The 72089-nt window shown below is 37.4% G+C and overlaps 4 protein-coding genes and 1 long non-coding RNA gene across 10 annotated transcripts in view; 1 reads left to right on the forward strand and 4 right to left on the reverse strand.

Annotated features, from left to right (window-relative positions):
* mbd1b (methyl-CpG binding domain protein 1b) overlaps positions 1–16039 on the reverse strand; it is a 25663-nt gene extending 9624 nt beyond the window's left edge. The window contains exons 1-15 of one of the 2 annotated variants that reach the window (XM_062046255.1): positions 15747–16039; positions 9179–10042; positions 8304–8444; positions 6864–6996; positions 6499–6785; positions 6282–6364; positions 6100–6140; positions 3440–3580; positions 3275–3355; positions 3092–3112; positions 2911–3006; positions 2478–2639; positions 2233–2373; positions 2054–2125; positions 1925–1984 (exon numbers count right to left, since the gene is read on the reverse strand). In XM_062046255.1, coding sequence (XP_061902239.1) covers positions 1925–1984; positions 2054–2125; positions 2233–2373; positions 2478–2639; positions 2911–3006; positions 3092–3112; positions 3275–3355; positions 3440–3580; positions 6100–6140; positions 6282–6364; positions 6499–6785; positions 6864–6996; positions 8304–8444; positions 9179–9891 — 2172 coding nt within the window. In that variant the 5' untranslated portion in view covers positions 9892–10042; positions 15747–16039. Of the gene's footprint in view, positions 1–1924; positions 1985–2053; positions 2126–2232; positions 2395–2477; positions 2640–2910; positions 3007–3091; positions 3113–3274; positions 3356–3439; positions 3581–6099; positions 6141–6281; positions 6365–6498; positions 6786–6863; positions 6997–8303; positions 8445–9178; positions 10043–15746 lie in introns of both variants that reach the window. The other variant, XM_062046248.1, reaches the window with a different exon arrangement.
* A 3176-nt stretch (positions 16040–19215) lies between these two features.
* On the reverse strand, positions 19216–36935 carry cxxc1b (CXXC finger protein 1b). 2 transcript variants are annotated; one of them, XM_062046271.1, is made up of 14 exons: positions 36780–36935; positions 35266–35381; positions 35052–35152; positions 33838–33977; positions 30436–30591; positions 25352–25498; positions 25147–25257; positions 24887–25065; positions 23493–23700; positions 20518–20628; positions 20365–20414; positions 20190–20286; positions 19942–20094; positions 19216–19863 (listed from the first exon to the last, which is right to left on the reverse strand). In XM_062046271.1, the coding sequence occupies exons 1-14, from the start codon at positions 36780–36782 to the stop codon at positions 19717–19719; spliced, it is 1719 nt and encodes a 572-aa protein (XP_061902255.1). In that variant the 5' UTR covers positions 36783–36935; the 3' UTR covers positions 19216–19716. The 2 variants fall into 2 exon arrangements, with proteins under 2 accessions (XP_061902255.1, XP_061902248.1); XM_062046264.1 differs by having other exon boundaries at positions 24887–25257.
* Positions 36936–43482: 6547 nt separating this feature from the next.
* Positions 43483–46293, forward strand: LOC133649669 (uncharacterized). Its single transcript, XR_009826113.1, has 3 exons — positions 43483–43573; positions 45867–46034; positions 46120–46293. It is a non-coding gene; the product is annotated as an uncharacterized LOC133649669 (long non-coding RNA).
* Positions 46294–48196: 1903 nt separating this feature from the next.
* On the reverse strand, positions 48197–69955 carry tfe3b (transcription factor binding to IGHM enhancer 3b). Of its 4 annotated transcripts, none has more exons than XM_062046308.1 (9): positions 69774–69942; positions 65500–65724; positions 65362–65421; positions 65197–65286; positions 64715–64810; positions 61534–61801; positions 55620–55695; positions 55377–55524; positions 48197–51629 (listed from the first exon to the last, which is right to left on the reverse strand). In XM_062046308.1, exons 2-9 carry the CDS (start codon positions 65689–65691, stop codon positions 51162–51164), a joined length of 1398 nt encoding a protein of 465 aa, XP_061902292.1. In that variant the 5' UTR covers positions 65692–65724; positions 69774–69942; the 3' UTR covers positions 48197–51161. The 4 variants fall into 4 exon arrangements, with proteins under 4 accessions (XP_061902292.1, XP_061902294.1, XP_061902284.1 ...); XM_062046310.1 differs by having other exon boundaries at positions 61534–61590; positions 61690–61801; positions 65197–65421; XM_062046300.1 differs by having other exon boundaries at positions 65197–65421; positions 69911–69955.
* Positions 69956–70085: 130 nt separating this feature from the next.
* gnl3l (G protein nucleolar 3 like) overlaps positions 70086–72089 on the reverse strand; it is a 21073-nt gene continuing 19069 nt past the window's right edge. The window contains 2 exon segments of the mRNA XM_062046281.1: positions 70086–70190; positions 71712–71886. Coding sequence (XP_061902265.1) covers positions 70123–70190; positions 71712–71886 — 243 coding nt within the window. The 3' untranslated portion in view covers positions 70086–70122.

The raw sequence follows: 72089 nt of genomic DNA on the forward strand, positions 1-72089 counted from the left end.
TGGTAAACGTATAGCATGTTCTATATGTTATAGTTATTTGAATGACTTTTACCATAATATGTTACGTTAACATACCAGGCACGTTCTCAGTTGGTTATTTATGCGTCATATAACGTACACTTATTCAGCCTGTTGTTCACTATTCTTTATTTATTTTAAATTGCCTTTCAAATGTCTATTCTTGGTGTTGGGTTTTATCAAATACATTTCCCCAAAAAATGCGACTTATATATGTTTTTTTCCTTCTTTATTATGCATTTTCGGCAGGTGCGACTTATACTACGGTGCGACTTATACTCAGAAAAATACGGTATACACTTTCCCATTAGACTTTATCAATCTTCATATTCATCAAACAATTGGATAATATGAACACAAACATTCAGCTTTTACCGAAAGAACAACAAATGCATGTTGGACGACTACCACACCTTATGATACTGTATGCAGCATAAAAGTAGCCAAATAAAGGTACTTTCTTTCTTCTTACATATACACTGATCGGCCTCCATAGTGTGACTATATGCATATTCTAATGGTATTTAAAAATCTCTAACAATGCTTCCTTCATAAATATAACAATGCTCAGTTTTGATTGACGCCATCAAAGAGGTTTTCATGTGGCAATAGATATGCAATCCATCCATCCATCCATTTTCTACCGCTTGTCCCTTTCGGGGACGCGGGGGGTGCTGGAGCCTATCTCAATCCACCATACTTTATTTTTTAATACATGAGTTTTATTTTATATAGTTAAATAAGCAAATAAAATATTAGAAATGCCCTTTGGTATAAAATAGTACAGCTCAAGACAAGCAATATTGTAAATGAATAACTATTGTGAATGAGAGAAAATAAAAAATAAATCTAACCTCTTATTAATTAATTAATTAATTAATTATTGAAGATCAAGAAAATATATTCCACCTTGAAGAAATATTTCACCGAGGAAGAACAAGAGTTTAAATACCGGTAAGTATTTAAGGGCCCATGTTAATGTAACATTCATGCCCATGATGAGTGTATATAAACTTTTGATCTGCCAAGGCAAATACATAAGCGGTATGTGCCTGTAGCAGAGCTACACAGAGGAAGGATAAAATTGCTTGTGCATTGCTTAACTTTTTGCACTTTATTATGTATTCCAAACACAAGGCAGGCTCTTCTGATGGCAGTGCGTCATAGAAATGGAAAGCCATCTCCATGGAAGTGAAAATAAACATATAAAAAGTTCAGCGAGACAAGAGTAGAAACGCCCGCCAATACTCTCTAGACTCTTATTAATCTACTTGTTAATTTCGTGTTAATAACTGCTTATGTTCTGCTGCAATACAGTTCCATCTACACTTCTTAACAAAAAGTTTACTACGCACTTAAAGCACTTGGTGTTGATTAAAACTGGCTTAGTGGTTAGCTTGGCTATTAGCATGCCTGCACCTGGTCTGCTTTATTTTTGTCCTATTCCTGATATTTCATAATGATATTAAGATACAAAGAAAAAAAATCTGTTTATTGCTGTTATGTTTGTAATTATTAATAGTTTAGGGAAGCGGCTTCACACTGTGTATGGAGACACATAATTAGCTGATAACCCCTTGTCAGCCAGACAGAATCGGCATCAAAAGGCATTAATCAGCAATGGCCGATCAAGTACTTTTCGCGAAAATCAGCCAATACCGATCGGTGCCCGATCCATCGGCACATCCCTATTCATAATCAAACATATTTTCCTGTTTTGAAATATTCACGTCGGATGATGACAACCAGAGGAAATCAAGGAAGAAGACAGAGGAGTTAAATTGGAAAAAAAAGAAAGAAGCAGCAATTGCATTTGTTCCATGAAGTGCTTATTAACTAGACAAAATCCAGACACAGTAAATACATTGTTGTTTCCAAGAACCACAGATAATAGATAGGAACTTACTTGAGCACTGTTTTCTCGTCGTGCTGTTTGATGTTGCTCTTCCAAAATTGAACGAACTAACTGTGGAGACAAAGGATGATACATTTTCTTACATCATTCACATACTGTGTCAAAAGTCTATTGTCAAACCTGTTTAGAAGAGTCAATCTGGTTTATGTCCATGTGTTTGGTACTGCTCGAAGGTTCCGAGCTCCAACTCAACTAAAAAGGCAAAGCAACGGACAAAAAAAAACGGGAAAATAAATTTGTATCCTTAGCCTTTAAGAGACAACATTTAGAAATAGTAAAAACAACTGAACAAAACTAACATCTTGGAGGTCATCGTCAGAGAAATCCAAGGACACTGATGTTTTTTTATTCTTTAAATTCGTCTTTCGACTGTACGTGTAGTGAGGCCTCGGTCTGCCTGGCAACAATGGATCAGCTGACTTATACTCGCTGTGAGACATCTGAAGGGGCAGCAAGTGCCTCTGCAGAGAGAGACCAGACCAACTTTGTAAGGTTAGTATGTCAGCATTGGAAAGACGCCACACATGGACAGGTAACGTCGTACCATCGCCTGTCTTTGACATTGTCGGAGGCGACACTTCTGCCTTTTTTTATTTCGGCCACCAAACTTGGGTTTGTCCACGCAGAAGTCGCACGTGCCGCAGTCCTTCCTGCAGAGACACGCGTTGCATTTCCCACAAGCGCGCCGTTTACGTTTTCTATGCCACTAAAAAACAAGCCACACAATTAAAAATTCAGTTAAGTTCAATTGTATAGTATAGTGCCACTAAGCAGCATAAGACACTGGCATGGAAACTCAAGGACCAAACATTAAAAAAACTATTTAAAAAAGTCACATGCCGATCCCTCCCTAAAACATTTAATTCATTCTTGTCTTGTAGTGACATACGGAGACTAATACAGATTTATATGAAAGATTGTGGAAAAACAATAAAAGCATAACAGACTAAAGTGAACCTTTGACAATACAAACTTACGTCATCATCATCATCAGTTGACATGTCATCATCATCGTCATCAAAGTCCATAATGGCAGAAAAGTTGTCAGTGTTGCTGCTTTTTAGACTCTCTTGCTGCAGGAGTAACCACACATTAAATAAACGTAAACTCATTTTTTTGTATGCAAATGATGTTGATTAAAACACCTGGAAAGACTACCTGTGATTCTGTCATTTCCTCCTGTAAACATGAACATAAGCAAAGACATCATTAACTAAAGTGACAATGTCCATGAAGGTTGGAATGTACAGTATGAGTAATCTAGAGTTAGTGGTGTATAAAGAAAAAATCATCAAAATTGTACGAATGCTCCCTAACTAATCAGTTTTTTGAGACAATTACCTGAAAACTCATGCTATCTTCCAGTAATTCCGGAACGTCGTTTTGTGGCACGACAGGCTGGATTTCTTCACTTTCAGAGCCCTAATAGAAAACAATGATGGAGAGACAGATGTTTTGAAGAATTGAAACTACTTGACAATAACTTTTGCGCCCTCCTAGGTTTACCTTACGAATGGGAGAGATGCATTTGCGCATTCTGCATATTCGTTTTCTGTTCTCCGGGCTATTCAGTCCATTCTTGCAGTTGGCACACTGGTTGCAGTTTGTTGTGGTACGACATCCCACACACTGCCCACATGGAAACCACTAAAGTTGGTGTAAACATGATGAAAAAGGAAGCTTAATTATTATTATCATCATCATCATCATCATTATTATTGTTTTGTTGCATTAAAATGGGTGATCCATGGATATTCTCAATCATACAGTTAATTGGGTTCCAAAGGCATTGTGTTGATCGCAACTGGACTATTAAATTCGTCTTAGAAGACGTTTCGCCTCTCATCCAGGTAGGCTTCATCAGTTCATGCTCAGACTGATATGGAACAAATCTAGTCTGACAGACTTAGATGAGACAGGATGAGTCAGACTAGATCTGTGCCTTCTAAGTGTGTCAGGCAAACTCAACAGTCCAGTCCAAATCTCAAAAATATTATGAGTTTGTGTAGTATGTTTTGAATGCTTTGTCATACCTTTAACATCAACAATCCAGGGGACTGGAGATGGCAATTAGCCATTGACTATAATGTCACATATTTACAGGTCAAATGTTTATTAATATCTATTGTCCCTTTTAAATAAACTAAAATCTCAGTTGCTATCGATTCAATGCCCTGAGAATGCCAGAGTGGTTCGGTTGCAAGCTATACAAACATGTACACCAGCCTTAAAATGACAACAAAACACATGGAGAAAAAATTAGCTTTGTGTGTCTGAAATATAAAATATTTAAAACTTAACAAAAGTACAAAAGCCACAACTTTTGTTTTTGCTCCCATTTTTATGGTGGCCGAGTAGGGTCACAACAAATGCAACATAAAGCTGCAATACAACTAGGGATGTGCCAATCGACTGATCGGAAGATTTTCATGAAAAGTATGTGATCACCATTGCCCGTTGTTGCCTTTTAATGCCGATCACAAACGGCCATTTATTTTTTACTATATTATATTTAGTCCCCCGGCTGATAAGCTAGCAGAATTAGAATAATCTTTATTGGCCAAGTATGTAACACACAATGAATTTGACTTGGTACTGTGCTCTCAGCTAATTATGTGTCTCTAAACACAGTGTGAAACCGCTTCTCTCAGTTATTAATAATCAACTCCATTACGGATAATTACCTGCAGTTTTTAATATATAAGTATAATCATCAAATGGTAGAACGAGGCAAAAGAACACCGAGAGAAAGCCAGGACCAGGCATGCTAATAATAGCAAAGCTAGTCAATAAGATAGATTGAAACAACAAAATAAATAAGTGCTTAGTAAACTTTAAGAAGTGTAGATAATGTAGAACCTTGTTACAGTAGAAAGTAAGCAGTTAATGACAGGAAATTAACAACTAATAAGAGAATACAGAGAGGATATTGTAACAACTGTTGGTGTGTCAGTATTGTCGCAGTCAGTACACGACACGTAAGAAGAAGAGGGCGGATTGATCCATGAATTAGTGGCGTCGATACCAAGGGTAGTATCATTATATGATCAATACTAGAGTGGTTAGATCGATATTTCCATTTTCTCAAAGTCATTTTTATGTTGTTTTTGTTAATGTTTACTAACTCGGGGATAAGGCCCTGGACAAAGGAGTACATTGAGGGTAAACATTATTTAAATTAGTAATAGATAGTAGTTATTGATTGTGTTTACTCATTGTGTACAATTTATTTTGTTTTGCTCAAACAACTGTATGTAATAAAAAAGAGAATAAGAAAGTAGTTTAAATATTGTGCTGTTATTGTTAAACTGTCAATAGCACTCAACATAAATAAATTGAAGACATTTCAGTGAACACATTTGATCGGTATTGGTATTGGCCGATCTCACTCATGGATCGGTATCTGAATCGGCAGGATAAAACTCTGACAGGAACATTCATAAATGCAACAACATTAAGCGACAACGAAAGTGACAATGAACCAAGTTTTGCCAATGGACCCAGTGGCTGATGTGGAAAGATGAAGAAGTTTTAACGAACAGAGTTGGAAAAGTAACTGAAAGTAAGCTGTTCTGATCAACGTCACTTTCTGGTCTGCTGTCACTTCCATTGTCGCTTAATGTTGTTGTGTTGTGGCTTGAGTTGCTGTGTTGTGACGTAAGTTGTTGCGTTGTGTCGTGAAGTGAAGTTGTTGTGTTGTGGCGTTTGCAAATGTTGTGACCATTCTCGGCCATGGTACATTTTTTGTGGGCAAAACTTAATAGATCTAAACTTTTTCTATGTACATAAAACATGTATGTAAACAAATGTTCACAAATATGTCTAAATCTTTTTGGGAGCACTTCTCCTTGGTCGAGATAATCCTTCTACCTCACAGATCTGGTTAATCAAGATTTGTAATATTGCAAAGGTGTGCCTCGGTCTGGTGATCGTTGTAAAAGGTACTGTTTTACTGTATTGGTAAAAGTGTTGTATGATGAACAAAACAAACATCACTTACTTATCAATAAAAAGTGGTAAACTATAAATGGGAATTTCAGTATGGCTGTCAACCTTATTTAACTGATTTAATGGAGACCTATCCATATGCTGTATAAATAGAAAGTTGTTGACAATCTGATGGAGAAAAAAAACTATATAGTCGTCTGAAAATAAGAAGACATTACCTTCCGGAATCGAACCATTGGGTGTTCATTTGATTTTGAGGCTGTTTGATTCATATAAAAAAAAAAAATCCAAAAAAAGGAGAGAAAAGTGAAGAATCAGAAATGACATCCATATTTATGTATTACTACTTCTTCATCTATCCATTTTTGGCATGATTATTCAAATACATGCACTGACATACCCCAACATGAAGGACAGTAGGGTCTCTTTCTTTGCTTGTCGTACCACGTGCCAAAGAAGCACAGACCACATCTCCAACATTTCCTGTGGAGAAATGCAGCAACTATTAGTCGTGCTGTATTTGTTATTGACTTTAGTGTTACAGTGTTAGTAAAGGTAGCTTCGTATCAACAAGTTGTCAACGATGATTCAAATATAAGTTCAAGCGTGGAACTCACAGTTGGTTTTCCTCAGTGCCAATTGCTCCGTTTATGGAGGGGAGCGGTAAGGATGACACCTGCCGATGAATCTTAATTTTAATACTGGGTACCACATTCTCATTAGCAGCCGTTTTGTAAGAAATTCCCGTTGGTTTCTGCGTGGAGAAAGACGTTTGATTGGAGTAGAGATTTTTGGACCAGTCCTTGGGAGGGAGCATATGGTTGGATTTCGGAGGGTCTGCCCCCTCTTTCTTCACCAAGCTTGGTTCAGCGCAATCTTGGCCCTGCGACGACTGAGTCTTCTTCTAGTGGTTCAAAAAGAGGTGTCGACATATATGGTATTGACGTAGTAAACACGCAATCAATAATGTATCAAAACTTACAACTTTTCCCCTGCGTCGAGGTTTCGGTAGGCCATTGTAGAACATCCCCTCTTTGTAGTCAAAATTTGACATGTCAAGTTCCGTAAGCAATGACATCAGCTCGACTTTGCTTCTCACTCGATTACCATCTGGGCTGTAATTAAAAAGCAACAGTGTAGTTTTTAAATTGGGTTTGTCTCTTTTAAGAAAAAACCCAAAACGAGTTAACTCATATGATTGATCACAAAAAATAATGCAATAATCGTGTATTAATCAAATCACGTAATTAATTTTGATCACATATGCTTCTTTACCGTAACCACGGATGGTTACCTAAAAGGTGGCAAGGGGTTGTTAAACGGTCAGTGATCACGTCAATGCATACACCAGTGCCTGCTGGCAAATTTCTCTTCAAAATAAACTTAGATAAAACGGTTAAAAAATGATGCCCAAATAAATGACGTATATTTAATATCACCTTTAAAAATGTTCCTGCATTTGTGTCCATATTACTGGACTCTTTTTTTAAGTTCATTTAAATTATACAGGTGAGTAATAACCTGTGATTAATCATGATTTATCCAAATGATTAATCTGATTTTTAACAAATTTATCATTTGACAGCACTACGAAAAATATTCCTATGTGAATATCAGCACACATAATTCCACTGCCATTTTTACGCGTTAACGTCTGTGATTAATCACAAAACAATTATCGCATTAGTCATGTATGAATGCAGAATAATCACACAATTTATTTTGAGCACACATGCTCCTTTATATTAACTGCGCATGGTTATCTGAAAGGCGGCCCGGGTTGTTATGCGGTCAGTGATCAGGTCAATGCATACGCCAGTGCAAACATAAGTGAGGAGACTCTGACTAGTGGGAAACGTTGCTTTAAAATACACCCTGAATGTACTTTAGATAGAACCCATGTGATTTGCATATTTTGCAGAAATAATTATTTTATTATAGAAGAAAAATTTTAAAAAAATACCATCTAAAAGCATTTAGTTTCATTTCACACTGCAGTATAAACAATCTGTTCTCCAACCCATTACTGTAAAACGTTGTTGGACTGCAGCTATCAATTGTTTTAGTATTCGAGTAATCTATCGATTAGTTTGTTCGATTATTCGAGTAATCGGACGAAACACAATTTGTAGCCTCAATGCATATGTTAGGGAAAATAGTTGAAAGAAACAACATTTTTTCTGCTTGCCATAACCTTAATTATTTATCTAATAAATGTACATCATAAACATTGAAATTTGCACTATTATATGGGAGCACTAATAAAAATATATTTTTTAAACTCTGTTCACGTGTGCTCTATTACGTGTGTGGAAACTATGTCTGCGTATTTAAAGTTCCGGGCAGTACATGTGGTTCAGATTTTATATTTTGGTAGTTACACTCATTAAATGAGCTGACAAAACAAGAAGCATTGTGTTACCTGATGTAATAGACATCCTTTTGGCCAACACTACAACCTGAGCGCCGAATAACCTCTTTTCGTCTCCATCCCTCTCCAAGCGCAGGGACATCAACCCAGCCCTCATCAGGATGCGTACGCTTGCGTCGGGTGTGTACACGCCTTAAAAAAGAAAAGAAAAACAAACCTGTTACAAATGCAGATACGAAACAGTTCAGGAAACAAATGTGAGAGATAACTTGAAAAAAACCTTTAATAGAATACGCTGCAATTTTTTGCTGATGTGAGTTGGTTCTGCTGTAAATCTTTGGATCTAGTGCAGCTGTGATGTATTTTCATTGTAGATATTATTTAGTTCATTGCATCAATCCACCCATTTTCTATCGCTTGTCCCTCTCGGGGTCACAGTACCAAGGAAGATGTAAAACAAATATGACAGCCGACTATTGGCGCCTGCAGAGAGACTGCGCCTAACAAGATTATTCCCATGAATCAATACAATAAAATCCTCATGGTAACTGCATTTTCTTTTATAACATAATATCAAATCATGCTCAACATTTATTTCTTTTTTTTCCCATTTCGGTTTCTATAAATTTGATTTACAACCTCAAACAAGGAAGTAGAAAAATAGTTATTTTTTAATTTAAGAAGGGTACATTAAAATTATTGAAAAAAAACCTAGATCATCAAATGTACAAAATAAATAATCCAAAATCAGTGCGGTGTATAAAACTATTTTACTTTCCAAAGCAAGGTGATTATTTATTATTTTTAGGAAAGAACACATAATAACAGTCTGGCTTGCAGCATATTGTCTATTATTTTTAAAAGGCTGTAGATAGCATCTCAATTAAAACACATGATAAGTAGAAGAATAACATAACTGAACTTACTTCGTCGCTCCTTTCACTGCTTTTTCACTGCCCCCGAAACTATGACTCTTTTCACTTTCTCCTGCCATGCTTTGCTGATCATCCTCACTTTGCTCATCATCATCGAGTGGTTCCAGCCAATCAGTAGGAGGATTGTCAACATGGTCTTTCGCTTTGTCATTTATTGGATTCTTCTCTTCTCCTAGTGTTTCTCCTCCAGCACCTGAAGCAGGGGTTTCTGTTGCATCTTGTTTTTTGTGTGTGGTCTTCTCTGCTACGTTGGTCGTCTCTGCTACGCTGGTCTTCTTGGCTTCGCTGGTCTTCTCGGCTACGCTGGTCTTCTCGGCTTCGCTGGTCTTCTCGGCTTCGCTGGTCTTCTCGGCTTCGCTGGTCTTCACGGCTTCGCTGGTCTTCACGGCTTCGCCGGTCTTCTCGGCTACGCCAGTCTTCTCGGCTTCGCTCGTCTTCTCTGATGCGCCGGTCATCTCTGCTGCGCCGGTCATCTCTGCTGCGCCGGTCTTCTCTGCTGCGCCGGTCTTCTCTGCTGCACCGGTCATCTCTGCTGCGCTGCTCTTCTCTGCTTCGCTGGTCTTCTCTGCTTCAATGGTCCTCTCTGATTCGCTCGCCTTCTCTGCTTCGATAGTCGTCTCTGGTTCACTCGTCTTCTCTGCGCTTTGTCCCACATCTTTTTCCACCGGGTTGCTGCCAGGAGGTGGCAGTGATTCCTCCTCCATTGGCACAGTTAATACTAATTTAGGGGGTGTGCTACCATCTGTTTATATTGGGGCATCCTATTTGAAGTTGAGTGTTTTCACACTATTTGAGGACGCCGTCTCATGCCTGTGGCTTCTGGGGCTGGTCAGGGGGCATGTGTTGTGTGATTGACTACAAATGAGTTTAGCAAAGAGAAGGTTGTTAGTTTTCATTTTCATTCATTTATTTCAGGCAATGACATAAAAAATTACAAAGTTGACAACACATAATAATATAAATTAATATAGTGCAAAAGGTAATGTATAGTATGTAATGCATGATTGTCCAGTTTTGCCTGAAAGGGAGTGGGAAGAAGATAATTTATTTAATCCCACCCCCAGTTCTCCATTCAGTGATTATTCACATGAGTTTCACTCTTACTTTGTTTAAGGATTATAATACAGATGTTGTATCATAGTGGCATTACCACAGGTAACAATAATTATTACACTGTAACAATAATTTGTTTCCAAAATGTAGGAATAATGAATATACCAACAATGGTAATAGACAACATAGCAATAATGGTAAGGAAACTTTGAGCACATGTTAACACTTTGAGACAGTGTACAGCAGCAGGTCAAATTAAAGACCCTCATCTCTATATTTGAACCAGACCCCATGTTTGTATAATAGTTTAAATCGATTAATAGTTTGGCATTGCTTGTGTTGTAAGTCCAGTTTGTTCCATAGTTTTACTCTGCATACAGACACACAAAAACTTTTATGAGTGGTTTGAGCTCTCTGCAATAAGAAATATCCAAAGCCTCTCAAGTTATGAGCCTGCACGCCTCTTATAACTAATAACTAATAATAATAATAATAACTACTATAGCAGCCGCAACATTAATGCTGCCACAACGACGACTCTTGCTGACCTACTGCCTTCGGTAATGGCACCATTCCCAAATTATGTGGGCTCTATTGATAACCTCACTAACAACTTTAATGACGCCCTGCGCGACACCATTGATATTGTAGCACCGCTAAAGCTAAAAAGGGCCCCTAAAAGGCGTACCCCATGGTTTACAGAAGAAACTAAAGCCCAGAAATTATCATGTAGAAAACTGGAACGCAAATGGCGTGTGACTAAACTTGAGGTTTTCCATCAAGCATGGTGTGATAGTTTAATAACTTATAAACGCATGCTTACCTCAGCTAAAGCTAAATATTACTCAAATCTCATCCACCTCAACAAAAATGATCCTAAATTTCTGTTTAGTACAGTAGCATCGCTAACCCAACAAGGGACTCCTCCCAGTAGCTCCACCCACTCAGCAGATGACTTTATGAATTTCTTTAATAAGAAAATTGAACTCATTAGAAAGGAGATTAAAGACAATGCATCTCAGCTACAACTGGGTTCTATTAACACAAATACGACTGTATATACGACGGATACCGCCCTCCAAAATAGTTTCTCTCTCTTTGATGAAATAACATTGGAGGAATTGTCAAAATGTGTAAATGGGACAAAACAAACAACATGTTTACTTGACCCAATTCCTGGGAAACTTATCAAGGAGCTTTTTGTATTACTAGGTCCATCAGTGTTAAATATTATAAACTTATCACTTTCCTCTGGCACTGTTCCCCTAGCATTCAAAAAAGCGGTTATTCATCCTCTACTCAAAAGACCTAACCTCGATCCTGATCTCCTGGTAAACTACCGGCCGGTGTCCCACCTTCCGTTTATCTCGAAAATCCTCGAAAAAATTGTAGCACAGCAGCTAAATGAACACTTAGCGTCTAACAATCTCTGTGAACCTTTTCAGTCCGGTTTCAGGGCAAATCACTCTACGGAGACAGCCCTCGCAAAAATGACTAATGATCTATTGCTAACGATGGATTCTGATGCTTCATCTATATTGCTGCTTCTTGATCTTAGCGCCGCTTTCGATACTGTTGATCATAATATTTTATTAGAGCGTATCAAAACGCGTATTGGGATGACAGACTTAGCCTTGTCTTGGTTTAACTCTTATCTTACTGACAGGATGCAGTGTGTCTCCCATAACAATGTGACCTCGGACTATGTTAAGGTAACGTGCGGAGTTCCCCATGGTTCGGTTCTTGGCCCTGCACTCTTTAGTATTTACATGCTGCCGCTAGGTGACATCATACGCAAATACGGTGTTAGCTTTCACTGTTATGCTGATGACACCCAACTCTACATGCCCCTAAAGCTGACCAACACGCCGGATTGTAGTCAGCTGGAGGCGTGTCTTAATGAAATTAAACAATGGATGTCCGCTAACTTTTTGCAACTCAACGCTAAGAAAACGGAAATGCTGATTATCGGTCCTGCTCAACACCGACATCTATTTAATAATACCACCTTAACATTTGACAACCAAACAATTAAACAAGGCGACTCTGTAAAGAATCTGGGTATTATCTTCGACCCAACTCTCTCGTTTGAGTCGCACATTAAGAGTGTTACTAAAACGGCCTTCTTTCATCTCCGTAATATCGCTAAAATTCGTCCCATTTTGTCCACAAGCGATGCTGAGATCATTATCCATGCGTTCGTTACATCTCGTCTCGATTACTGTAACGTTTTATTTTCGGGCCTCCCTATGTCTAGCATTAAAAGATTACAGATGGTACAAAATGCGGCTGCTAGACTTTTGACAAAAACAAGAAAGTTTGATCATATTACGCCTATACTGGCTCACTTGCACTGGCTTCCTGTGCACCTAAGATGTGACTTTAAGGTTTTACTACTTACGTATAAAATACTACACGGTCAAGCTCCTGCCTATCTTGCCGGTTGTATTGTACCACATGTCCCGGCAAGAAATCTGCGTTCAAAGAACTCCGGCTTATTAGTGATTCCCAGAGCCCAAAAAAAGTCTGCGGGCTATAGAGCGTTTTCCATTCGGGCTCCAATACTATGGAATGCCCTCCCGGTAAAAGTTAGAGATGCTACCTCAGTAGAAGCATTTAAGTCTCATCTTAAAACTCATTTGTATACTCTAGCCTTTAAATAGACTCCCTTTTTAAACCAGTTGATCTGCCGTTTCTTTTCTTTTCTTTTCTACTCTGCTCCGGGGTGGACCGCTAGCCTGTCCATCAGATGGGGACATCTCTACGCTGCTGACCCGTCTCCACTCGGGATGGTTCCTGCTGGCCCCACTATGGACTGGACTTTCGCTGATGTGTTGGACTTTCACAATATTATGTCAGACCCACTCGACATCCATTGCTTTCGGTCTCCCCTAGAAGGGGGGGGGGTTTCCCACATATGCGGTCCTCTCCAAGGTTTCTCATAGTCATTCACATTGACGTCCCACTGGGGTGAGTTTTCCTTGCCCGTATGTGGGCTCTGTACCGAGGATGTCGTTGTGGCTTGTACAGCCCTTTGAGACACTTGTGATTAAGGGCTATATAAATAAACATTGATTGATTGATTAATTATAAAAAAAGTTGTAGATTAGGCGGCATTAATTTGTTAAATGCTTTGTATAAGATTATTAATGTATTATATTTAACAAGGTCATCAAATTTGAGCAACTTTGATTGCATAAACAGATTATGAGTATGTTCTAAATAACCAACGTTGTGAATGATCCGCACTGCTCTTTTCTGTAATATGATGAGAGGATGAATTGTGTTGTGGTAAGTATTCTCCCATACTTCAACACAGTATGTAAGGTATGGCAGTACCAAGGTGCAGTATAGAGTACGGAGTGCATTTTCATTTAGGTGTAGTTTTGCTTTGTTTATAATTGAGAGGCTTTTGGAGATTTTTGTTTTAATGTGTCTGACATGAGGTTTCCATGATAGTTTACTATCAATTATTACTCCCAAAAATGTATTCTCATTTACGATTTCAATTTGGGTACCATCAATACTTATTTTCTGTTTAGACGTTATGTTGCGATTTCCAAACATCACTATCTTAGTTTTATTAATATTCAAAGATAATTTATTTGTGTCCATCCATTTTTTTTATACCATGTTTAGTTCTGTGTTTACTATATTTATGAGCTCATTATAGTCATCACTACTGTAGAATATATTCTAGAGGCTAATCTTTCCTGTGACTAAATGGCAACCAAGGTAATCAAAAAGGTCAACCAACGAACAAGATTTCTCTATAGAATCTCCTCTCTGGTCAACAAAAGTGGCCCAGTGGTTAGAGTGTCCGCCCTGAGATCGGTAGGTTGTGAGTTCAAACACCGGCCGAGTCATACCAAAGACTATAACAATGGGACCCATTACCTCCCTGCTTGACACTCAGCATCAAGGGTTGGAATTGGGGGTTAAATCACCAAAAATGATTCCCGGGCGCGGCACCGTTGCTGCCCACTGCTCTCCTCACCTCCCAGGGGGTGATCAAGGGGATGTGTCAAATGCAGAGGACAAATTTCACCACACCTAGTGTGCGTGTGACAATCATTGGTACTTTAACTTAAAAGCACCATGAGGATTCTAGCGGGAACTCTCGTTCAACCCTTTTTCGATTACGCATGCACCTCCTGGTACCCTAACGCCTCCAAAACCCTCAAATCTAAACTCCAAACATCCCAGGACAAGCTAGTCAGATTACTTCTAGACCTCCACCCCAGATCACACCTCACTCCTACCCACTTTTTCAAAGTGGGCTGGCTCAGGGTGGAGGACAGAGTAAAACAACTTGCACTGAGCCTAGTCTATAAAATCCGCTCCACCTCCCTGATACCGAAGTACATGTCAAACTACTTCCTTAACGTAAATGACCGCCATAACCACAACACCAGGGGGAGCTCCACTAACCACGTTAAACCCAGATTCCGATCTAACAAAGGTCTTAACTCATTCTCTTTCTATGCCACATCAATGTGGAATGCGCTCCCAACAGGTGTAAAAGAAAGGGCATCTCTATCCTCCTTCAAAACCGCAATAAAAGTACACCTCCAGGCAACTTCAACCCTAAACTAACACCCTCCCCGGATTGTTAATAATCAAATGTAAATAATCAAATGTAGATACTTTTTCTTATGCCTTCTGATCTCTCTCTCTCTCTATGTCCACTACTTGCTGTACATATCCTACCAAGTCAGACCTACACTGTTTCAATATCCATTTCTCTGTTCTCAATTGTTGATGACTATACCTAAATAATGTAATTAATTCAATGTATATACCCTGATGATTATCTTGTGTGATGACTGTATTATGATAATAGTGTATATCTGATATTATATATCTGTATCATGAATCAATTTAAGTGCACCCCGACTTAAACAAGTTGAAAAACTTATTCGGGTGTTACCATTTAGTGGTCAATTGTACGGAATATGTACTTCACTGTGCAACCTACTAATAAAAGTCTCAATCAATCAATCATGTGTCGTCTGCAAATAGTATAAATTTCAGTTAGTAAACAAACGTTTATTTAAAAAAATACAACTTCTTCATGCATGAGTAACTTGCTGTGAAATATCCAGACGCCCTTTTCACCTAAACCACGTACACAGCATAACATTATAAATAAACAACCTATTGTATGTATAGTCATGATATTGCTGTTTACTATGGTGACTTGCTGGCACTGATATATAAAAATTAACCCAGAAGCTAGATTGTGGCACAAGTAAATCTCGAAATGAAACTCATAATGAAAAAAATAAGACGATAACATAACCGATCATCGGTTGGTTCACACATAACTCACGACATTACCGGTTGTGTACTATTTGACGCTGGCTGAGCCGGTGTGTGAAACACTGACGCTATGCTAACGTCAGCAAGCTACAATTCATGGTCGTAGTGAAGATATACCCTAAGTCTTATGTATGCCACCGCGCAATACACGTTGTTCGATTCTATCGGTCAATAAAACACTCACCTTTATTGTGAGGTGTGTGGAATGTCTGTCATTAGAAAAGAAAACAATATCCCTGCTAGTTGCTATGAGGTGCTAATGATGCTAGCTAGCATGTAGCAAACCACCAACGGAAGCGATGGTAGGACCCCAAAAAAAAGGCACCCGAAAATGCTTAAATCGCCTGACCAGAGAGTTGCCCGAACAACCGCACTGGCCCTTGCAAATAAGCCTCGTTTAAACTGAACAAGTAAATTGTTGACAAATAACTATTGTGTTGGTATGTTGTTAGCCAAAATACCGTGCTGTTTGTGAAATTGACTAATTGTGAAAGCCGAGGCGGGATTCCTCTCATTCTACCCATCTGTTCTTTGTCACGTCACGTCTGCTGGATTTCATGCTGTTTAAATAATAAAAGTTTAATATTTCATTTTTAACTAATCCGTGTAATGCAGAATTACACGGATTAGTTGACAACCTATGTGAAATACATGTTTTTTTTCCATTACTTTCAAACAGGCATTTTTGCAGTGAATTAAAATACCCACTCTTTTAGATGTCTATTGTACTTAAAGCTCAAATAGCTAAGTTGGACAAAAAAAGAGAAATATATACAATATGCATATGTAAATTAAAAATGCCAGTTTGAAAAAAATGGCACTAGGTTGCCACTAATAAGGCAGTGGTTCTTTTTATTGTAATTCCCTTGTATAATTATTTAACCCAGGGATCTCAAACTAGCAGCCCACTGGCCATTTGTGGTCCACAGGCCCATATTTTGTGGTCCACATACTTCGTAGCCCACAGGCCTACTTTGTGGTCCACAGGCCCACAACTAGCCCTCAACTTCAATCCATCCATTCATTTTCTACCGCTTATTTCCTTCAGGGTCGCGGGGGGCGCTGGAGGCTATCTCAGCTACAATCGGGCGGAAGGCGGGGTACACCCTGGACAAGTCGCCACCTCATCGCAGGGCCAACACAGATAGACAGACAACATTCACACACTAGGGCCAATTTAGTGTTGCCAATCAACCTATCCCCAGGTGCATGTCTTTGGAGGTGGGAGTACCCGGAGGGAACCCACGCAGTCACGGGGAGAACATGCAAACTCCACACAGAAAGATCCCGAGGCCGGGATTGAACTCACGACTACTCAGGACCTTCGCACTAACCCCTCTTCCACCGTGCTGCATCCACTTTATTTATATAGCACATTTAAACAAGAAAATGTTTCCAAAGTGCTGCACAACAATATCAAAAACAATATTCAAATATTATCCTTAGCTCCACCAATGACTGAATAAAAACAAAAAATAAATATATATAAAACCAATATAAAATAAATATGATTAAAAACGATTTTAAAGGGTAAAACCAATTAAAACAGTAAATAGATATCAACATTTTTAAAAACACAGAGGACAACACAACTCACGTAGTGTTAAAAGCCAAAGAATAAAAGTGGGTCTTAAGACGAGACTTACAACACTCCACTGTGGGAGCAGTTTGAACATGGAGGGGCAGAGTGTTCCAGAGCTTAGGGCCGACCACAGAGAAGGCCCTGTCTCCCCTGGTTTTAAGTCTGGTCTTGGGCACTACGAGCTGGAGCTGGCTCTCGGACCTCAGAGCGCGCGTGCAGGATTGTAAATTTGGATGAGGTCCGCGATATACTGAGGTGCCAGTTCATGTAAAGCTTTAAAAACAAACAGCAAGGTTTTAAAATCAATTCTAAGATTAACAGGGAGCCATTGGAAACTCTGAAGAATTGGGGTTATATGCTGGCGTCTCCTGGCCCCTGTTAAAAGTCGTGCTGCCGTGTTCTGGACTAACTGCAACCGGGAGAGAGCTTTTTGGCTAATGCCAGCATAAAGTGCATTGCAGTAGTCCAGACGACTTGAAATAAAAGCATGCACGAATTGTTCAAAAAGTTTAAAAGATAACAACGGTTTTACCTTTGCTAAAAGACGAAGATGATAAAAACACGATTTTAAAACGCCATTGACTTGTTTGTCAAGTTTAAAATCACTGTCTATAGTGACGCCAAGGCTGGTGACTTTGGGACACACATCATTTGGCAATGGTCCCAAGTCAGTGAGGGCCGGACCAAAAACTAAAATTTCCGTTTTTCCCTCATTCATTATTAAAAAATTCTGGGCTAACCAAGCCTTGACGTCGCATAGACAGTTGAGAAGGGGGTGTCAGGGGGCCATCTTGAACTGTGATTCGAACTTAATAGTTTAGTGCAATTGCAGCCGGAACACCCTGGGCAGTTTTTGTTAAATGATGGCACTGTAGAATCCCACTAAAAATACCTATAGTGGAGTCAAATTTATTAATCACAAAGATTATTGCCTTAATCATGTATGAACACTGATTAATAGCGCAATTTATTTTGACCGCACATGCTCCTTTATCTGAACCAAGGCCCGAGTTGCTGTACGGTCTGTGATCAGGTCAAAGTTGTCAACAAAGGTACCACATATACGTTAAGTAAGGCTTTTGTAGCAACTGTGATTAATCTGATTTAAACAAATATTTCACAACACAAAAAAAAAACTAAAATGGCAATTCTGACACAAAAATTACAGCACAACATAAACATAAATACTACCTTCCTGTAAGCAAGTAGAACTCTCTTTGACCATCATCTGGGTCACTAAACTTAGTACAAATAAAAAATATTTACCGTATTTTTCGGACTATAAGTCGCAGTTTTTTTTCATAGTTTGGCCGGGGGTGCGACTTATACTCAGGAGCGACTATGTGTGAAATTATTAACACATTACCGTAAAATATCAAATATTATTTAGCTCATTCACGTAAGAGACTAGACGTATAAGATTTCATGGGATTTAGCGATTAGGAGTGACAGATTGTTTGGTAAACGTATAGCATGTTCTATATGTTATAGTTATTTGAATGACTCTTACCATATGTTACGTTAACATACCAGGCACGTTCTCAGTTGGTTATTTATGCGTCATATAACGTACACTTATTCAGCCTGTTGTTCACTATTCTTTATTTATTTTAAATTGCCTTTCAAATGTCTATTCTTGGTGTTGAGTTTTATCAAATACATTTCCCCCAAAAATGCGACTTATACTCCAGTGCGACTTATGTTTTTTTCCTTCTTTATTATGCATTTTCGGCCGGTGCGACTTATACTCCGGAGCGACTTATAGTCCGAAAAATGCGGTAGGTAAAATATTACATTTGTGACGACGAAAGAGCTACAATAGCTAAGAGTCACTGAAGCTGTTGGTTGAACTCGTCAACAAATTTAGTCACATTGTTATTTAGCATGACCCTGACTATACCTTTGATTTAACAATTTAACAATGAAAGGCCTTTCAGAGTCACTATTAATGGATATATGAACAAAAATACACGTGTCGTTCTTCTTCATTTCACAAAAGGTTGTATACATTACAATGTAATGTCATCAGTAATTAATTAGGCACATATTTAAAAACACACAGCTTAGCCAGTAGGGCATTTTAAGGAGTTTATTTTCGGGCAAGGCTCTGCGGCCCGTGATGTTTTTTTTATTGGTCCGCGGGCACATTACAGAAATAAAATTAAACCCCAAAATTATCTTACGTAAATGGGGTAATGACAAAAGACTGAAATGTTGACACTAATACCTATAGTAACAAAAAGCGTTATCTTTAAATATATACATGACCTTTTTTTTTAAGCCTTTTTACATGATACAAATATAAATACAAAAATAACAAAGTGGCCCCTTATATTATCTTATAATATAATATATAGTGGAAACAGTTTGGACAACCCTGATTTACAGTTTTCATAGCAAAAACTGCACTAGTTCCTATACTACAGTCAGGAAAATATATATCATCATTTTAAGTTAGTTATGAATAAAAATATTTACAAATAATTATTCAAATGGAAAAACAGTTTTCATTGAAGTCAAACTGGTAAACACGTTTCTACTTGTTCGACCTTATGTATAGCAATAGATACTACTATCTATCCTTGTTACAACGGAGATCAGTCGTCAAGGGATCGTGTTGAATGGTTTGGTGCAGCATCAGTGCCAGTAGACCGGCTCTGTTGGTCATAGCAGTCCTGACATTCCGCTCTTGTTCAAACAGCTCGTCCAACTTGTACCACTACAGGTGCAGAAACAATATAAGTTGTGAATAATACAGTGTGCACCTTAAAAATGTACTCTGTATTTATGTACCCACCACTCGGACTCGCTCCAAATCCACTTCAGCCCTCCTGAGCTTTTCCCAGTTGTAATGTTTGTTGCATTTCCGTTTGGAAACTCTGCAGTATTCTCCTGTCAACTCAAAGACGTTTTTTACCAAGGGACACCCACACACCTCGTCCACAGAAATCTAGTCGAAAGATGGATGAAATGGGAGAAAAACCCACAAAACCAAAGCAGGATTAGGTGCTTTATTGTGGATGACAGAAACGCAGTTGCCCTCACCTTAGGGTCTCTGGAATGTTCTGGACACAAAACTTGAAGCCTCTTGCAGTACGTTTTGCTTTGGGGATTGTACACGTCACAGAAAAGTCTGGTTGCTCTGCGGCGAAAAATACACAAAACAATAAAAAAAATTATACCGCGACTAAACTGACAGGAAGTTGCGTTTTTCCCCTACCCTTCGATTCTTGTAGGATACATGGAACCAAAGGAGGTCTGACTCTCGTACTGTGAAGATACAATGATACTTTTTCAACAATTTTCCTATGCCAATGTTTTCCTTTTATGTCTCAAGTTAAGAAGCAGCCACTACAATGTATGAAAATGTCACCTTTGCATAGCATCTCTCCATATGTCTCAGTGCCACTTTTGGATTGACAGGATGGCTGCAGGACACGCAAAAAATTTGCAGGTCTGTGTCTTCACCATCCCCTTCATTCACCTGCAAATAGGAGACAGAAAACAAAGGTTCAAATTTGTGCTGTCAAACTATGCATTTTTAAAAAATAATATTAAATCACACTTTTGAACTTTGATTAATCATGATTAATCACTAGGGCTGCAAATCTTTGGGTGTCCCACGATTCGATTCAATATCGATTGTTGGGGTCACGATTCGATTATAAATCGATTTTTTCGATTCAACGCGATTCTCGATTCAAAAACGATATTTTTCCGATTCAAAACGGTTCTCTATTCATTCAATACATAGGATTTCAGCAGGATCTACCCAAGTTTGCTGACATGCAAGCAGAGTAGTAGATTTTTGTGAAAAGCTTTTATAATTGTAAAGGACAATGTTTTATCAACTGATTGCAATAATGTAAATTTGTTTTAACTATTAAATGAACCAAAAATATGACTTATTTTATCTTTGTGAAAATATTGGACACAATGTGTTGTCAAGCTTATGAGATGCGATGCAAGTGTAAGCCACTGTGACACTACTGTTCATTTTTTTTTTTTTTTTTTTTTTAAATAAATGTCTAATGATAATGTCAATGAGGGATTTTTAATCACTGCTATGTTGAAATTGTCATTAATATTGATACTGTTGTTGATAATATTCATTTTTGTTTCATTACTTTTGGATTGTTCTGTGTCGTGTTTGTGTCTCCTCTCACTTGCTGTCTATTGCTGTTCTGAGTGTTGCTGGGTCGGGTTTGGATTTGGAATTGGATTGCATTGTCATGGTATTGCTGTGTATTGTTTTGTTGGATTGATTAATAAAAATAAATAAAAAAAATAGATTTTTGAAAAATGAGAATCGATACTGAATCGTACAATGTGAGAATGGCGATTTGAATTTGAATCGATTTTTTTCCACAACCCTATTAATCACAGTAAGTTACTGGCTTGCATAATTTGAATGAACAATTAGCCGCTTTTCAGGTGGTGTGTTTAAAGTAATGGAGCTTGTGCTATCAAAATTAACTGCGTGATTAATCTGCGTTTACACATGATTACCGTATTTTCCTGGACTATAAGGTGATACTTTTCCCCTAAGCTTTGAACCCTGCGGCTTATACAAATGTGCGACTAATGTATGGATTTTTCTTTGCCAGCGGCTAATTTATGGAATGGATTAAGCAAAGAAATCAAACAATGTACTAAAACGATTCACTGTTTACAAATTACAAGGAAGAGGAATCCTGATAACTTGAAGCTTATTAAAAAAGGAGAAAATCTTATTTATCTCATAAAAGATGAATAAAGACATAAATTACTTTTCTGTTTTGATTTTTGATCAGCTGTTTTACTGCCATGTTACAGGCACCGTTTGTAAACAATTGATGTATGTACATAAATGTTTTTATGTGACTATGTCATTTCACAAAGTACTAGTATAAATCTGCGCCTAATATAATATAGCCTAGTGCAGCTAATATATGAAATAATTTTGTTTTCTCCTAAAATTTAGTGGGTGTGGCCTGGAAAATACAGTCTGGGTTCACTCTAAACAGCTTTAGTTGAAATAAAAACTTCAGTATTCCTCACAGGATTACAAACTGTTTATTTCTGTGTGTGTCTGTGTGCCATTTTGAGTAATTGGCCATGACGCATGTGCATGTCATTTTTAGGGAGGCAAAGAGTAAGCAATACAAGTATGTTTAGAAATAAATAAAACAAATTATTCTGTTGCTTCTTTCGGCAGGCTGTCAAAAATAAAAGAGTTTAATCATTTTTTAAAAATCACATTATTTATGGACATACGCAGATTAATCACGCAATTTACTTTGACTCTATCTTAACCGCGGATGATTACCGTATTTTTCGGAGTATAAGTCGCACCGGCCGAAAATGCATAATAAAGAAGGAAAAAAACATATAAGTCGCACTGGAGTATAAGTCGCATTCTTTGGGGGAAATGTATTTGATAAAACCCAACACCAAGAATAGACATTTGAAAGGCAATTTAAAATAAATAAAGAATAGTGAACAACAGGCTGAATAAGTGTACGTTATATGACGCATAAATAACCAACTGAGAACGTGCCTGGTATGTTAACGTAACATATTATGGTAAGAGTCATTCAAATAACTATAACATATAGAACATGCTATACGTTTACCAAACAATCTGTCACTCCTAATCGCTAAATCCCATGAAATCTTATACGTCTAGTCTCTTACGTGAATGAGCTAAATAATATTATTTGATATTTTACGGTAATGTGTTAATAATTTCACACATAAGTCACTCCTGAGTATTAGTCGCACCCCCCGGCCAAACTATGAAAAAAACTGCGACTTATAGTCCGAAAAATATGGTACCTGAAAGGTTGTTATGCGATCGGTGATCAGGTCAATGCATACGTCAGTGCAAAGATGAGTGAGGAGACTTTGTTGTGCTCGCTGGCATAGTTTACTTCAAAATACACCCTGATGTGACTTAAAATAAAACAGTTAGCAAGTTTTGAAAAAATAAATGACGTGCATTCAAGTAAAACATTTGAAAAATGCTCCTGTATGACATTTGACAGTAAAATTGCCTTTGTGTCCAAATATCGGGGTATTTTTTAAGTTAATTCAAATAATGCAAGCGGGTAATAACCCATGATTAATCATGATTAATCCAAAGTCAAAAGTGTGAGTAATGTAATTTTTTAAATTAATCATTTGACAGCACTTGTCTAAATAATTGCTAAGTTGGCAACATTGATGCTTCCTGTTATGTCATCTTATTCTCTGGCAGACCAGGTGCATGTATGAGGTGTGTTAAAAAGCAGAGTTACGACGCCATCAACTGTATGTGGTTTAAACGACAATATCCACAACACATCTACTAAAGAAAGACAACATCACCTCCTCGTCTTGCTGCACCACCTGCTGCTTGGCCTTTGCGATGATGCCTTCCAGCTCGTGGAAGCGGCGCTCCATTTCGGTGAGGCGCAAGCGTGCGTTCTGCTGGTCCCTGCGAATGCGCTCCAGTTGCTTCTTCCCGTGCTCCTCTGCAATGCAGGGACTCTGCTGCCATTGCTGGATCCTCTGAGGGAGGATTTCATAAATTCGACTGTAGAGAAAGCCGTACACACACACACATTAGAGGGTGGCTATTATGCATTGTGTCTATTATTAGTGGATTGCAATGGATAAATGAGTAGTTCTGGTTTGAGTACAACCCCACAAGTGGAGATGATTTTAAGCTCGCTCGCAAGATAATTCTAGTCGGTCCATAAATTCATCAAAGTAGTTATCACAATTTTTAGATCATTTTTAATTGAATACGGTAATACTTTGTAATAATTGTTGTTGTTTTTTACAATTACCTGTTGCGGTTAATAGTATATATACCGTATTTTCCACACTATAAGGCGCACCTAAAAACCTCCAATTTTCTCAAAAGCTGACAGTGCACCTTATAATCCGGTGCACCCTACATATGGACCAATATTGAGCAACAACAGGTCTCACAACTCCAGCCTCTACTGTAGCGTCTATTCTATGCGTCTTATAATGCGGTGCGCCTTATATATGAACAAAGTTTTAAAATAGGCCATTCATTGAAGGTGCGCCTTATAATCCGGTGCGCCTTATAGTGCGGAAAATACGGTACTTTGAATGTTGTCTGTCTATCTGTGTTGGCCCTGCGATGAGGTGGCAACTTGTCCAGGGTGTACCCCGCCTTCCGCCCGATTGCAGCTGACATAGGCTCCAGCACCCCTCGCGACCCCGAATGGGACAAGCGGTAGAAAATGGATGGATGGATACCTCTTGAAGCTCATTAAGAGAATGCCAAGAGTGTGCGAAAAAGTAATCAGAGCAAAGGGTGGCTATTTTGAGAGTGCAGAAGATGATGTCAATGATGATTTGGCATCAATCTCCGAGAAAAGTCAAAGATATTCGGAGCGGAATATTCAAAATGGCTCACTGAATTTGTGGCATTTTGTGATGTTTAAACGGTGTTTTCACATACTTTGCGGATTGTAAATACAGTTGGATATGGTCACAATGAAACACAAATAAGCATATAAAGTCAACGTGTTTTTCCACTTCACTGATACTTTAAGTCAAATGGGTGCTCTATTTAGGTTATGTTCCATTGCAGCACTAGGGGGAGCAAAAGCGCTGACTTAAACTACAACAAAATTCAGCAAGAATGCAAAAATAATAATAAAACAATCCTTTTTTAGTGTGTTTTCTCTGTACGCATCTCACAAGGCACTAATAGATCTGAAAAAAGAAGTGGACGGTCTTACTTGGCAGCTAACTTCATGCCGCATTCCTCCGAGCAGTATTTGGAGTTGACTTTAGCAGACGTAACGCAGTTTGGCCCAAGACACTGACGTCGCCCTCCGTGATCTCGCACATCGCCCCTCTCACTGTGTCGATTTCGGTCCTTGTGCTTCTGCTTCTGTTTGTGGCGCCGGGACTCTTTCTGAACGACATCATTATTGTCCAGAGTGTTATCTTGTATGTTAGCACAATGAATTTTTCCATAAGAAGGTACCGATCTTACTTTCTTGTCGAACTTCTTTTCTCGTCTTTTGACATGTTTCACCTTCACGGCTTTCTTTCGCACGACAGAACTAAAAGGTGGCTCGTCGTCGTCGTCGTCAGTCCCCCACGCCTGGTAGGGAGGGGAGTCAAAAAAATGTATCAGCGTGCGGTTGCTAACAAAATGCCTTGAATTGAGTTGGCGAGAAAGTAAAATGTTGCGCTACCATGTTGTTGTTGATCCCCGCTGCTTTGTATTGGCGGTAGAGATCGGCCTCGCTGTCGTAGTCTTCAGAGTATCGTCTGCGTCTGTGGTGGTAGTTGTCCCTTCTCTCTCGCAAAGACATTTCCTCTTCTTTCACACGTAGCATTTTCTGTATATAACAAGAAGCAACAACAACAAAAATTATTATTTTAGAGTTACTGACAACTTTTAAAAGGTTTTTACTGCACACTTTTACTGAAACAATGTGCCCACTAAAACATTTTCATTAGCAATGTTCCCATTAGGGATTTATGCTGCCGATTCTGATACCAATCATCCATGAGTGAGATCGGCCTTTACCGATACCAAGCACATATATTACCTGTAATTTTTTTTAAAATTATTCACGGTGAGTGCTACTGACAATTTTAACAATATCAACACAATATTTAAACTAACTCCGTATTCTCTTGTATTACATATACTTGTTTGAGCAAAACATAGTCAATAGTACACATTAACTCCTATGTGTCAAAATCAAGGCCCCAGGGATGATATTTGATTAGTATTAGAACCGGCCCGCAGGCCACAGCCGCCTGCAGCTGTTTTGCACGCACCAATACTCCATCAGTGTTGGCGCTAGGAATTTTCAAAATGGGGTCCCACAGTACATTTTTGGGGTCCCATTTTTTTGTACCCGTTTTGAAAACAAATGATAAATGTATGCATTATCCTGTTATATCTCACATTTTATATTGTGTTTTGGAAAAAGGTTGTCATAAACATTAATTCATTTAAAAAAATAATACAAAAGAAAACACATTTTAATGCATATGTACAATTTTTCAGTTATAAACATTGATTCACTTTCTTCTTTCCTTCATGGAGCTAAACTTTACCACTGCCGGTATTTTTTTCTATATTTTTACTGTAATATTTTCAGAATGTGTTAGTTCTAAAAAGTAAGACAAAGAAAACAATCTGAAGTTGTCTTTATTTTTGAGTTTTAATGCCATGATTTTAATAGTCCGGCCCCTAGTGTGCACAGATTTTCCTCCATGCGGCCCCTGAGCTAAAATGAGTTTGACACCCACAAAATCGTAGCTAATTATTTAAATATTTGGGTTTTTGCTCTTAAAGTTCTCCTGTACGCAGGGAATTATCCTTGGAGTTTACACGCATACAGAAAAAAAAACAAAAAATGATTTTGAGAAAATAAAATATCACTCAAGTATTGCTCGTATACTGATACTACCCTTGATATCGACACCACCAAGTTACGGATCGATCCGTCAACCTCTTAAAAGGGGAGCTGCACTTTTTGGGGAATTTTGCCTATCATTCAAAATCCTTATGGAAGAGAAGAACACATATGTTTTTCTTTTTTTATGCATTCTAAATATTAAATAAATGCAATCTAAGGAGCCTGTGGGAGTCGCTCTATTCTCCCTATTAAAACCCTTAAAAACATCCAAACACCTCCATTAAGGTTTTATATACATGGTGTAAGTATATATGTAATGTAATAACGGACACATTTATAATAAAATTTAATATTTACGTATTTTGATCATTTTAAGCATACATCGCGCATTAATTTTAAAAACGCATCACGACGTTCGCTTTTTTAATTTTTTTTTTATAAAGATCATTGATTACAGCTGAGATAGGCTCCAGCACCCTTCGCAACCTCAAAAGGGACAAGCAGTAGAAAATGGATGGATGGATGATTACTACTCACTGTAGACTTTGAGAGTCTGCAGTGAGTAGTCTAATAATCATGATAAAACATCACTTACTGTATACAATGTCTGCGGTCACTAGGATGTTCATATAATCTCATTTAGATGAAGAATAACTCATAGTCCTTATGAAGAAACGGGGGGTGACACAAAGTGTCTTTTCGTGTCGTTCTCGCCATTTCCGGGTACAAATTCGGTATCAAACTGTACCAACTTGTCGGATTACGTCCTCGTCCTTCTACTATCCAGGTGAGAGGCATGATTTATGATCTACAAAAAACTTTCACGAGCAACGGAAGCATCTTACCACTCGATGATGTAAACACAGGCGCCACTGTAAATAGTTTGTCTGCGTTAGCGTTTATAATAACAATATCACTAATACTTGGTTAATATTCAAGTCACGAAATGTAAATGGAGTATTGTTGTCGCTTTTTGGATGTTTTTTTTATTGGGTCTTATACCGTATTTTTCGGACTATAAGTGGCAGTTTTTTTCATAGTTTGGCCGGGGGTGCGACTTATTCTCAGGAGCGACTTATGTGTGAAATTATTAACACATTACCGTAAAATATCAAATAATATTATTTAGCTCATTCACGTAAGAGACTAGACGTATAAGATTTCATGGGATTTAGCGATTAGGAGTGACAGATTGTTTGGTAAACGTATAGCATGATCTATATGTTATAGTTATTTGAATGACTCTTACCATAATATGTTACTTTAACATACCAGGCACGTTCTCAGTTGGTTATTTATGCGTCATATAACGTACACTTATTCAGCCTGTTGTTCACTATTCTTTATTTATTTTAAATTGCCTTTCAAATGTCTATTCTTGGTGTTGGCTTTTATCAAATAAATTTCCCCAAAAAATGCGACTTATACTCCAGTGCGACTTATATATGTTTTTTTCCTTCTTTATTATGCATTTTCGGCCGGTGCGACTTATACTCCGGAGCGACTTATACTCCGAAAAATACGGTAGTCGGAATAGAGAACCTCACATCGGCTCCGCTGTAAGCGGACCTTTATTTATGTTTACATACGAGTTACAATGCATAAAAAAAAGAAGACATCCGTCATGTTTTTCATAATGATTGTGAATGATAGGCAAAATTTAAAAAAAACTGCAGTTCCCCTTTAAGTGTAGTGTACTGACTGTGACAATGCTGACACACCAACAGCTGTTCTCTCTATAGACTCTTATTAATACACTTGTTAATTTACTGTTAATAGCTGCTTACTTTCTGCTTACTTTTTTTTTTTTAAAAAAGAAAAATCTTGACACGTCTGTTCTTTCTAACTTTAGGCCTATCTCTCAGTTACCCTTTCTGTCCAAAATCCTTGAGAGAGTAGTGTATGTCCAGTTACAATCTTTTCTAGCTGCAAATAACATCCACGAGAAATTCCAATCTGGTTTCAAAACATCTCACAGCACTGAAACGGCACTCCTGAGGGTGCAAAACGATCTGCTTCTGGCCGCTGACTCTGGTAGTCCTGTGATCCTGATGCTTCTGGACCTCACAGCTGCCTTTGACACAGTGGATCACAGGATTCTACTGTCACGACTGAAGCAGTACGTGGGCATCTCAGGTGTAGCCCTAAGCTGGTTTCAGTCCTACCTAACTGACCGGAGTTTCTCTGTGCAGCTAGGAGACTTTCTCTCCTCGGTGGCCCCCCTTACCTGTGGTGTTCCTCAGGGGTCAATCCTGGGTCCCATACTCTTCCTACTGTACATTCTACCTTTAGGTGAAATCCTGGTCAAGCACAATGTCCCATTCCACTGTTATGCCGATGATGTTCAGATCTATTTACCTCTTAAGGCCACAGGACAGGTCGCACTTCAACCACTGCTTGACTGTCTGACTGACATTAAAGCATGGATGAGTGCTAACTTCCTCAACCTTAATGAGAGCAAGACCGAGATAATCATCTTCGGCGATACATCTCCAGTCTCGTTTGTCAGTGCTCTAGGTCCTCTGGGTGTAAACATCCGGTCCTCCGTGAGAAATCTCGGTGTGATCTTTGATAGTGCCTTCAAATTCACCAAACAGGTCAGCTCAGTGGTTAGTACCAGCTTTTACCATCTCAGAACCCTAGCAAAGACCAAGGCTTATCTCTCCCAGAGCGACCTGGAGGCCGCTATCCACGCCTTCATCACACACCGGCTAGACAACAATAACTCACTGTACGCTGGCATTGATCAGGCATCACTCCGCCGTTTGCAGCTTGTGCAAAACGCGGCTGCCCGTCTCCTCACCAGTACCAAAAAACGCGAGCACATCACCCCAGTGCTGGCCTCACTCCACTGGCTCCCTGTCCTTCACCGCATTGATTTTAAATTACTTTTAATTGTTTTTAAATCCCTAAATGGTCTGGCCCCACAATACTTGACCGAGCTGCTGCATCACCATACCTCGTCTAGAGCCTTGAGGTCAGCTGACCAAATGCTTTTGGCAGTCCCCAGATCCAGGCTAAAGACCAGAGGGGACAGAGCCTTTTCCGTTGCCGCCCCTAAGCTCTGGAACAGCCTTCCCCTCCACATTAGGTCAGCCCGGAGCCTGGGGGTCTTCAAAACTCTCCTTAAGACCTAGCTCTTCTCGCTGGCCTTTGACCCGAGCTGAGTCCGCCCACTAGGCCACCATTTCTAGTCCCCCCCGCCCCCCTCCCACCCCTTCGCTTTAGTTGTATTTTTCAATTTGTCGCACTTTTATTATTATTTTTTATTCTGCAAATTTTTAAAAACTTTTTATTCGACCCCTTTTACCGTATTGCATTTGCACTATCTTGTTTAGCACACTCATTGTTTATGTTCTTTGTTTTTGTTTTTTTGTTTTTTTTTGTTTGTTTTGTTTTGTTTAGTATTTTTTTTGTTTTGTTTTGTTTTTTGTTTGCTCCATGCTTTTTTAACCTGTAAAGCACTTTGGTTCAATCTAAAAAGTTGTTGAAAATGTGCTATATAAATAAAGTTGACTTGACTTGACTTGCTGTAACGTGATTCCCTCTACACTTCTTAAACTTTACTAAACACAGCCGCGAGCATAGCTATTAGCATGCCTGCTCCTTGCTTGTTCTGGGTGTGTAACATGTTTAGCCACGTCCTCCAGGGATAAATAATGATATCTAAGATATTAAGAAATTTAATTTATTGGACGTAATGGAGGTGATTATTATTGGCTTAGGGGAGCAGCTTCACACTGTGTATGGAGACACAGAATTATCTGCTAGCTTGTCAGCCCGTGGACTAAATATAAATACGGCAACAGCGATCACGTACTTTTTCACTCAAATCTGATCGGTGATGATCGATCGGCACATTCCTATAACAAGGCAGAATTGTTTTATATTATTACACTTACCCTTGCTCGGACTTCACATTGTCTAAATCTGCATTTCTGCCTTATTTTATTGGGACCCCCAAACTTCTTCATGTCTTTGCAGAAGTCACACTGGGCACAGTCCTCCGTCCTTCGGCACGGCTCACATTCACCACACATTCGAACAGAACGCTTCACCTGCAACACGTTAAAAGAGTAGCTGTAAGTAAGTGGATAAAACACACTTCATAGCTTCAATGTGTATTTTAGGGAAAATATGCGTTTTATTCATATCTGACAAAACAACAATTTTCCTGCTTGCCATAACAGTCATTCTTTTTTTCCTAATAAATGCACATCATCAACATTGATATTGCATTTTTAACAAGTGTGCATTGATAAATAATAAAAAAAAACAGATTTTTTTTTAAAAAACCTACACACCACCGCTCTCATGTGCGCTCTATTGCAGCGATCATGCGTAAAGTACAGTACAGGCCAAAAGTTTGGACACACCTTTCAGGTGACTACCTCTTGAAGCTCATCGAGAGAATGCCAAGAGTGTGCAAAGCAGTAATCAGAGCAAAGGGTGGCTATTTTGAAGAAACTAGAATATAAAACATGTTTTCCGTTTTTTCACCTTTTTTGTTAAGTACATAACGCCACATGTGTTCATTCGTAGTTTTGATGCCTTCAGTGACAATGTAAATAGTCATGAAAATAAAGAAAACGCATTGAACGAGAAGGTGTGTCCAAACTTTTGGCATGTACTGTGTTTCTACATATTTAAGGTTCCGGGCACTCTAGCGATCCATATTTAATCAATTTTCATTTGTTACTCATTAAATGATTAATCAAAGCAACATAATATAAATTAAAGCTGTGTTCTAATCAAATTATTCAACATAATTGATTAATGGTTGCAGCCCGAGTCACTTATATAGAATAATATTGATAATGATGTTGCTAACATAGACTTAGACAAATTTTACTGATCCCCCAGAGAAATTGTTTGATCACAATAGCTCAGTTACAAGAAGAAAAGATAAACACTAAAAAAAAAAGAAAAAAAATTAAGGAATAAATAACACCAACTATACAAAATCGTTAGAATATATTAAGAAAGCAATAGAATGGATAGACTATAGAATACAATTAACACAAGAAACATGGAATGAATAACTAAGTAAGTAAATACAATGTAAATTTACACTAAATACAAAGAAAAAGACAGCAATGTACATAGAATGTAACTGAAGAGAACACACCCGTGTATTCCTCGTATTGTTGTCGAATGCATATTTACCGCAGGTCATTCCACTTATAACACAAAGCTGTACAAATCTGCACAGAGTATAATCATTTTTCTGATATGCAAAATGTGTTTTATAGTGTTATTAAGCATTGCTCTTCCCTTACTCAATTTTAATTTTCATTAGTACTACTATGCATTTTCTACTGCAGTCATGCATTCAAATGATGATGGATTATATTTATGTACTGGGAACCCATCATTTATTCACTCAGCCATAATGGTAAGCTACTTTTTGTAGCCACAGCTGCACTGGGGGTAGACCAGGGGTCGGCAACCCAAAATGTTGAAAGACCAAAAATACAAAAAAAATAAAAATCTGTCTGGAGCCGCAAAAAATTAAAAGCCTTCTTTCTATAAGTGATATAATGAAGTCAACACATGATATAAGTGTTTGTATTAGCTATAATAGCCTACTATCAAAATAACTATGTGTCGCAGGCTGACACAAATCTTCGTTGACAGAAATGTTGAAATGTATTATTCATTCTACCCATTTTTACAACATTGAAAAACATTAGTAAAACGCAGGCTTCTCAGGGGGTGGGATAACTCCTGGAAATTACTGGCTTAGAATGGCCAAAGGAATAGATCTGTGTCCAAGTAAAAAGGAAATGGCGGGCTGTCTTCTTCGAATGGATTTATAACAATCTATGCAAGCTGGGTTACGTTTGCTGTGGTCTATAATGGCACACAAACCACTTTCAGAAATGCAGGCAATATTACATACAGATACTATGTCATTTGAAATGCAGATATAAATTAAATACTCAGAGGAGATAAGTAAAGGAAACTAAATGAGCTCAAATATACCTACAAGTGAGGCATAATGATGCAATATGTACATACAGCTAGCCTAAATAGCATGTTAGCATCATTTAGCTTGCAGTCATGCACTGACCAAATATGCCTGATAAGCACTCCACACAAGTCAATAACATCAACAAAGCTCACCTTTGTGCATTGACACAGCATGAAAAGATTGGTGGACAAAATGAGACAAAGAATGAGTGGCATAAAATGTGTCTTTTTCTGGCATCTTTGAAGAAAGTTATACATGTAAACCAACTACGGTGAGTTCAAAGACCGCCAAAATTAGTGGGACAAACCGTCGCTCACCAAATCCTCTCATCAGAGAATCATGTTTAATATAAACAATGGGATTTCTAACAATTAGGGAGGTTTGTGCCATGTTGTCCTCCTACAGAAACCATATTAAAACTAAATTATTTTATTTTCTTCATCTTTTTCTATTTTCATACATTTTTGAAAAAGCTCCAGGGAGCCACCAGGGTGTCGCTAAAGAGCCTCATGTGGCTCTAGAGCAGCAGGTTGCAGACCCCTGGGGTAGACTGACGAAATGTCCACCTACGGCCCCTCCGACCACCACCAAACATTCATTTACATTCATACACCAGTGTGTGCAGCACTGGGAGCAAGGTGGGTAAGGTGTCTTGCCCAAGGACACAACGGCAGTGACTACAATGGCAAAAGCTGGATTCGTCCTGCGTTACCGTCTGAGCCACGCCGCCCCGATGTGGGATACATATACAGTACAGGCCAAAAGTTTGGACACACCTTCTCCTCACTCAATGCGTTTTCTTTATTTTCATGGCTACTTACAATGTAGATTGTCCCTGAAGGCATCAAAACTATGAATGAACACATGTGGAGTTATGTACTTAACAAAAATGTGAAATAACTGAAAACATGTTTTATATTCTAGTTTCTTCAAAATAGCCACCCTTTGCTCTGATTACTGCTTCGCACACTCTTAGCATTCTCTCGATGACCTTCAAGCACACCTGTGAAGTGAAAACCATTTCAGGTGACTACCTCTTGAAGCTCATCTAGGGAATGCGAAGAGTGTGCGAAAAAGTAATCAGAGCAAAGGGTGGCTATATTGAAGAAACTAGAATATAAAACATGTTTTCAGTTATTTCACCTTTTTTATCTTAAGTACATAACTCCACGTGTTCATTCATAGTTTTGATGCCTTCAGTGACAATCTACAATGTAAATAGTCATGAAAATAAAGAAAATGCATTGAATGAGAAGGTGTATCCAAACTTTTGGCCTGTACTGTAGTTCATCTCATCTTTTCTTATCTTATACAGATTTGGATAACTCACTTTTGATCCACGCCGCCTTTCACTCCTGTAGTCTGGAGTGCTCGGGGTGCTGTATTGTCGTTCCGTTCTATCAGAGTCCGGTTCCCTCTCTCGGTTTTTCTTCTCTTTTCTATACTTTATTTCCAGAAATGGGTTTTCATCTGGTGACAGGAGGAAGACATCGATATTTGTCTCAATTTGACCCATAATGAATGCTGTAATAATAATAATAATAATAATGGAAGTATAAGTGTTTGTATATAGTATATTATTGGTACAAATGTTTAACCAACACATGTACAGGGATATTTCACATGTCTCTACTGTGTATATATTTGAACAGTGTTTATGTTGTGTAAAGATAACGCATATTTCTAGGAAACTCATCATATATTTGAAATCGTTTATAGGGTTAGGCGAAATAAGTGCTCAACTTCAGCCTAAACCCTTTTGGTATGTACACTGCAAAAACTGAAATCTAAGTAAGATTAAATATCTTAAATAAGGGTGATATTTGCTTATTTTCTGTCTGATAAGATAATTCTTCTCACTAAGCAGATTTTATGTTAGAGTGTTTTACTTGTTTTAAGGGTTTTGGTCCTAAATTATCTCAGGAAGATATTACAGCTTGTAGCTGAGATTTTATGACCTATATTGAGTGAAACATGCTTGAAACGAGAATATCAACTGATGCAAAGCTGTGTTGTTAACACTCACAAGTATAAAACTACTTTTTTAAAGTAATAATTTCTTACTTCAAGCATGAAAAAAAAAATCATGATGCCGAGCGCATATCATTATGTCAAGATAATGGCACTAGCATTTACTTAATTTAAGAATATTTTCCAACATATTGAGCAAAAAGTTCTCTTTTTTTTTTTCTACCAAGAAAAGTGCACTTTTTATTAGTGAGAATATACTTATTTTAAGGTATTTTTTGGGTTCATTGAGGTTAGCTAATTTTACTTGTTTTGGAAAGTCTTGACCAGCCAAATTTTCTTGTTATATTGGCAGATAATTTTGCTTAGTTCAAATAAAATACCCCTAATTTTTGTATTTTTTTTCTTCTTGTTTTTGAACACTGACTTTTTGCAGTGTAACATTGTCAATTTATGAATGTACAACTGTTTGTTTATGTAAAACTGTTTGTTTATTTTGTTGACCACTGACCGAAGAAATAATAAACTAACTAACTAACTAACTGTAAGCAGGGCTAAGATGTTTTGATAAATCACCTCTGCAGCTCATGCAGTACCACTCTCGGATAGCCTTGGCCATCTTCTCCGTGATATTGATACAGTTGCCATGGAACCACTCGTTGCAGTTATCACAGCCACTGTGAGGAACAAAAACAATACTTAGTTAATGAGAATGCACGTGCACAGACTGAAATAATTAAACAGGTGTGTGTGTGTGTGTGTGTGTGTGTGTGTGTGTGTGTGTGCATACATCATGAAACCATTGATGTGCGATTTCCTGCAAATGCAATACAGTGGTGCATTCTCCACATCCATACTGCCGGATTCTGGTCCTGGTGCAGGATCAACGTCAGATGCTTCGCTTTCCTAAGAAACACAAACATATTATTGCATTGCATTTAATCATTGTTACCTGTGGTAATGCCACTATGATACAACATTTGTATTATAATCCTTAAACAAAGTAACAGTGAAACTCATGGGAATAATCACTGAATGGAGAACTGGGGGTGGGATTAAATAAGTTATCTTCTTCGCACTCCCTTTCAGGCAAAACTGGAGAATCGTGCATTACATACTATACATTAGGGGTGTGGGAAAAAAATCGATTCGATTCGATTTTTTTTTTAATCGATTTATTTTTTTTGATTTTTTCTTTTTTTAATTAATCAATCCAACAAAACAATACACAGCAATACCATAACAATGCAATCCAATTCCAAAACCAAACCCGACCCAGCAACACTCAGAACTGCAATAAACAGAGCAATTGAGAGGAGACACAAACACTACACAGAACAAACCAAAAGTAGTGAAACAAAAATGAATATGATCAACAACGGTATCAATATTAGTTACAATTTCAACATAGCAGTGATTAAAAGTCCCTCATTGACATTATCATTAGACATTTATAAAAATGTAAAAAAATGAATAGGGTCACAGTGGCTTGCTTACACTTGCATCACATCTCATAAGCTTGACAACGCACTGTGTCCAACATTTTCAAAAAGATAAAATAAGTCATATTTTTGGTTCATTTAATAGTTAAAACAAATTTACATTATTGCAATCAGTTGATAAAACATTGTCCTTTACAATTATAAAAGCTTTTTACAAAAATCTACTACTCTGCTTGCATGTCAGCAGACTGGGGTAGATCCTGCTGAAATCCTATGTATTGAATGAATAGAGAATCGTTTTGAATCGGGAAAATATCGTTTTTGAATCGAGAATCGCGTTGAATCGAAAAAAAAAATCGATTTTGAATCAAATCGTGACCCCAAGAATCGATATTGAATCGAATCGTGGGACACCCAAAGATTCGCAGCCCTACTATTTATTACCTTTTGCACTATATTAATTTATATTATTATGTGTTGTCAACTTTGTACTTTTTTTTTTTTATGTCATTGCCTGAAATAAATAAATACATGAAAAATGAATGAATGAAAAATTGCATGACACAAAACGTATTTAAACAGAACGACCGGTTTGTTTACACATACACTTTCCAGTAGCTATGCTAAATTGCTACAGAATTACAATACCTGCGTGCTAATTTAGGGTTAAAAACCATTCATGTTGACGTTAATGGTACTTTAATCACAATGTCTGCATAATGAGAGTTACCGTGCTAGGGTGCTACCATGGAAAACACATAAGATGTGGCGGAAATTAGGCCATATTTAGATGGACTAACCAAAAAGACATAATGCAGTTAGGTCTTTCATTTGGAAAACGTAGGCGCATGTCACCGCTTACCATTGAATTGGATTTGTGGTGCCTGAAGTCGTAGAAAAAAAGCCAAAAGTTAATGTCGCGTAGACAGGCACACTCTTAGCGCGCTAACCAACACTAGCTCTGCGCGTCGCCTACGAAAACTACGTCATCACATTCGGTCAAACTCGTACATGCTCGTAGAAAACACAATTCTCATTGGTCAATGTTCTTCTTCTACGGCTGCAAATGAGTAGCTAAAAAACAGCCCGCCTCCTTCAGGACATTTACTGCAATGTTTTGAGATGTGATAAAGTGCAGCCTAATTTTGTCATGTTTAATGGACATGTACATAACCTTTAAGAGGTGAGTATGGCTTTGATTAGCTAAATAATTTTAACAAAAAAAGCAACATTGGTTTTAAGATAAAAAGAAGAGATTATTATATTATTGTTATTATAATAACAATAATATAATAATCGGTGGAAAATAAATGGTGAATTCTGAGGGATTTTACCTGGTTCCTACTAATGTGTTGAATGGTATCAAGTTAGCATAAATAAAGTATCTGTTGTGGCAAAAAAAATTATAATAAATTTTTATATATATATATATATATATATATATATATATATATATATATATATATATATATATACTTTATTTAGCATACTTTATTTATGCTCACTATTTTTTATTATTTTTTTGATAATATTTATTTATTCATTTGATATGGAAATCATAATACAGGTACTGAAAGAAAAAAAACAGTATATATATATATATATATATATATATATATATATATATATATATATATATATATATATATATATATATATACTTTATTTAGCATACTTTATTTATGCTCACTATTTTTTATTATTTTTTTGATAATATTTATTTATTCATTTGATATGGAAATCATAATACAGGTACTGAAAGAAAAAAAACAGCCCCCCCCCCCCCCAAAAAAAAATATAATACCAAAAAATACAAAATTAAAAAAATACAAAATAAATACAAAAATAATAATAAAAGTAAAATAATAATAACACCCCCTCCCAACCCCCGTCCTACATTTCAGTCACAAATTCCTTTAATAAATATGATATGGCTGATATATATATATATATATATATATATATATATATATATATATATATATATATATATATATATATATATATATATATATATATATATATATATATATATATATGGGTATATATATATATATATATATATATATATATATATATATATATATATATATATATATATATATATATATATATATATATATATATATATATATCAGCCATATCATATTTATTAAAGGAATTTGCTCTTATTGTCACACACACATGCACACACACACACACACACACACACACACACACACACACACACACACACACACACGCACACACACGCGCGCACGCACGCACATTCAGTATGAACACTAAAACTGAAGAGGGACAGGGAGGGGAGGAAATCCTGCATCATGCTACACCTTATGCATGAGGGATATACCGCAAAACATCTTTTTAATTTTTTGGTGATTAAATCAGCTTGCACCTTTGTCAAGTAAATGATGCCACTCCAAGTAAGTATACAATTATTTGTTTCTTGGGTAGAAACATTTAAATGATGCAGTTTTAGAGATTAAATATCTGATAATAATAGTTTCACACACTCAAAATGCATCAACAACAAAATATTGTATATTCAGGTACTATAAAAAAATATTCATACAGCTGAAATCAATGAGTAAATTGAACCTTTTATTTATTTGATGTTTGACAGGCAAAATAATACACGCAATTTTAGCCAGTGGGATGAAACCCATCTGATGGCAGCATGCCCTCCAACTCATATTACAGATGGCTGAAGTTAGTGTTATTATAGTCTTTATCCTCAAATTAAAAGCACAGAAATATCAACCTTTCCCTCGCCTTGTGGGAGAGGTTGATATTAAATCATGTTTTATTAATGAATAGCAATTTTCATACAGCTGTCAGCATATCGGTGTGCAGCCTTTCATCTTATAAATGCTTCCAAAATGGATATTAATAATAGATTAACTTTGCTGCTTTTTTTCCGCGACGTTCTGACATTATATACAAACGTACAAGCCCATGCACTACATCTGACAATGTGTAGGATAAGCAGGGAATACATTATTCTTTTTGCAATATAACTAAAAGTTGCTGTTAGGATGTATGTATTCCCTTTAATTACAGTGTGTTTATTGTGTTGTCAATAAACTATATTGACCACAGTATTATGGGGCAGCTAGCCAAACAAACTAAAAAAAAAAAGTTTTTATATAGTTAGATTTTATATAGAATTAAAAAAAAAAAATCTATGATGAAAATTATATTGGTGATAAATCTTTATCATGTTGTCGGACAGAATATAAATATACAATTGTACGGATTATGTACTGTACTGTGCAATCTACTAATACAAGTTTCAATCAATCAATCAACAAACATTTTATTATAGGGCTAATTATTGCATAACCCTATACCAGTGGTTCTTAACCTTGTTGGAGGTACCGAACCCCACCAGTTTCATATGCGCATTCACCGAACCCTTCTTTAGTGAAAAATAAAACAATTTTTTTTTTTCAAATTCAAGACAAAGTTATATGTTTTTGGTAACACTTTAGTATGGGGAACATATTCTAAGTAACAAAGACTTAATTTAGAGTTTTTTGGACACTAGGGGAACATATTCTAAGTAACAAAGACTTAATTTAGAGTTACTTGGTTAGGGTTAGGGTTCGAGTTAGGGCCAGGGTTAGAGGGTTAGGGTTATAATAAGGCCATGCCGAATAAGGCATTAATAAGTACTTAATAATGACTAGTTAAGGGCCAATATGTTACTAATTTGCATGTTAATAAGCAACTAATTAACGGTGAATATGTTCCCCATACTAAAGTGTTAACATGTTTTTTTTACTGGTGCACAAAATGAACCGTGCATGAACATCACCTTGTTCAAACAACAAAACCAACACAGTGCATAAACTCACAACAAATTACACACCTGCAAATCAGTCTGACTTCTGCTGTTGCCGTATCCGTAATACGCAGATAGGGAGAAGTTTTTATTTACACGATGAGTCAGGTGTGTTTTGACCTCCGCTGAACCCCTGTGGCCGACTCACCGAACCCCTAGGGTTCGATCGAACCCAGGTTAAGAACCACTGCCCTATACTAATAAGAAAGTTATTTTCCCCATTGGGTTGAGTTTTTTCTTGCCCTGGTGGGATCTGAGCTGAGGATGTCGTTGTGGCTTGTGCAGCCCTTTGAGACACTCGTGATTTAGAGCTATATAAGTAAACATTGATTGATTGATTGATTATTTAAATCAACTACAAAACTACTTCTTAAGTATTTTCTATGATGTACATTCAACTACATTGAATATTGTCCCTCCCCCAAAAAAGTGCATTTATATGTTTTGTCCTCTATATTTCAGCTTTAGTTGGAAAAACTGAAGCAGATTACATAGCCTGTTGTCGTAGTGGATGTCATGGATGCTGAACCCAATCCAGGAAGTTTTGCAGAGCCGGATAATGGACGGAAAGACTTGACGGAAGAAACAACCGTTTCGGAGACGTCCGTAGAACCTGAAAGCTTTATTTCCAGTGACACAGGTATTTGTCAGAGCTGGTTGAAGTATATTAAAAACATTGTGATTTATGTGACAAAATCTATAGCGTTTAAAGCAGAACTTCACTGAATTATCATTTAACGGATCTTTATGTTACCGAGGAACCCGCTTGTGTCATCAAGTTTTAAAATGATTATTAAAAAGTATCTGCTTGAATGGACGACGACGTACATGGTACACCGATTTCCTTGAAAATTTAAGACTCAAAGGGGTAATTTCTATGAAAATTGGTCCCTTTATGTCAACATCTACACAGTGACTTCCTGCTCAGTGCAAAGTAGGCTTCAGAATAAAAGCATTGGCAGGTGTAACCTGGATTGTACAGCCGTTTCAAGTTTGTTTCAATTTGCCCGTGCACAAAAGCGTTATTGTTAGAGTAGTCGCACAAATACAGTGGCACCTCAACTTAAGAGTGCCCCAAATTAGGCGTGTGTTGAGATAAGAGCTGTCTCTCGGCTAAATGTAATGCTGTAAGTTGCAAGAAAAACCCCTTTAAGATCCTTCCAAAACATCTGGTTTTACTCGCAATTACTTTTTAGGTAATAATGGGAAGGAAGATAGTGTGAAGGAGACCCACGAGAGGAAGTGGATGATATTTGTTAAACTAAAGAAATAACTCCTCGATAAAATGATAGTTTGTGTCACCAACCTGATGTAGCAATTGGCGCGTATCACTGCTAGTCTGCACCTTACTCACGCAGAATGATTCCAATGCCAGCCAAGGGTGTTAAAGTAATAGAAAAGGGACATTTATCCATGAAAATATGGATAAGCTGCTGATGGGTGTGTTTGACGGAGAAGCAGCTGGGAGGAGATACTGTAGAAGTCCACTCTACAAGGTAAATGTTGTACATTATTATTACAACTAGAGATGTCCGATAATGGCTTTTTTGACGATATCCGATATTCGGATATTGTCCAACTCTTAATTACCGATTCCGATATCAACCGATACCGATATATACAGTCGTGGAATTAACACATTATTATGCCTAATTTTGTTGTGATGCCCCGCTGGATGCATTAAACAATGTAACTTTACCATGAATTGATTAATGTGGACCCCGACTTAAACAAGTTGAAAAACTTATTCAGGTGTTACCATTTAATGGTCAATTGTACGGAATATGTACTGTACTGTGCTATCTACTAATACAAGTTTCAATCAATCAATCAAAAACAAGGTTTTCCAAAATAAGAGAACAACTTCAACTCCAGTTATGGAAAAAAGTGCCAACATGGCACTGCCATATTTATTATTGAAGTCACAAAGTGCATTATTTTTTTTAACATGCCTCAAAACAGCAGCTTGGAATTTCGGACATGCTCTCCCTGAGATAATCCTGATACCCACTACAACTATGGGAAATACTATACTTTGACTTTTACAAAGTGCATTATTTGAATTTTTCTTTAAACATGCCTCAAAAAAACAGCTACAAAAACAGCTTCAGTCCAGAGTATACTAGAGTAATAAAGTAAACAATAACATAGTCCTCCTTTAGTGCAAGACTGCCTGGCATACTGTATAACAGGGAATTATAAACTGGGTTTAATCTGAACAGCCGATATGGGCATCTACATCAACTACCGGTATATGATTTGCCTGAGAAGCTAGACAGGACAAAAAACCCCCCCCAAAAAACAAACAAAAAAAACCAACTTTTTGAAACCGATACCGATAATTTCCGATATTACATTTTAAAGCATTTATCGGCCGATAATATCGGCAGTCCGATATTATCGGACATCTCTAACTGCTAGTCTGCACCTTACTCACACAGAATGATTCCAATGCCAGCCAAGGGTGTTAAAGTAATATAAACGGGACATTTATCTATAAAAATATGGAAAAGCTGCTGATGGGTGTGTTTGACGGATAAGCAGCTGGGAGGAGATACTGTAGAAGTCCACTCTACAAGGTAAATGTTGTACATTATTATTACTACATTACTTAAAAAAACGACTCTGGTTCTATTGTATGGTTTTCATATATTTCTTATCCAAAAGCTTGCAAGCACCAATTAAAATGTATTTCAATGCAGATGGGATAGGCTCCAGAGGTAGAAAATGGATGGATGGATGGATAGATAATTTCAACGGGAGACATTGATTTGAGATACCAGTGTTTGGAGTGGTCGGTGGAGGAACTGCTGTACAATGAGATCGCAGCATCTCTGTTAGATAAGTGTATGAAATATTGATGAAATCAGCCTTTTATTGGCGTGGACAAAACAGAAATGTACACCTCCCAGCAAGACACACTCGCCCGAATCACAGCAAGGACAATCGATACAAAAAAATGCACAAATGAAATAAAAATGTAGGTTTAAAAGTCTGTTATCATCGCTTATTTTCCCAAAGATCCCAAAAGTGATGAATAAATGTGCAAGGAATGGTTAGTTTCCGCTTCAATTCCGGATAAGTCGACATAAGCGGTTGTCGACGTCAGTCGGTTCGTCAAATAAACGTTGAAATAAGCGGTTTACACTGTTATATACTGTAGCATATATATTTCTATGCTATTTCTGAAGATGTGGTTGATCATTCGCTAAGAAGTCATGTATTCACCAAGGTTTGTCAGTCTCTTGTTAGTTAGTTAGCAACATAACTCAAAAGGAAATGGCGGATTTGGAATATTTCTACTGCATTAGATTATGTCTACGTTGCGCGGCCCCGCCATCACTCTCAGGGTCAAACAGAGTGAACGACTGACAAGAGGGTTCACTCTGTTGATGTAATTGTGCAAAGAGTGAACCCTCTTGCAGCCTGCTTGGAATTGGCGGATCGACAGAAAAACGCACGGACATGCCGCTTTCATACATCCTTCAATGAATGACCTCTGCCAGGAGGTTATGTGTGCGCCGGGGTTTGTTTGTTTGTTTGGTTAAAACATATTTGAAAAAGTTATGGACTGATTTACAATCTCAGAAATTGGATAAGAAAAAAGTGATTATATCATCTGGTTGAGCCGGATCATTGTTAGCCCGTTACGCGGCTGAACTTGTTTGTGCGTGTATGTTAGCGTCCCGCCCCCACTGGCAGGGACTGAAAGAATGGGGGATGACTGACAAGAGGGTTCACTCGGTTTCTTTCACACCGCAAAGAGTGAACCTTCTCGCAGCCTGTTTGGAAGCGCAAGACGAACAAAAGTAAACCCGCACGGACATGCCAATTTCATATATCCTTCGATTAATTACCTCTGCCAGGAGGTTATGTATTCACTGGGGTTTGTTTGTATGTCTGTCTGTTAGTTCATTGAAAAACATTAGTCAAAAAGTTATGACGGATTACATTTACGTTTCAGGAAATGTCAAGGATGGGATATGAAGCAACAATGTTTGGGGTGATCCGGTTAATTTATACCTAGGATGTCAAACTCATTTTAGCTCAGGGGCCGCATGGAGGAGAATATGTGCACACGCGGGGCGGACTATTAAAAATCATGGCATTAAAACTAAAAACTAAAGACAACTTCACATTATTTTCTTTGTCTTACTTTGGCCAAAAAAAGAACAAACACATTCTGAAAATATTACAATAAAAATATAGAAAAAAATACCGGCAGCGGTGAAGTTTAGATCCATGAAGGAAAGAAGAAAGTGAATAAATGTTTATAACTGAATAAATTTACATATGCATACATTTTTATTTATTTAATGAATTAAGTAACGTTTATGACAACCTTTTTCCAAAACACAATATAGAATGTGAGATATAACAGGATAATGCATACATTTATAATTTGGCTTCAAAACGGTTACAAAAAGGTGGGACCCCAAAAATGTACTGTGCGACACCTTTTTTATGACTTGATGGGGTCCCTGGGACCCCATTTTGAAAATTCCTAGCGCCAATGGAGTATTGGTGCGTGCAAAAGAGCAGCAGGCGGCTGTGGCCTGCGGGCCGGTTCTAATATTAATAAAATATCAAAAAATCAAACCAGCTCAGTGACCAAGTGGTTAGAGTGTCCGCCCTGAGATTGATAGGTTGTGAGTTCAAACCCCGGCAGAGTCATACCAAAGACTATACAAATGGGACCCATTACCTCCCTGCTTGGCACTCAGCATCAAGTGTTGGAATTGGGGGTTAAATCACCAAATGGTTCCCAGGCGCTGCCACCGCTGCTGCTCACTGCTCACCTCACCTCCCAGGAGGTGAACATGGTGATGGGTCAAATGCAGAGGATAATTTCACCGCAACTAGTGTGTGTGTGACAATCATTGGAACTTTAACTTTATATCACCCCATAGATGATAGGCCATAGATCTGGATCAGGATGTGGCCCGCGGGCCTTGTCTTTGACACCTAGGATTTATACTATGTTTCGCGACTGAACTTTTCTGTATATGCTTGCGTTCCCGCCTCCACCCACAGAAACAAAAATAACTATAGCTAAAAAAAATGATGGTCAGAAATAGGGATGTCCGATAATATCGGACTGCCGATATTATCGGCCGATAAAAGCTTTAAAATGTAATATCGGAAATTATCGGTATGGGTTTCAAAATTATCGGTATCGGTTTCAAAAAGTAAAATGTCTGACTCTTTAAAACGCCGCTGTGTACACGGACGTAGGGAGAAGTACAGAGCGCCAATAAACCTTAAAGGCACTTCCTTTGCGTGCCGGCCCAATCACATAATATCTACGGCTTTTCACACACACAAGTGAATGCAAGGCATACTTGGTCAACAGCCATACAGGTCACACTGAGGGTTGCCGTATAAACAACTGTAACACCGTTAGAAATACGCGCCGCACTATGAACCCACACCAAACAAGAATGACAAACACATTTCGGGAGAACATCCGCACAACGTAACACAACATAAACACAACAGAGCAAATACCCAGAACCCCTTGCAGCACTTACTCTTCCGGGACGCTACAATATACACCCCCCCCCCCCCTCGCTACCCTGCCCCCCAACCCCGCCCACTTCAACCTCCTCATGCTCTCTCAGGGAGAGCATGTCCCAAATTCCAAGCTGCTGTTTTGAGGCATGTTAAAAAAAATAATGCACTTTGTGACTTCAATAATAAATATGGCAGTGCCATGTTGGCATTTTTTTCCATAACTTGAGTTGATTTATTTTGGAAAACCTTGTTATATTGTTTAATGCATCCAGAGGGGCATCACAACAAAATTAGGCATAATAATGTGTTAATTCCACGACTGTATATATCGGTATGGGTTGATATCTGAATCGGTAATTAAGAGTTGGACAATATCGGAATATCGGATATCGACAAAAAAGCCATTATCGGACATCTCTAGTCAGAAATGTCAGAAATGAGATGCGCAAGTGATTGGATTTTTGGCGTGATTCGGATCTCTGTATGGATTCAGGATTTTTTTTCAAAGCAGACTTCACTATTGGGAGATAGTGCTTGGCGGAGGTCTGTGGTCTCCCAGTGCCTTTTTGGTTTTTGTGTGTTATTCAGAGGCCCGAGAACTGAAAGTGGAGAATGGCAAAGGGGGAGCTGTCCAAGCGGTGTCCATCAACGGCTTAAGTTCTGTGGAGCAAAGTCAGTCTGATGCATCTGATGAGCAGAGTCAGGAGCGAGTCACAACTAACACTTTCGACATGAAGCCACCGGATGATGATGATGGTAAGATCAGCGTACACTTTGAATACACAACCTGGCTGTTCCTTCAGATGTTCACCTCATCTCTCATGACGTCCTTCCCCCCGAGATATCTGCGCTTCCATCCTGTTGGCCTGTCTGTTCTGCAACCCCATGGACTGTTTAGTGGCCACAGTGAGCGGGTGTAACCAATGCTTTTGGTCGCTGTGCTCCACGCTCTTCTGCTGCCAGTCCGCTACTCTGCAGCCTCTCCTGGACGCCAGCCAACACTGTGACGCGTGCACGTGTCAAGAACAGTGCTGCTCCTGTTGTGACTGCAGCGTCGGCAATCTCTGCCTCCAGGCTACAGAGTGCTTGGACCTAGCGATGGAAATATCTCAAATGCTATATCACTAGCATATTATTACACTTAGGCATCTGGGGAAAAAAAACATGTTTATTTGTTAAAATCTGCTCTGTCGAGGAAGACAAAAACTTACATTTGTGAAAGGGTTGGACGTGCTATAATAGTTATCCTGTGCTTGATCTGGGAATGACGAAAATAAAACTAATAATAATCATTTTCTTCCAATAAATAATAATAATGAATATGCCTTTAAAACAAATTTCGGCTGTTTCAGTGTGTTTTTTTTGGATAAATTCAAGCATATACCGTATTTTTCGGACTATACGTCGCAGTTTTTTTCATAGTTTGGCCGGGGGTGCGACTTATACTCAGGAGCGACTTATGTGTGAAATGATTAACACTTTACCATAAAATATCAAATAATATTATTTAGCTCATTCACGTAAGAGACTAGACGTATAAGATTTGATGGGATTTAGCGATTAGGAGTGACAGATTGTTTGGTAAACGTATAGCATGTTCTATATGTTATAGTTATTTGAATGACTCTTACCATAATATGTTACGTTAACATACCAGGCACATTCTCAGTTGGTTATTTATGCGTCATATAACGTTCACTTATTCAGCCTGTTGTTCACTATTCTTTATTTATTTTAAATTGCCTTTCAAATGTCTATTCTTGGTGTTGGGTTTTATCAAATAAATTTCCCCCAAAAATGCGACTTTTCTCCAGTGCGACTTATATATGTTTTTTTCCTTCTTTATTATGCATTTTCGGCCGGTGCGACTTATACTCCGAAAAATACGGTAATAATAATAATTTTCTCCCAATAAATAATAATAATGAATATGCCTTTAAAACAAATTTGGCTGTTCCAGTGTGTTTTTTTTTGGATAAATTCAAGCATATAACTTGTTTAAAAAATCTAATTTACAGTACAGAAGTGTTTTTTTTAACAACACATTCACTACCAAAAGTTGCATAACACATGTATTGAATTAAATGCCTTTTATGGGTATGTCTTAGATGCAGGTTTTCACTGTAGAAAATAGTGGTTTACTTGGAACATGATGCATTCGTAGATTTGATCCACCTCCGGATGATAAAAAAAAAGGTTAAATCCGCCAGTGATCACCACAGACAACGAAGACAAATAATCAAAATGAGTTACAAGAAAACGAACGACTCCGTGATCAATTATTAGGTATCAAAAATATGATGAACTACAGCAGCATTGTAAAACTGATCTGCATTTCTCATTGTGAAAATATTGAATATTGTAGCTACACAACAATACGTCCTGATTTGGCTAAATAGCTGCAGCAGCTCATTGGGTTACATAGAAAAAACTGCATACCAGGCGGGGTCTCTGAACTCCACTCTGTCATAGTAAATATTTCAATAAATGCATAGACCATAACATAAGGTGCGGTGACATTGATGAAAATAAAATATTCTTATATACAATATGAAAGAAAGTATTTTACAATGTGCCAATTCACTTGAAGAATATCCCTTGTATACTTGCTCGACACACACACCGCAAGAGCAAGCAAGCAAACCCTGATTCCAGTAAAAAAAACCAACTCATATCACTTGTTTGTTTTTGCCAATATTGTCATGTGGTTAAAAAAAAAATTCCCTATAAATGAACACATAACAAATTCAAGCAAAAACGTATATTACTCTTAGTCTTTAAAAAATATCTGTGAATGTTAATAAAAATGTAAGCATCCCTTGTGTACAATATTATATACTGTATATATATATATATGTATATATATATATATATATATATATATATATATATATATATATATATATATATATATATATATATATATATATATATATATATATACTTACTATTGCATTTATAAACCCACACATAATCATTCAACCAGCTCCAAAAAGGAACAATAACATTTACATCTTATAGAACATGAAAAAAAAGTTAGCCTAGCTGACATTTAAGGTTAGTTTCAATCTGACTGTTTGAAGTTTTTCCTTAAATGTTTTTTTGACCAACTCTCTAGACCAGATCTGGGCAAAGTACGGACCCCAGGGGCACTTCTGACACATTACCTATCCCTGACTGGACCATGTTAACTGAAACTGAAAACAAAATGCATGTTTTGACAAATGATGGACTGCAAAGTACAGTCAAACCTGTGCAAGCAGCCATAAAACTGTTCCTCCATGAGAGAAGTATTGTTATAAACCTTTTCTATAGCGGCCAGCAGCCACTTTTTTGTATCTCAGAATAGTTTTTTTCTACTTTGTTTAGCGGTCACTAATATAAAATTTTCTGCGATGATGCATGATGTTGATACTGTAGCTTAACTCAGGGTTCCCCAAACTTTTTGACTCGGGGGCCACATTGGGGCCATAGTTTAGAGACCATTGGCCTAAGTCTTATGGTAAGTTCCATTTGTACTGGGAACTCAGAAGTTCTGAGTTCCTCGTCATACGTTTTAGCTGGAACGCCACCCGAGGTCGGATACTCGGAAAGTCGTAGAGACCTCGCCACCCCCGAGTTGTCTTCTAAAGATTGCTGTTCTTAGTGTAAACAATAATAAAAGCTCCTCTAATATTGGTTAGCAGCACATTATTTAACAATGTTTTTCCAATGAATTTGTTTTAATAGAAAACATTCATTAGATTAAATTCAAGTTTGATTTAAAAAAGTATAACAATTGTTTCACATAAATAAAATTGTGGGGAAAGAACTTTAGGCCTCCAAATAAAACTTTGCTTAGGGCCCTAATTTAGCGTGGAGCGTCCAAAGAGACAAATTCAACAACTAACAGGCTGAAGATCCAACTAGATAAGGAGAATAAGTTCTTGTATTTGTCTTTTTTCCCAACATTTTTGTACTTTTAACACGGTAAGGAAAAAAACAAGCTATTGGTTAACATGCAGCGTTTTATTCTGAAAATCAACCAGATGTACTTTGTTGTGTTGCGCTTCCTGTTCCCGCTCTACCCCAGCTCTGTAAAATTTCTGCCGCTTTGCCGCGGCATCCGGTAAAAATAGAAGCCTTGCGTATTTGAACTTTAGAGCGTAGGAGGTGGGACACAGTAGACACGCAACACAGCGGAGCCGGTGGAAGGCTCTGCACTTGTGAAGCAAACGCACTAGGTGGAATTCAGTGATCAGTTTGTTGTTATTATTTAAATGTTAACTATTATTAGGATACTCTTACTAAAATATTACTTGAGTTGTGCTTCCTTCCATAAGCCGCAATGTGTGAGTTCATCATGGCAGACTGCGTATAGTGGCCACCGGTCTATAGCGGCCACGTTTGTTGTTTCCCATGTGCGGTCAGGTTTGACTGTATTTATTTACTGAAGCTTTACACCAACTGTTCAGGTTGTGTTTCAAGACTGCAATAGATTGAATATGTTTTTCGTCATGTTATTTTCCTTTTTTTTTTATAAAGGGCCATACTAGACTAGCTTTGCGATATTATATCAACTCTCTAAAAACTGTTATCATATCCACCAGCCAGACGTCCATGAACTTGTTCAGGCCCAGCATAGACTAGATTTCTCTCACTGAACAAAAACAATGGCTTGATAGTTATTGTACAAGCAAAAAGGTTGTAACAATTTGTTTTAGAGATATTCCGATCAAGGTTTTATGATGCCGATTCCAATCATCCATGAGTAAGCTCGGCAGATCGTATGTATTAATTGTACATACTTCATTTTATTTATAGTGAGTGCTATTGACAGTTTAACAATATCAACACAATATTTAAACTAGTTCCCTATTTTATTCTACACAAAACAAAATAATAAACAAAAGCAAAAACTGCTAACTGCGCCTCATTTAAAGCCTTTGGGGTTTGCCCTCAAAGTCTTCCTGTGTCCAAAAAATTATTCCCTGAGTTTGTAAACATGAACAAAAACAAAAAAAAGATTTTAAGAAAATGAAAACATCTATATGATCACTCTAGTACCAATCATATGCAAGTTGTGTACAGACTGTGACAATGCTGACACACAAACAGTTGTTGTTATATTATTGTGTCTCTAGACTCTTATTAATCTACTTGTTAATTTCCTGTTAATAACGACGGACTTTCTGTTGTAAAATGGTTCCATCTTCACTTCTTAAAAGTTTACTAAGCCTTTATTTCTTTGTGTTGTTTCAAGATAGCTTAGCTTAGCTATTTGCATGCCTGCCCTGGTTTATTTTGGTGTGTAACATGTTTAGCCTCGTCCGGGGATAATAATGCTTGATAATAATACTTTAGATATTAAGAAATGCAGCTTATTTACTATGGGAGGTAATTATTATTAGTTATGGGGAGCGTCTCCGCATTGTGTTTGGAGACACATAATTAGCTGCTATCCGCATGTCAGCTAGAGAGTATTGGCGTTTGGCCGATCACGTACGTTTTCTTGAAAATTGGCCGATAACGATTCACCGGCACATCCCTAATTTCTATAAAGCTAATTTAATACTGGTCTTTCAAAAATGTTACATTTCAAATGCCTGCATTTTTTAACAGTTGCTTTGTGAAGTTTAGATTAAATTTGCTGTGTTTATTTTCCATTGCTTAATCATTGCATTTACTCTAACCAGTTGCATCTTGTCAAAACAATGCATTTTGCCTGCTTGTCTAAAGAGACAGAATTGACACTAACCATAATTTAGTTCAGCCTTTCACAATAGCTTCTGTTTCTCACGTGGCCCCTTGGAGAAACCAATTTCCCGCCCCTGGTCTAGACTCACCTAACACGAAGACAGACTGCATGCTCTAATTTAGTCTCTTCGGGCCACTCAGAGCTCATCATAAGTCCTCATCCATATCCAAACTGCTCCTGCTGCTTCTGGAGGCACCCGGTGACAAAGGAGAGAACAGGGGCTCGGCTATGGCCTCAGGATGGAGTGTGCACCCGTCGTCCATAAGAATGTCTCCCAAGCCCACATCAGGGTAGAGCGCTGAGGCAGAGGTGTCGTCCAACTCAGCAAAGCTCAGACTGCCCAGGTCCAAAGGGCTGCTGATGGTGACTCCGGCGGGGGACTCTGAAGAAGGCGGCGACAGGAAGGAGTTGGGCAAAGGGTGTCCAATGGCTGATGCACCCAAACTGAGGAGGTTATGCCCGGATGTTGCTTCTGCACTGTGGGGTAAGCACTGGCCGTTCTGTGGGACCTGTTGCTGCTGGAGTATGGCGGGACTGGAGGTCAGACCGGTAACGGAAGAGGAGATGCTGCTCGCAGAGGAGAAGCCATGGAGGCGTGCCTGAATTTCCAGTTCCTGCAGAGAACAACAATATCAGTATTAATACAAACAAATTATGTCAAAAACACTGCAGCTTCTTTGGCATTGGCAACAATTTATTTTAAAACCACAGTGACCACTAACGTTAATTTGCATTTTATAGGGGATATCCAACTTTTAAACATGAAAAGTCTAATTTATTATGTTCAACATTTTGATTACACTTTTTTAAATTAAATGAATTGTGCAACAATTAAAGGCAACCCTCAGAGTCCACACAGATGCTTTAGATGATAGATAGATAGATAGATAGATAGATAGATAGATAGATAGATAGATAGATAGATAGATAGATAGATAGATAGATAGATAGATAGATAGATAGATAGATAGATAGATAGATAGATAGTACTTTATTGATTCCTTCAGGAGAGTTCCCTCAGATAGACGACATTATCATTATTATCATCAATGTGATATTTAAATGACTGTCATTATTACCACATTGCGATGATGTTGATGGATTACGCTGAGATTAACCTTGAGTTACTCGCTTTGAGTATCACAGTAGAACTGCCTGATATTACTGAATGGTTAAACCCTTGTGTAATGTTCATATTGTTGTTACTCAGCCAGCCTTTGTGGGCCTGATGGACCCATTGCATTTTGTGGCTTTTAATGCCTCACAATCAAACACTTTTATGTTAAAATACTGAACAGATGTTTACCTTATCCCAATAAACATCTGTTCAGTATTTTAACATAAAAGTGTTTGATTGTCCCAATAACCTTATCCCAATAAACATCTGTTCAGTATTTTAACATAAAAGTGTTTGATTGTGAGGCATTAAAAGCCACAAAATGCAACGGGTCCATCAGACCCACAAACGCTGGCTGAGTAACAACAATATGAACGTTGCACGGAAAATTTCTCTGCCAGTTTCTGCATCCCACAGGGATTCTTCTTTTGTGTTTCTGCACCTGCGGTTCCCACACAAGGTTGCAACACTGTTTGTCAACACTGTCTGCTCTCATTTTCTCGCACCTTTGACCCTCTGATGTTCTGTGTACCTACACCCTGTCCTCCTCCTGTCTAGGTCTGCTGTGTGTGTGTGTGTGTGTGGGTGGTTGCGTGTGGTACACAGAACATCAATTACCACACTTCTATTAGCCCCGGGTCCAGTGGACCCGGACATCTTATATGTGATAGAAATGTGTAGGTGGGGTGTATGGTGTGTGGTCATTAAATATGTATTCTGATATATGTTCTTCACAGAAAATGAGCCAAAGTCAGTGAGTCTCAGTTTGAAAAATTAATTAATTGTATCATTTTTCTTTTAATAAAAAATGAAAACAGGTCCCACAGACCCGAACACCACACAAGGGTCTTTAATAAATGAATTTTATTATATAAAACAAAAAAGGTAGTCCTGTCGCACATTTTTTTCACAGCAGTCTTTAACAGGGGCTCCGTGACCCCTAGGGCAGAGGTTTTAAAACCTTTTTTTTTTTTTACCAAGTACCACCTTAGAAAACACTTGGCTATCCCAGTACCACCATAATGACCAACATAAAATACGGAAGCATGGTAGGCCCGAGTATTCATCAAAAACAAGGCAGGTTTTAATTAATAAGTCCCAGTATATTTAGTATATTTGGCCACTGTAACATCACTCACAATGCAAAAACATAATCGACACTCCATATACAGTACATATTTAGACATCTTTGCCATACCACTACATAGGGCTCACGTACAGTACCACAGTTTGAGAATCACTGCCCTAGGGGTCTGCAGAAGTACTGCAAGGGGATCAGGTAATCTTTGGTTGGTCAAGACTTTTTTTTAGAAATAAATATTAATTTATATTTACGGTGCAATTTTTCCACAAATTTAAATGTCTTTATCTTACACATTAATATTGATCCGACACACTCTAGTGTAGTTGCAGTGAATAGGAACTTGAACAATTATATTATATGTATGTTAGCATTTAAAATAGCTAGCGATTAACGGCCCTAGCTGCTAGTTGGTGATTAGCAAGCTAGTGGCAAGCTAGTGATTAAGCGGCCCTGGTTGCCAGTCAGCATCAACACAGTATTTTAGGATCGTATTTATTTAAATCACAATTTCATACTCAATATATAGGTAAGGGGGTCCCTGCTCCGTCTCTTCGTCAGTTTGGGGGTCCTTGGCCTACAAAACGTTGAAGACCGCGAAATTTATAGGAATTATTGCTGATGAAAAAAATAACTTGGAAACACACTGAACTTGTCTATAGCAAGATGATGAAATCGATAGTTATTTTGAGTAAAGGTTGTTATTTTATGAATTATTATGGTTAAGTATATCCACATATAATGTATATACAACATAATGTATAGTCATTCATTATAGAGTGCTACATGTCAATCATGCATTTACAAAATCTAATTAATTCAAAATAAATTATTGAGAATAATGACATTTTTCAATAGACTGTTTTGATCTGCTCCTTTTTTTAATAAAAGACAACATTCTGACAATATTTGATGTTGACATTCATTGTATTTCGATTTTTATGTATAAGTATTTACTAGAGATAAATGCTTTAAAATGTAATATCGAAAATTATCGGTATCGGGTCTTTTATTATCGGTATCGTTTTTTAAAAATATTTTATTTATTTATTAAATCAACATAAAAAACACAAGATACACTTACAATTAGTGCACCAACCCCAAAAACCTCCCTCCCCCATTTACACTCATTCACACAAAAGGGTTGTTTCTTTCTGTTATTAATATTCTGGTTCCAACATTATAAATCAATATATATCAATACGGTCTGCGAGGGATACAGTCCGTAAGCACACATGATTGTGCGTGCTGCTGGTCCACTAATAGTACTAACCTTTAACAGTTAATTTTACTAATTTTCATTCATTACTAGTTTCTATGTAACTGTTTTTATATTGTTTTACTTTCTTTTTAATTCAAGAAAATGTTTTAAATTTATTTATCTTATTTTATTTTATAAATTTTTTAAAAAAGGACTTTATCTTCACCATACCCGGTTGTCCAAATTAGGCATAATAATGTGTTAATACCACAACTGTATATATCGCTATCGGTTGATATCGCTATCTGTAATTAAAGAGTTGGACAATATCGGAATATCGGATATCGGCAAAAAGCCATTATCGGACATCCCTAGTATTTACATTTATCTACTGATTTACCAATATTTTCCATATTTTATATGACAAATACATACATACTCAAAAAGACACTGACTTTTATCGACCACTATATAGAACGATCCTCTGTTTTAAATAAACTACCACAAGCTCTTCAATCCACAACTGATTTCGATTAAAAAAACAAAAACAAACAAATTAAAGGCTATGTTGGCTTACAGTGAACTATTATGAGTATTTCCTGCAAATGTCCTTTTCTTTGCATTGTATATGAACTGTTTTGTGTGTGTGAGTGCTTGTGCAAATAAATAGATAAATAAATAGCAGTAATTATAACACTTCAGTCTAAAATGAGGAACCAATGTCAGTCTTCTTCTACAGCGGTGTTCTCCTCATTTTCCTTTAAAGCATTTGATCGACTACAACTTCCAAAAGTACTAACTGGTGGTTTGGGTTAAAAAGAAGACTAAACAAAAAGTTAAAAAAAACATTCCCACACAAGACACCCTTGTGCTTGATTGTAAACAAGTTGTCTTGCAAACAACCCTTAAAGCCAGTGAGCCAACCCAAATGTACATATTTAAATAAACACAAAAATACCAACCTGGATACGCAACATTAAACTGTGATTTGCATGCTCCAGTTTTTTCTGGCGCAGTTCGACGTCCTTGGCTCGCTGTTGCTCCTTCTGTAACTTCCGAATGTAATCCACAGAGGCCTTCAGAATGGTGCCTTTATTCCAGCGTGTCTCACTGTTAAAAATGCAGAAAGAGCAAATATGCAGAGGCAGGAAAATTACATTGAATTAATTGAGTTGTGTTGCAATGACTTAGTTTGTCATACTTACGGGTCACTCGACTTTGGTATGAGAGTACCCAGCTCCTTTATACGGTCGTTAATATTAAATCTTCGCCTCCTCTCAACTGTTGACAACAAACAAACAGTAAAAACATTGTTACTGATGTTAAAGAGGACCTACGATTAATTTTGTCTCTTCAGAATGACAAATGTGGTTACATACTCGTGTTAAACAATGCCAAAGCATCAAATCATAAGGTTCAAGAATTTTGGGGGAAGCTTGCACGCAATTTTGGATGCTTCTGATCAAGGTGTTAGTCTGGCTACGTTGTGATGTGACTGCGAGGTGGACATACTTATTTAGGCATTAAGTCAAACTTTTAGCCAGAGGACTTCAGGCTATGAGAAAACACACAAAAAAAGGTAGGATTAAGTAATATTTTCATTTAATCTCGGCATGCGCATCGTAACATGAATGCTAATAAAAGCAGCTTTTTTATGCAGAGTCTGACTCAATCGGAGAGTGTACAGGTGTAACTAATCATGTGACTGTGTGAATCTATACAGTATACGGTGTAAAAGGTGCAACTTCGGTTTACGAACTTAATTGGTTCTTGAAAACTGAAAAATTTGCACAGTGAAGCAGAGTTCTCCATGAGAAACAATTTAATATAAAAACGGGTTCAAGCCTCGACAAAAGTGACTATTTTAGTAAAGGTTTGTAGACTTTGAACACAATATAAAGTGCAATACAGAACTGTATATAAAACAAACATAACAAGGGGTGATAGATCAACTTTCTATTTAACTAGAACATTTTATTTCTGTAGAAATTGTAGAAATCGTTTAAATGTGAGTGAAATGTATAAGGAAAGGTGGAAACGGTTTAATTGTGAAATGGTTTGAATGTAGAAATACTGTGATTATAGGAAAAATTTGAATGTTGAAGATAGGAAACTGTACTGCAGCGTACTATGAATTTAGAAATGAAAAATGTGTACCGGTAATAGTTGGAATTTTACTATGAGAATGGCTGCAAAATTGGCCATGGAAGCATGCATCCCAGAATGAACTTACTAAATGCTTTCAGGCAGTTGGGGATTTGAACCAGGCCCGCGCTGCTTGGAAGTCGATCATGCTAACCACTGTACCGAACAGCCCAGCTTGCAAATCTGTTTGCCGCATTGGTTAAAAATTATATGTGTAATGATAACTTGAGATACGAAAGAATGCAGATAAATGGAGGGGAAGAAAGAGAAGCAACCTACATTAACCTCGTAGATTGTTAAAGTAACAATAGGTTAAGCTTTGTCTGTGTGCCATGTGTTATACCCAGTTTACCCTAGGGCAACAACATTAATATATGTTTGATGAAACGTGATTATATGCATGAGTGTATGTATGCATATGTACTTGTATATGTACAGAATGTGTATATGTGTTTGTACAGTGAATGTATATGTACAGAATGTGTATAAGTGTTTGTACAGTGAATGTATATGTACAGTATGTGCATGTTTGTATAATGAATGTGCGTGTGGATGTACGAACTTTGAGTATGTAAATATGTACTGTATTTATATATGTATGTGGGAGCGTAGGTACCTATGTATGTGTGTATGTATGTATGTGAGTATATGTGAATTTGTATGTATCTCAAGTTATCATTACGTATATGTATTGTTGCATTTGAACAACTGTATTGTTGATAATAAAGGTAAAGTATTGGTATTGTTCATTATCAATAGCGCTATTTCTATTGGTATTTGTATTGCTCCATTTGTAGTGTAATAATGCTCATTGTCATTTCTATATAATTATTATTTTTTTGCTAACTGCTTATTTGCTATTACTTTTACCATCATATTTGTACACGTCGTATTTGCTGATGTTGCTCTATTGTTGTTGTTGTTGTTGTATTTGCTGTTGTTGTTTTTGTCTCTCTGTGTAATCCCCCTCTTGTCCCCACAATTTCCCCCCGTCTTCCTTTTTTTCTCTTTCTATCCCCTCCTGCTCCGGCCCGGCTGCACCAAATGATAATATAAGTACATTTAATAAAGTCAAATACAAATAAGGCAACAAGAGAAGTATCCTACACTTCTCTTTTGTAAAGTAAATCTGAACAGCCGATATGGGCATCTACATCAAATATATGATTTGCCTGAGAAGCTGGACAGGACAAAACAAATAAAAAATAAAATAAAATAAAAAATAAAAAAATTATATGTGTGCGACAGGACTACGGTTTTTTCTTTATAATAAAATTCATTTATTCATATGACTCATAGATGTAAACAAATATTTGTTTACAAGGTCCCTTCCGGGGTTCAAACCCACATCAGTTGGGTGAAAGGCACATGTGTTAGTTAGCCTCTCAGCCAAACTGTCTAGTTGTCAAAATGTTGTCCAACTTTGAATGTTAAAGGGAGGAACATAGCCGTTGGAATTACATCTAATTACCTAGAATTCTTTGCTGCAACAGTCAAACGTTTTCAGCTAATTTTGGGGATATATCAACGTATTTTCAAAAATAAAATATGTTAGGAATGGTTAGAAATATTGAAGAATGCTGGTTAAAATGCTAGTGGACTATAGAAGGAAAGATATAAAAGTTGGACTGTGAAATGGCTTGAATATAGAAATACTTTAATCACTTTAATGTTGAAGATTGGAAACTATACTGAAATGTACTAAGACTATAGAAATTATACATGTATGTCCTAATAGTTGGCATTAAACTATATGACTATATAACAACTGGATTCAGTCCCTCTGGGACCTGAACCCAAGTTTCCTGTGTGAAGGGCAGATGTGTTATCCATCTAGCCAAATGACCGAGCTGTCAAAGTAATGTCCAACTTTTGTTGTTAAAGGGAGGGAGTTCTTTGCTGCAACGGTACAACATTTTCAGCTAATTTTAGCCAACAAATAAGTTGAAACCATTACTTACAATGATAGGGGAGATAAATAGGTTGTAGTCTAAATTGTATCCATCTTGTGCTTGAATCAATATCACCCAATAGGACATACTGCAGCATTACATATGTTGCTGCTAGATGATTGCCTTTACATAATTAATTCAATGTGAAGTTTAACATAAAGTATGTTACAAAAGCACATATAAAAGTTGTAGTGCTTAAATAAACTAACATTAACATGTTGCAAATGAGCCCTTAAGGTGACTATTGATTGAAATACACAGGTGGATGCCAATGTTGAATCTTAATGTAATAGGTCAAAATTACATCATTACCCAGAACGCATTTCTGCAAAAGTATTGGTGTTTTGCTAATTTCAGACTAAATAAATGTTTGTTTTTTTACTACAACAAATATATTTTACAATAGTGTTGAACATTTACTTGCATTCAAAGTTATTTTAAGGGAGAAAAAAAGGCAACCGTAAGTAAGAATGGCTACCAATTGTATTGTGCAATATTTTGAAAAATCATGAATACTATAAAAATTGGGAATTTTGGGGATTAAGAAAATACCATGTTTTATTGTCCTAATCAAGACAAATGTTTTAATGGTGCAATGGTTTGAATTAGTTGAAAAATGTGGGTGGAGTAGTTGAAAGAAAAAAAGGGCAAATAAACATGAAAATTATGATTTGCTGTAGAACCGGAAATATTGGGGAACGTTTGTTGAATGAGCCTGCATATCCTAAAAGCGCTGAACGTTCTGATGCTTGAACGGGATCAATCGGATGAACGGTTTGGGAGTTAGTTGCGGATGAAAAACGCTACAGAAAAATAATAAATAGATTAATTTTGGTGTAGAATAATATAGTGCGAATGCCTTTAGGCATTTACACAATAACAAGGTGACCTGTGCTGTATGCGCTGCTCTGGCAAAGCACACACACACACACACACACACACACACACACACACACACACACACACACACACACACACACACACACACACACACACACACACACACACACACACACACACACACACACACACACACACACACACACACACACACACACACACACACACACACACAGAGGTCACTATGGTGCCCTCACAAACGATCAAAATCCTTTTAATAACCATATTGCTTCAATAATAAACATCTTTTCTTTTTTTTATCCAGCCGCGTGTGAGCTCTTGTGCTTCTATAGGAGATGTACAGTACCTATGGTGTCTTTTCCTCCCTGTAAAGTAAGTCTGCTTGCATGACAACTGATATAGACTTAGACTTCCTTTTTATTGTCATTCAAATTTTAACTTTACAGAACAGATAAGAACAAAATGTTGTTGCATTAGCTCATGGTAGTGCAGGATAAAAAAGCAATAAGGTGCATATATAAATAAATAGATTACTGTACAGATAAATATATTGCACTTTTTCATATGCTTCCACGTTTCCAGTGGGGGGGGGGGGGGGGGTCTGGGGTGGTGGTGGTTATCTAAATCTTATCTTAATATCTCGGTTTGTGTTGTGGTTACGCCCAGAAGAAGTTACAAAGTACGACACTCTTTTAAACTTTTATTGTCAATCTTGTGCTAACAACAGGTTCAATTCCGACACATTCTTTCACGTGCGCAAACGTCTTTTTCTCTCACACACACTACTCATTCTCCGTCAAACATCTTTCAGAAACGGTAGATTTAGAAAACATTTGTGAACTCTGAACATGACCACACAGATTAACACCAGCACGTGGTTAACTTATAATAGTTATTCAACAGTTGTGTTTATTTACAATTACATGTTAGCTCTCTCTTGTCCCATGTCCCGAATGGCTGAATAGCGTCGCACAGTCCATCTTCACGAAAGTATTTTCCTTTGGTTTAAAAGTAAAAATTCCATTAAAAGTAAACTGATAATTGTAAATTATTAGCTCCAGTGTAGACAACGACGATGTGGTTCAGTGGTTGACGTCACTTGGCACAGGTAGGAAACACACAGTATCTAGTCAACAGCAGCTGCAGTTGCTCCTTCTGGACACACTGCCCCTTAGTGTTTTGGAAGAGAATTACTAGTCTGGAACCCCCCACGAAAGAAGTATAAATCAAACAAGACGCCGTCAGGGGGGACACAAGCTACGCCATACGAGAGTATATTCCAGCCTTTAGAAGTCTCCTGTAAGTGAGAGGAAGGCCCCGCCTCTGTTACAATAATGTTCCCTGCGTTTTGTCTGGCAGGCATGACTGAATTAAGCGGTTGTACACAGAGACATGGTTCTCACACGGAGGCATACTTGGCTTGATCTAAAAGTTTGTAAATCTAAAACTTGGCAAATAGAGGGGTTCTGAAATCGAGATTCCATTTTAATGTTTATGAAGTTTGTTTTTGACCGTGTCTGGAAAAAATTGCGGTAACAACTTCAAGATAGTATATATTTAAACAGTGTTTATAGACTATCTCATTCATCCAGGTCATTGTATTCTTAATATATTCTCTTTTTTCCACTTTAACGTTTGCATTGACAGAAAGGTTTGCCTTTTGCATGTTAACAGTTTTTTTTTTTTCACTACAAGAGGTTGGAGTATAAATAGTTGCACCAGCTGCTTGCTAAACTAGATCTGACCAATCTAAGTCAAAAACTAGATCTGACCAATGTAGTCTATGAGCATGAACTGATGAAGCCTACTTGGATGAGAGGCGAAACATCTTCTAAGACAAACCAAACAGTCCAGTTGCGAAACAGTGTACATTTTCAAAAGATAAATTATGATACTTTTAAAGAGGGTGGGGCATGGTTTAATTTGCAATCTGGATACGCCTACAAAATCGCACATCTTGCAGACAAGACTGAAAAAACAGGTTATGCATATAACTGTAGAGCAAAATGCACAATATACAAAATATACACCAAAGCATATCCAATAATGTGCACCATAAAGAAGTGTTTTAAATGTAGATTAAAATCATCATGGGTCCCCTTTAACGTAAATTCAATAATATAATTTTAACAAAAGTTTCAAGTCAATGGTCTCAACTTACTCAAGTTGTGGTTGTCTTTTTTCTGTCTCTCCTTCATAAAAGCTTTGCTGTCAACTTCTGAAAAGAAAAATTGTGTGTTCTGTAATGACTTGAAAAGTATATTAAACAAGGTTTTTCCCAATGTTTTGAAGAAAATTACAGAATATTTGACTATACCTGTGATTTCTCTTTTAATTTTCGGAAGATCAGCAGGGCAGGAGTTGCTAACAGTGAGGGTGGGTGCTGCCATTCCAGGGCTGTGATAAACATCCAGTAGATTTCCTGGGAGCTAAATGAAACAAAGGTAAGAACATGCTTGTTAAAAATAATATTGTAAAAGCATAAACCACACTTGTGGTTTCACAATGGTCTCAGATCAGATCCGTTTATTCAAGTGTCTCTATTCATTTGCTATATGTAAACAACAATCTTCAAAGATCACAAACTGGCTTTACCTCGCTGTGCTTCTTTTTTCTTTCTTCCAACATCACCATAATCCTCATTTTCTATTAAGTGTCGATAGTTTGGCAAGTTGTATGTGCCTGTAAACCTGGCAGCTTTACAATCCGGTCTTTAAAGAGCGCTAACCACTTTGTGGGACTTCTTGCCTTGTACCCTCTGATAATTTACCCCGCCCAGGCAGCACGTTCGTGACAAATGGCGAGCAAGTGCAAAAAGCATATATTTACTCATACAACTATTCCTGCTTCAGAATTCCTCGTATTAAGGAGACAGTCCATTTAAGGAAAGACAAAACAAACAAAACAAAAACAAAACTTAAAATATATGTATACACATATATATGAGCAAACACGTGACCTGAGTTTGTAAAAATTAACAAAAACAACAACAAAAATATTTGAAAAAATAAAAATATCAATCTAATCACTGTATTATCGAACAGTATACTTATTAGGGATAGAACAATACAAAACATTTCATATCACAGTTATCAAGTTGGTATGGTATGGTATGGTATCGTGACCAAAATTATCACGGTTATCATTTTTATCGCAGTGTTAAATGTGCTTAAAAAGTACTTGTACACACAGTTAAATCTGTTGACCAAGTTACTTAAAAAAAAAAAAATACATAGACACACTGTTCGAAAACCCACAATTTTGCATGTTCTGTGTTTTTATGCTTCACTGACAGTGCTTTATCCTTAACTGTTTAATGGCTAAACTTTTATTGTTTTAAATATTGTTATTTACTGTACCATTTTAAGACTTATTTAAATCAAAGGAGTGTAACAAATAAACAATATTATTATTATTTATTATTTCTGCCGGGTGTTGTGGTGTCCTTCTCTGTTCAGCGATCCTTTAACGCACCTTAAAAACACCGCCGTCTCATATTCTTTTGAGTATAGAATGATCACTTTATTCTAAGACAGCACAGCTTGTAAGTTCAATGTGCACCATTGAATATATTAGTTGCTCAGACAGCAATGTGTTTATATACGTTTAGACTAGATTGGGATATGTTCTTTCTTAATGGAGAAAGACGGCAATGTCTATTGTTTTCATGTTAGCATTTAAGCTGGCACCAGTCTGAGTTTATCAAAGTGCAGTTATCAGTCACGGTTTTTCAAAATGTTTTAATAAAGCAGTAATACTAACTGTCGTAAGTTTAATAACAATGTTTATTGTCCCACTGGGGTGAGTTTTTCCTTGCCCGTATGTGGGCTCTGCACCGAGGATGTCGTTGTGGCTTGTGCAGCCCTTTGAGACACTTGTGATTTAGGGCTATAAAAATAAACATTGATTGATTGATTGTTACTTTCCTTATATGGATGCTACCTTTGGTATCGACACCACAAATGTATGGATCGATTCGCCTTGCTCTTACACGTCTTGCGCTGGCTATGACAATGCTGATACACCAACAATTGTTGTTATATTAGCTTTTCTCTAGACTATGTTTATTCTACTTGTTAATTTCCATCTACACTTCTTAAACTTTAATAAGCACTCATTTCTTGGTGTTGTTTAAAGCAAGCTTAGCAGTTTGCTTAGCTATTAGCATGCATGCTCTTGGCCTGCTGTCGGTGTGTAACATGTTTAGCCTTGTCCTCCAGTGTGCCGTGGGAAGATTGAGTAATTTCACCTAATTGGGTTAAAAATATTTTTTGCACACCAGTAATTATAATCCGCAAATGTGCCGTTGTTGTTGAGTGTCTGTGCTGTCTGGAGCTCGGCAGAGTAACTGTGTAATACTCTTCCATATCAGTAGGTGGCAGCAGGTAGCTAATTGCTTTGTAAATGTCGGGAACATGGTTTGTCGTGATCACAATATGCGGGAGGCAGCCTGTAAGTAAAAAGGTATATGACACTTAAACCAAAAATAAACAAAAGGCGAGTGCCGCTAAGAAAAGGCATTGAAGCTTAGGGATGGCTATGCAAAACGAAACTAAAACTGAACTTGCTGCAAAATAAACAAAAACAGAATGCTGGACGACAGCAAAGACTTACTGTGGAGCAGACGGCGTCCACAAAGTACATCCGAACATGACATGACAATCAACAATGTCCCCACAAAGAAGGATAAAAACAACTTAAATAGTCTTGATTGCTAAAACAAAGCCGGTACGGGGAATAGCGCTCAAAGGAAGACATGAAACTGCTACAGGAAAATACCAACAAAAGAAGAAAAGCCACCAAAATAGGAGCGCAAGACAAGAACTAAAACACTACACACAGGAAAACAGCGAAAAACTCTAAATAAGTCAGGGGGTGATGTGACAGGTGGTGACAGTACACCTACTTTGAGACAAGAGCTATATTGATGCATGCTTGGTTATGGTTTGAAGTCATATCCAACAATTGCGACATTGACTTTTTACTGTCAACTGAGTTTCGTTTTTTAATGATTTCTGCTGTTGGTGTGCCTTCGCATTTTTTCAATGAAAAAAATGTGCCTTAGCTCAGAAAAGGTTGAAAAACACTGGCTTAGAGGATGTAGTTTATGGAGAAACATAAATGAAGGCAAACAATAAATACAGTGTCTTTTAATGATCACATCAGAAATTGTGATCATTAAAAGAGATGAATCATATACTATTTCACAAAAATCAGCTAATATTGATCTGTAGCACATCCATACTACAAAGGTTGTAAGATTGTTTCTGACATGCACATTTAATAAGTCATTTATTTATGAAAACACTTTGAAAATGTAAATGTGGAAACATTTTGCTTACCGTGCTTGGTAACTGAAGGCCTGAGTCAATCAACGTAATGATGTCATCATTAAAACTGGATTCCAGACTAATTATATCGTCGATGACATCTTCAATCTAGGTCAAGTAAATGGGAACAAACATACGTGGGATAATATGAGTAAAAATGACAGTGTTGCATATTCACACACAATACGTAGTGTATACAGGTCACTTTGAATGGTAGAAATCTAGCCGTCGAGAGGCCTCATGCAAGAGGAGAGCTGGCATCGTTAATCAGCGGGTGCAGTATTTAACATCATATTGTGACACCAGGCCAACAAGTATATGATGACAACAGGCATGCAACATCACAGTGGGACTCAGGGGCACATCACCGCAGGACAAACAGAAAGTAATTAGGTATGAAGTGAGCAAAAGGCTTGACTTCAAACTTCACTGGAAGGTAACAGAGACCGCTGGATTGTGTCAGCAAAGGAAAGAAAATCAAGAGTTTGGCATACTTCCTCCTTGTTGGAGCCGATGTTAAGCAGGGCCATTGGGCTGTTGGGGACACTGTTGGCAGTGGTGGCAATCTCAGGGGCAGAACGGCACTGTGGCACAGGTGACACACCTAGCATCTGAGTAACTCCGTTGTTACTCAGCGTGGTAGAGAGATACTGCTTCACCTGCTGCCTCTGTGCTTGCTGTATGTGATACTTGGTGGGGTTCTCCAAGTGGGTCTGCACCTGCAACAATTGAACAGTAGCTTCTCTTTTAAGACATACCCAATACACCGCAATGGGCAACGTGGAGGACGTTCTTACTTTTAGCACCTCCACAGGCACCTGCGCTGGAGGTGGCCGGGCAGCGTTTGGAGGCAGCGTGACGGAGATGGCTGGAGTGGAGTCGGAAGCCCGGAGCTGGGAGGCAGAAGCATGCTGCTGGGCTTCCCGCCTCTCCTGCTCCTGCGCTTGTTCTCGCATCAGCTGCTGCCGCATCAACACGCGCGACGACATGGCGGAGGAACGCGATCACAATCTAATATGGAGCTACAAAACCACCACAGAGCACAGAAACATATTAGACAAGCAGCGACATTTTGGTAAAAAACATGCAGTAATGATATAATATAATGGCATGCACTTTTACACATAAGTAAACTTTCAATATTAAAAAATAAATTGTGATGCATATTATTTTCCAGGAGAATGTCCACAGAAGGAAAACAAAAGAAGCCAAAATTATACAAATAAATATAATGACAAGATTAAGCAGCTTGACAATGCAAAACCTACAGTAGCTACTACACTATTTTACATCAGTGGATAATACAAATCATAACAGTACATAATAATCATTAGATTATCAGTGCATCTTTAGGGGTTTGGGTCTCTCCTTGTCTTTAAAAGTCAGTGACGGCTCTGTTTCTAACTGTAATCGAGGGTCTTTGAACGCACCACAGTTATGGGCAACGAAATGCACAGAGAAAATTGTACATAACTTTCTCCTATGCTGCCAAATATACTGCAACTTTAGTATGTTTTTACCTTTCGTCTTACATATTTTAATGGTAGAAAAAAATCTTCAAACTACAAACTCCCGCTAACTAGGATGCCCTTGTGCGGCATCTGATAATAATGAAAATAATGATCTGAATGGGTAATAGGTTATAATTTCTCTACTTTTTCCACTTGGAGAATAAAAGACCAGAAAAATGATCTGAAAAATGCCATGTTTTAATGAATAGTTAGGCTTACTCTGCTATTGTATTTTAATGTAGGTCATTAGGGTGGTACTTGGAAAGCCAAGTGTTTTCTGAGGTGCTATATGAAAACATTTGATAAACATTTGATGGGTCAAATGCAGAGGACAAATTTCACCACATCTAGTGTGTGTGTGACAATCATTGGTACTTTAATCTTTAATTTTGGGAACCACTGCTCTAGAGGGACATGACAGAAAACAAATGAACACATTTGTGTATGTGAAACTGAGACTGAAACAGTCCTGTTTCTATCAGTCATTTGTAAACATGTACTTTTCTTGATCAACTAATGGATGTCTTCGACAAGCTACCACTTTGCCAAACTACCGTAAATGACCGCCATAACCACGTAAATGACCGCCATAACCACAACACCAGGGGGAGCTCCACAAACCACGTCAAACCCAGATTCCGATATAACAAAGGTTATTCTCATTCTCCTTCTATGCCACATCAATATGGAATGCACTCCAAACAGGTGTAAAAGAAAGTGCATCTCTATCCTCCTTCAAAACCGCACTAAAAGAACACCTCCAGGCAGCTACAACCCTAGCCTAACCTCCTTCCCCCCACCACATCCCACCTCCCCAGATTGTAAATAATCAAATGTATATACTTGTTCTTATGCTTTCTGAGCTCACTATGGTCACCGCTCGCTGTACATATCCTACCAAGTGAGACCTACACTGTTACAATGTCCATTTCTCAGATTATATAATTGTTGATGACTGAAGTATGCTGATAGCAACCCCCCCAACCCCCTCCACATCCCACCCCCCGGATTGTAAATAATTCAATGTATATATACTCTGATGATTAACTTGTGTGATGACTGTATTATGCTGATAGTATATATTTGTACCATGAATTGATTAACATGGATCCCGACTTAAACAAGTTGAAAAATGTATTCGGGTGTTATCATTTAGTGGTCAATTGTACTGTACTGTGCAATCCACTAATAAAAGTTTCAAACAATCAAAATTAAAAAAAAGATTAAAATAGTGTTTTATTTTCCTATATTCACACACAGTGTGACTGTTCAAACTGTGTGTAATGTTCCAGTGGCCAAAAATGCCATGTTTTAATGAATAGTTAGTAGAGATGAATGCTTTAAAATGTAATATCGGAAAAAATCGGTATCCATCCATCCATCCATCTTCAACCGCTTATCCGGAATCGGGTCGCGGGGACAGCAGCTCCAGCAAAGACCCCCAGACTTCCCTCTCCAGAGCAACATTTGCGAAAATCGGTATCGGTTTTTATTATTATCGATATCGTTTTTTAAATTTTTTTTTATTAAATCAACATAAAAAACAAAAGATATACTTACAATTAGTGCACCAACCCAAAAAACTTCCCTCCCCTATTTACACTCATTCACACAAAAGGGTTGTTTCTTTCTGTTATTAATATTCTGGTTCCTACATTATATATCAATATATATATCAATACAGTCTGCAAGGGATACAGTCCGTAAGCACACATGATTGTGCGTGCTGCTGGTCCACTAATAGTACCAACCTTTAACAGTTAATGTTGGCATTTATTTATTTATTTAATTTTACTCATTTTCATTAATTACTAGTTTCTATGTAACTGTTTTTATATTGTTTTACTTTTTTTATTCAAGAAAACGTTTTTAATTTATTTATCTTTTTTTTTTTTTTTTAAAAGGACCTTATCTTCACCATACCTGGTTTTCCAAATTAGGCATAATAATGTGTTAATTCCACGACTGTATATATCGGTATCGGTTGATATCGGTATCGGTAATTAAAGAGTTGGACAATATCGGATATCGGCAAAAAGCCATTATCGGACATCCCTAATAGTTAGTTAATATGCATTATCGGCTGATAAATGCTTTAAAATGGATTATCGGAAATTAACGGTATCGGTTTTTATTATCGGTATAATTTTTTAAAATGTTTTATTAAATCAACATAAAAAACACAAGATACACTTACAATTAGTGCACCAACCCCAAAAACCTCCCTCCCTTGTCCAAATTAGGCATAATAATGAGTTAATTCCACGACTGTATGTATCGGTATCGATAATTAAAGAGTTGGACAATATCGGAATATCGGCAAAAAGCCATTATCGGACATCCCCAATAGTTAGTTAATATGCCGATATTATCGGCCAATAAATGCTTTAAAATGTAATATCGGAAATTATCGGTATCCGTTTTTATTATCGGTATCGTTTTTAAATTTTTTTTATTAAATCAACATAAAAAACACAAGATACACTTACAATTAGTGCACCAACCCAAAAAAACTCCCTCCCCCATTTACACTCATTCACAAAAAAGGGTTGTTTCTTTCTGTTATTAATATTCTGGTTCCTACATTATATATCAATATATATCAATACAGTCTGCAAGGGATACAGTCCGTAAGCACACATGATTGTGCGTGCTGCTGGTCCTCTAATAGTACTAACCTTTAACAGTTATTTTGACTCATTTTCATTTCTATGTAACTGTTTTTATATTGTTTTACTTAATTTCTTTTTTGTTCAAGAATTTTTTTAAAATTTATATTATCTAATTATTTTAAAAAAAAGACCTTATCGTCACCATACCTGGTTGTCCAAATTAGGCATAATAATGTGTTAATTCCACGACTGTATATATCGGTATCGGTAATTACGAGTTGTACAATATCGGAAAATCGGCAAAAAAAGCCATTATCGGACATCCCTAATAGTTAGGCTTACTTTGCAATTGTATTGTAGGTCATTAGGGTGGTATATGAAAACAGTTTGGGAACATGACAGAAAACCAATGAACACATTTGTTTGTGTATGTGAAACTGGAACAGTCATGTTTCAATCAGTAATTAGTAAACATGTACTTATCTTGATCAACTCATGGATGTCTTCAACAAGCTAGCACTTTGCCAACCTACCTTATTTGACTCGTATTACTATTAGTCATTATTGGTCGACAATACATGGTAGTAAACAATAGTTTTTTACAATAGTTACGCACTTTTTAAAAAAATGTACAGTTTTCTCGTATGCACGCATTTGATAAAATACGCAACGTCACAAAATTGACAGCTGTGTGTTGACAGGGCCCACTACATCACAACGTGATGAAAATAGACCCAGTACTCAACGGGGTTCAAAAATATAACGGATACAACACGTTTTTTTTCATTTACAGTCTAATAAATAAGAGTGTATTATATTAAAAAGCACAACGTTTGTATGAAAAGGGAAGTTGTGTACAGCTAGCTAACTAGCCACAATGACTAATTGCCGAAGAAGCTAACTGTAGCTAACCGGGTTAAATAAATAGTATAGGACTTTAGAACATACTGTGTGAACACCAGTGTCCGACTTGATCAGAGCCATGAATCCATAAACTCCACCGTATCTTTGGCCATTTGAAATAGTTTCATTAATAGCAGCAGTAGGCGCCGCTAGCCATGGCCGCCACGAACATCGTTGTTTACCTCGGGCCAACGCGCTGAGGTCATCCTTCAAATCTTACCCGGAAGTTGTTAACTGATTCGAGACGTTGTTTGTTGAATCATCTAATAGTAGTCTTGTCCAACACGTTTTTACCACAGAGCGCACCAAAAACATTTTGGGGTGAAATGCAACAACCAAAAAAAAAAAGCAATGTAATAGATAAATAGACAATCGTTTTATTGATTCTTTTTAATCAGCTGTCACAAAATGAGAAATCCATCGCAGATGTCAAGGTGTCTGAGAGTTTGGTAGAAATTTTGTCTGCAGAAGAAGCAAAATACAAGTGAACTGTACAAATAAAGAGGGGTATAATGACCATTTAGACCAGGGGTGTCAAACTCATTTTAGATCGGGGGCCACATGGAGAAAAATCTACTCCCAAGTGGGCCGGACTGGTAAATTCACGGCACAATAACTTAAAAATAAAGACAACTTCAGATTGTTTTCTTTGTTGAAAAATAGAACAAGCACATTCTGAATATGTACAAATCATAATATTGTTTTTTTTACACCCTGAAGGGAATAAGCGGTAGAAAATGGATTGATAGATGGATGTTGCGGTTAATATTATTGTATCTTTATTTGTCGTTATTTATATTTTCTGAATTACCGTATTTTTCGGAGTATAAGCCGCTCCGGAGTTTAAGTCGCACCGGCCGAAAATGCATAATAAAGAAGGAAAAATACATATATAAGTCGCACTGGAGTATAAGCCGCATTTTTTGGGGAAATGTATTTGATAAAACCCAACACCAAGAATAGACATTTGAAAGGCAATTTAAAATAAATAAAGAATAGTGAACAACAGGCTGAATAAGTGTACGTTATATGACGCATAAATAACCAACTGAGAACGTGCCTGGTATGTTAATGTAACATACGTAAGAGTCATTCAAATAACTATAACATATAGAACATGCTATACGTTTACCAAACAATCCGTCACTCCTGATGGCTAAATCCCATGAAATCTTATACGTCTAGTCTCTTACGTGAATGAGCTAAATAATATTATTTGATATTTTACGGTAATGTGTTAATAATTTCACACATAAGTCGCTCCTGAGTATAAGTCGCACCCCAGGCCAAACTATGAAAAAAACTGCGACTTATAGTCCGAAAAATACGGTAATTATGGGGGACGGCGTGGTTGGGAGAGTGGCTGTGCCAGCAACCTGAGAGTTCCTGGTTCAATCCCCAGCTTCTACCAACCTAGTCACGTCCGTTGTGTCCTCGAGCAAGACACTTTACCCTTGCTCCTGATGGGTCTTGGTTAGCGCCTTGCATAGCAGCTACCGCCATCAGTGTGTGAATGTGTGTGTGAATGGGTGAATGTGGAAATAGTGTCAAAGCGCTTTGAGTACCTTGAAGGTAGAAAAGCGCTATACAAGTATAACCCATATCTTTATTTGTCGTTATTTATATTTTCTGAAATAATTATGTGATAATGTTCATCAGTCAACTAATTGGTGTTAATTTTCAATCTATCAAGATAAAAAAATTATATCAAAATCAAATTACAGGATGTTACTGATGTAGTTTGCTTATTTCCCTCGACTGGTGCACTAACATCATGTGGTTTATTATTATTATTATTATTTTTTACATATGTAGCGTAATCTACAAAGCATTGCTATTGCGACATCAAGTGGACACATGTTTCTTTCATTCAAAAATTTTGGCTAATTTTTATACTTAGCAAACTCATCCCGTGGGCCGGATAAAACCTGTTTGGGCCGTATGTTTGACACCCCTGATTTAGACTTAAAATGAGACACAAACCAGCTCTTTTTTGTTGCTTCTTCCTCTTCTTCTTGGCTGCCACGAGGGCTTGGCCTTGCTGTAATGGATTGACGTTCACAATATCCTTCAAATTCGGAGCTTTGGGCACAGGATCACTTTCGGGCAAGTCGCTCTTTGGCTTCTGAGATTTGATCGCTACTGTCATTGGTCCAAACTATGACAGGACACAACACAAGTTAAACAACATTCCACCAAAATCATAATTATTGGATAAATAAGTCATTTTGGTCACTGCTAGTAGGGTTGCCAACACGCTGAAAACTAAATAAGGGGTATCTTCTTGCTGGCAGGGACAGGGATTGTCTAAACTGGTGGTCACCAAACATTTTAAGTACAGGATCACTGATCTCAGCCTTG

Source organism: Entelurus aequoreus, linkage group LG01 (genome assembly GCF_033978785.1).
Source record: "Entelurus aequoreus isolate RoL-2023_Sb linkage group LG01, RoL_Eaeq_v1.1, whole genome shotgun sequence".
NCBI lineage: Eukaryota > Metazoa > Chordata > Actinopteri > Syngnathiformes > Syngnathidae > Entelurus > Entelurus aequoreus.

What these genes read in the sequence shown, in the direction of transcription:
- cxxc1b (XM_062046264.1), bottom strand. An exon ending in CACATCAATGGTTTCATGAT is followed by an intron (nt 35,153 to 35,265) that starts GTATGCACACAC and finishes TGTTCCTCACAG; the next exon opens with TGGCTGTGATAACTGCAACG. An exon ending in TGGTGCAGCAAGACGAGGAG is followed by an intron (nt 20,629 to 23,492) that starts GTGATGTTGTCT and finishes TCCTATTTGCAG; the next exon opens with GTGAATGAAGGGGATGGTGA.
- tfe3b (XM_062046300.1), bottom strand. Translation starts at nt 65,691, where the DNA reads ATGTCGTCGCGCGTGTTGATGCGGCAGCAGCTGATGCGAGAACAAGCG. An exon ending in TCGGCTCCAACAAGGAGGAA is followed by an intron (nt 64,811 to 65,196) that starts GTATGCCAAACT and finishes TACTTGACCTAG; the next exon opens with ATTGAAGATGTCATCGACGA. An exon ending in GCCTTCAGTTACCAAGCACG is followed by an intron (nt 61,802 to 64,714) that starts GTAAGCAAAATG and finishes TGTTTCATTTAG; the next exon opens with CTCCCAGGAAATCTACTGGA.